The sequence below is a fragment of the Melanostigma gelatinosum genome (genome assembly GCF_949748355.1).
Source record: "Melanostigma gelatinosum genome assembly, chromosome: 24".
Taxonomy (NCBI): domain Eukaryota; kingdom Metazoa; phylum Chordata; class Actinopteri; order Perciformes; family Zoarcidae; genus Melanostigma; species Melanostigma gelatinosum.
In genome coordinates this window covers 4,302,063-4,363,010 of record NC_136657.1, presented here as the reverse complement: position 1 = coordinate 4,363,010, position 60,948 = coordinate 4,302,063, and the positions used below count along the sequence as shown (strand labels likewise).

The 60,948-nt window shown below is 47.6% G+C and overlaps 6 protein-coding genes across 13 annotated transcripts in view; 2 read left to right on the top strand and 4 right to left on the bottom strand.

The window, feature by feature from the left end:
* Window positions 1-519: 519 nt before the first annotated feature.
* LOC306797226 (voltage-dependent L-type calcium channel subunit beta-4-like) lies at window positions 520-10,948 on the bottom strand (the record flags this gene model as incomplete). 4 transcript variants are annotated; one of them, XM_079296468.1, is made up of 14 exons in its annotated part: window positions 520-849; window positions 1,047-1,232; window positions 1,336-1,431; window positions 1,579-1,730; window positions 1,925-2,034; window positions 2,219-2,277; window positions 3,020-3,100; window positions 3,898-3,917; window positions 4,289-4,365; window positions 4,924-5,051; window positions 5,180-5,302; window positions 5,431-5,613; window positions 9,509-9,592; window positions 10,886-10,948. In XM_079296468.1, the coding sequence occupies 14 exons, from the start codon at window positions 10,946-10,948 to the stop codon at window positions 589-591; spliced, it is 1,623 nt and encodes a 540-aa protein (XP_079152594.1). In that variant the 3' UTR covers window positions 520-588. The 4 variants fall into 4 exon arrangements, with proteins under 4 accessions (XP_079152594.1, XP_079152596.1, XP_079152597.1 ...); XM_079296470.1 differs by lacking the exon at window positions 4,289-4,365 and having other exon boundaries at window positions 4,934-5,051; window positions 5,431-5,481; window positions 5,548-5,613; XM_079296471.1 differs by lacking the exons at window positions 9,509-9,592; window positions 10,886-10,948 and adding an exon at window positions 8,236-8,280 and having other exon boundaries at window positions 5,431-5,481; window positions 5,548-5,613.
* A 961-nt stretch (window positions 10,949-11,909) lies between these two features.
* On the bottom strand, window positions 11,910-28,262 carry LOC306797104 (semaphorin-5B-like; the record flags this gene model as incomplete). The annotated part of the gene is made up of 21 exons (XM_079296285.1): window positions 11,910-14,035; window positions 14,156-14,367; window positions 14,904-14,939; window positions 15,238-15,387; window positions 21,136-21,306; window positions 21,390-21,611; window positions 22,274-22,499; window positions 23,120-23,267; window positions 23,395-23,538; window positions 23,665-23,849; window positions 24,098-24,215; window positions 24,794-25,001; window positions 25,141-25,348; window positions 25,860-25,995; window positions 26,069-26,354; window positions 26,457-26,670; window positions 26,909-27,007; window positions 27,112-27,174; window positions 27,382-27,427; window positions 27,536-27,635; window positions 28,118-28,262. The coding sequence occupies 21 exons, from the start codon at window positions 28,260-28,262 to the stop codon at window positions 13,874-13,876; spliced, it is 3,279 nt and encodes a 1,092-aa protein (XP_079152411.1). The 3' UTR covers window positions 11,910-13,873.
* An 8,032-nt stretch (window positions 28,263-36,294) lies between these two features.
* On the top strand, window positions 36,295-44,648 carry kpnb3 (karyopherin (importin) beta 3). Its single transcript, XM_079296538.1, has 26 exons — window positions 36,295-36,422; window positions 37,920-38,000; window positions 38,458-38,650; window positions 38,741-38,843; window positions 38,957-39,053; window positions 39,142-39,246; window positions 39,380-39,502; window positions 39,594-39,714; window positions 39,826-39,913; window positions 40,024-40,130; window positions 40,217-40,341; window positions 40,424-40,513; window positions 40,598-40,771; window positions 40,850-41,068; window positions 41,166-41,249; window positions 41,338-41,470; window positions 41,551-41,672; window positions 41,788-41,884; window positions 41,994-42,166; window positions 42,256-42,367; window positions 42,474-42,529; window positions 42,606-42,728; window positions 42,823-43,042; window positions 43,137-43,365; window positions 43,450-43,591; window positions 43,686-44,648. The coding sequence occupies exons 1-26, from the start codon at window positions 36,342-36,344 to the stop codon at window positions 43,770-43,772; spliced, it is 3,285 nt and encodes a 1,094-aa protein (XP_079152664.1). The 5' UTR covers window positions 36,295-36,341; the 3' UTR covers window positions 43,773-44,648.
* A 182-nt stretch (window positions 44,649-44,830) lies between these two features.
* On the bottom strand, window positions 44,831-51,043 carry atg13 (ATG13 autophagy related 13 homolog). 2 transcript variants are annotated; one of them, XM_079296540.1, is made up of 18 exons: window positions 50,895-51,043; window positions 50,220-50,300; window positions 49,977-50,057; window positions 49,730-49,849; window positions 48,795-48,841; window positions 48,306-48,446; window positions 48,156-48,196; window positions 47,953-48,049; window positions 47,755-47,862; window positions 47,566-47,659; window positions 47,328-47,426; window positions 47,054-47,110; window positions 46,803-46,915; window positions 46,540-46,666; window positions 46,391-46,468; window positions 46,195-46,302; window positions 45,891-46,019; window positions 44,831-45,800 (listed from the first exon to the last, which is right to left on the bottom strand). In XM_079296540.1, exons 2-18 carry the CDS (start codon window positions 50,286-50,288, stop codon window positions 45,723-45,725), a joined length of 1,587 nt encoding a protein of 528 aa, XP_079152666.1. In that variant the 5' UTR covers window positions 50,289-50,300; window positions 50,895-51,043; the 3' UTR covers window positions 44,831-45,722. The 2 variants fall into 2 exon arrangements, with proteins under 2 accessions (XP_079152666.1, XP_079152667.1); XM_079296541.1 differs by lacking the exon at window positions 47,328-47,426.
* Window positions 51,044-51,281: 238 nt separating this feature from the next.
* Window positions 51,282-53,280, top strand: harbi1 (harbinger transposase derived 1). Its single transcript, XM_079296379.1, has 7 exons — window positions 51,282-51,319; window positions 51,784-51,949; window positions 52,046-52,248; window positions 52,350-52,425; window positions 52,513-52,720; window positions 52,798-52,973; window positions 53,075-53,280. The coding sequence occupies exons 2-7, from the start codon at window positions 51,785-51,787 to the stop codon at window positions 53,273-53,275; spliced, it is 1,029 nt and encodes a 342-aa protein (XP_079152505.1). The 5' UTR covers window positions 51,282-51,319; window position 51,784; the 3' UTR covers window positions 53,276-53,280.
* Window positions 53,281-53,384: 104 nt separating this feature from the next.
* creb3l1 (cAMP responsive element binding protein 3-like 1) overlaps window positions 53,385-60,948 on the bottom strand; it is a 19,637-nt gene continuing 12,073 nt past the window's right edge. For 3 of the 4 annotated variants that reach the window (XM_079296375.1, XM_079296377.1, XM_079296378.1), the window contains 10 exons: window positions 60,852-60,948; window positions 60,677-60,758; window positions 60,107-60,315; window positions 59,644-59,790; window positions 59,385-59,443; window positions 58,433-58,501; window positions 57,061-57,163; window positions 56,806-56,968; window positions 56,218-56,383; window positions 53,385-56,130 (listed from right to left, as the gene is read on the bottom strand). The exon at window positions 60,852-60,948 is cut by the window's right edge and continues 58 nt beyond it. In XM_079296375.1, coding sequence (XP_079152501.1) covers window positions 56,085-56,130; window positions 56,218-56,383; window positions 56,806-56,968; window positions 57,061-57,163; window positions 58,433-58,501; window positions 59,385-59,443; window positions 59,644-59,790; window positions 60,107-60,315; window positions 60,677-60,758; window positions 60,852-60,948 — 1,141 coding nt within the window. In that variant the 3' untranslated portion in view covers window positions 53,385-56,084. The remainder of the gene's footprint in view (window positions 56,131-56,217; window positions 56,384-56,805; window positions 56,969-57,060; window positions 57,164-58,432; window positions 58,502-59,384; window positions 59,444-59,643; window positions 59,791-60,106; window positions 60,316-60,676; window positions 60,759-60,851) is intronic. The other variant, XM_079296376.1, reaches the window with a different exon arrangement.

The window sequence follows — 60,948 nt, the reverse complement described above, 5'->3', positions numbered from 1 at the left end:
ATCTACACCACATCATAAGAGAATCCAGAGTGCGAGGTACAAAATATCAATGAAGTGGACGCGGAGGTTGATCATCTAACAGCATGCAGTAAGCTAAATGGTGAGAGGATTTATACATGGCCCAGGGTGCGGGTCAGCAGTCTGTGTGCGGCGGACCTGCCTCCGAGCTGGTGCGACGTCCCGGGGCACTTAGCGGCCCGCGCACCATCGCCATCTGACCGCTATCCGTAATTAGCTCGCTGACACAGGCGGCGAGCAACGATCTGCTGAGCTGCGTGTTAGCACAATCCCGGAAGGTCCCAGTGAGGTGGAGTAAAGGAATTCATTCTACAGCATCGGTTCACGTCGGCGTCCTGGACCTCTTGACCACTCGCGCTGTTGATGGACCGAGGTCGCCCTGGCAGCTCGATTCAAAACAAACACCTGAACGTGATTCTGTTGGACTTTTAAAGAGAAAAATAGCCAGGTCGACAAAACAAACTAACGCAAACCGAAACAAAAAGGTACAATTTGGGACCGTCTTGGCTCTGTTGCAGCGTTTATTTTGGAATCGGGGCCGTTTGGGCCCCGGCGGTGACGGAAGTGGGCTCAGAGCCGGTGCCGGGAGTCATGGCTGTAGCTGCCCGGTGAACTGCGATTGCGATGTGGCTTGTATGCATCCTGATAGGGGTCCTGGTAGTCCTGGTAGGGGTCCTGCTGCTCTCGGCTATGCTGTGAGCCAGAAGACATGCGGTTGCGTCCCTTGTGCGCCCGCTCATTGTGGTAGTTTTCGTCTGATGTCATCAGGTTGCGCCGTTCGTTCGGGGTGGAGTGGTCTCCCGTGTGGTTGCTCTGTCGTATTCTTTGGCTCTGCTAATCACGTGAACAGACAAAGGACACCAGTGAGGCCGGAGACAACAGAACTTAACGGACTACAGATCAATGCAAAGGACTTCTAGGAACCTTTATCATCTCCTCACACAGTGCAGACAGCTCTACAGATACATAGCAAATGAAAACACCAACAACATCCCCATAAGGGGCCCTGGGTCTGGTGGATCGTGTACCTGCAGTCCAGTGATGCTGGTGGGGTAGGGGGTGAGGGTGGTGGGGCCCAGGTTGCGTCCCAGCAGGGGGTTCAGGGGCGTCGCCATCGAGGTATGGGTTGCCTTCCAGTAGGCCTCGAGGTATTCGGCGAGATGCTCGCAGGCGTCCTCCAGCTGGTTCTCGTCCAGGATGATGTCAAACATTTCCTGTGAGCAGCAGATGGTCAGAGGCAGGAAGGCAGGTATGAAGCTCCCGGTAAATTATGTTTTACAATGAAAAAATAATGCCAGCACATAAGAATCCACTTACTGGAGGACACTGGGCCAATTTGTCAGCTGCCACAAGCTGGACATTCAGGTGTTTGCTCTGGGACTTCCCTCTGGACTTGACTAGCCTCTGCAGGACCTGCATGACAGGACAGGAAGGGAAGGTACACGACGCTCCAGTTACACTGAACCAAAAAGAACCGCAGCTTCGGCTGCACTCCTTTCAGGTCGCTCAGCGCTCCCATCGTCACGTGACCGCGGCAAAGTGAACGATGGGACTCGGTACCTTTGGCGAGGAGACTTTAACGTGAACAATTATGGGGGCCAGGGAGGTCTTGAGGAGCTGGGCTGGGTGGTTGATGGTGTCAGCGTCCAGCACCACCAGCTGCAGGGAGCGGGCCAACTCAAAGATCCTCTCGATTTCACTTTGCACCTCGGCTGATGAGACAAAACACACAACACAAACGCAGACATTTGCACAGCTCGATGTAAACGATGGAAATAACTCGCCCGCTGATTCGCTCCTTCTGACAGAAATACTTTCAGCTTTCTTGGCATATCTTGGCATATCTATTCTACAAATGTGCCAATGAAGGGAAAATAAAGGGAGCACGGTGGGACAGTGTTCTTACCTAAGCTGGAGCGAGTGTTGGATCTCTCGATGATGGCCCTCTTACTGGGGTTGTTGAGAACAGACCTCTTGGCCAATGATATATCTGCCGTGACTCGCGTGATAGATATCCTGTCAAATTGTGAGACAAATAAACATTCTTTTCACCGAAAAACGGAATTTACTCGACCGCTAAGAAGATCTTACTCGAGTCCGACAGGGTATGTGAGCTTAGACGACAAATTAGACGACATAAATGTCATTTCAACTTGCTAAAATGCAGCGGTGAGATGATCAACTGTCACATTCGTCTTACCTGCCATCAAATCTGTGCTTGAGGAAGTCGAACAGAGCTTTCTGCATCATGTCTGTAACCTGCATAGAAAGAAAGTACTTATTGTTTTGAGGATTAAATCTTTTGACACGACTTTATTAGAAACGTGATTCATGATTTTATGTCGACATTTTATGTTTGTGGCTTGTTATTTCTGTCTTATTGTTCGTGTATTGTTTTGGCTGCATACCTTGGCCAGAACAATACTGAAAAAAAGAGGTTAATAGGAGTAAAAACTGCTGAACGTTCTAGTTTTACAGGCCACAAATTGACTGCTTTGATATTGAGTTGAAGGATTAATAGCTCATGTATTCCCCCTCATCATCCGTGTACACCACGGAAATGATCGCACTGGATCGTGTCGTTGATATTCTGTGCATTCCTTGTAAACAACACATTTATCAACAGACGTAGAAGCACTGAGACAGTTAAAAGCCAAAATCTGCCAATCGCACAGCATATTTCCAGCATCACCTCTGAAGTCTCCTCGTTAGTCTGGCTGCAATCTGGATGTTACGTGGGCGCTGACACACTCACAATTAACTGCGCCAACAGCGAGCTATTTTGGGGGACTCGGGGAAAGACGTACAGGAGACCGGACTCATCTCCGTTCAGTAATCTTCTCCTTTTTTCGCGCTGCTAAACATCGCATTTACTAATCTCTGCTTTGTGGGTGTCATTCAGTGGCGCTGAGTCATCGCTATATTTAGTGTTTGAACAAAGGCCCCCGAAATCAGTGACAGAAGTAAAAGGATGTTTTAGATTTTCTGATTGGCGGCTCACCTCATAACCCTTGAGCGAGGGTCCCACCAGCACCACAGGCCTCATGGAGGGAACCACGTCGTACGGGGGGATGTGCTCCGTCTGTTAACACAAACACACTTCAATCAGCAGCAGTAGATTCATCCAAAAACAAACAATGGACCAAAATAACTTGAAGTATTCAGAGCAGGCAGCTGTAATGGACTGCTGAGTCAGCTGACCTCGGATTACAATCAGAGGTGTTAAATGCACTGCAACGTCGCGGTGTGTAGCAACCGATATTGTAAATGAAATCTCAATGTTCGAAGTTTTTTTTGTTCTTCGAGCGCCATTCTCAGGACGCATCATTTGAGTGTCTTCGGATCAAAACATCTCAATATGTTCCTTGTTCTGTCACAGCACCACCTCTGTCCTCAAACTCTCAGTCTGAACCAGGCCAGATGTTTCCCCTACATTTCCAGTTGTTATGCTAAGCTAAGCTAACAAGACGCCGGCTGTAACTTGGCGTACAGCAATGAGAGTGGTATCGATCTTCCCCGCTCACTCTTGGGGAGAAAGTGAACGAGTGGATTTCCCTGAATGTCGCACTGTTCCTTTAATGATCATACATAACATTTCTGTCTGATTTCCTCTACACTTTGGCTAAAAACCACCAAAAACACCATCTTACATGATGAATGCATGAAACTAATTGGACTGCTTTTCCCCAAAACCTGATCAAAAGTACGAACATCAAAAGTATCATTTGGAAAGGAAGTTGCAGTCACTACACTTGGCTCTACAGTACTTTGGCATCGCAGGAATGGTGATGACTCGGCACTGTATACTTCAGTAGGGCTGAGGTACTGTGTGCGCTATAGTGGATGGTAAATGAGTGGGTTTTACCGTCACCAACTTACCACTTTCTGCTTCTGCTTTCCTGTAGGAGGGGAGAGAAGACCGTCGTCAGTCGCTGCTGCTAGAGGAGGCGTCGCATGATAATTCATCATCATTCTTAACAAAGGAAACCTCACAAGGATAACCGGCAGGATGAACATGTAAAGAGTATTTCTATTGTCCTAAGGTTATATTCACAAAGTCACATGAGTGCAGGGGGGGGGGGGGGTCCTCAACTGGAGGAAGAGGAGGATCATGGGAAAATGCACCAACAACTCTACGCAGTGAACTTATGCTCTACGCAGGGACATGGGGAGTGTTTCGAGTCTTGTTGTCTCTACGTTGGTGCGCTGCAGGATGCTTGGCTTCTACGCTGGCTATTAACAGCCCTCTCCCCCTGTCCGACGTCCTCACCTGCCGAGGATGTGAGGGGTCGGATAGAGGCAGAAACCTCATCCTCTACACTGGAAGAAGAGTTCCCCCCAGACTTACTGGAAAAGACAAGAGGGGACAAAGAAAGAGAGAAACACACCATGGTATTAATGTGGAAAAAGAGAAAAAGGCTGAAACAGATCATTTACTGCAGAAGAGACAGTAACAAAATATTGAAACTTATTTCTCAATAAATCACTAAAAGGTAGAACAAACACAAACAGTAAATATAAGCTGTCAACTGCAAAATGTTCACGTCTGATTCAATGCAATTACTATTTTTTGGGGCGATTACATCTTCCACTTGGCAACACATGCAGCAAATCCACTGATGTCAGCAGTCCACGGCCATAACAGTACAGTTATATTCGAGGTGATACCGACTTCAACATATGAAGGCCGTCAGTATGTAATTAAGGCGTGTCCTGCATGGTCCGTGTGTATTCATGACACCTGGGTTTTTGGCTTTTTCACAGGATGAGGAAACGTGAGCAGCGTGCGGTAAAAAGGCCAAATGTATATATGGATGTATGGGGCTTTTCCATCTGTCTCTTTTTTGAATTTCAGACTTTCCAACATCTGTGGAAGGCAGCCGGGGGTGCTGCTCTGTTACCTACCCTTGGACACGTCCTCTCTTTTGCTCCTGCTGGAGGCGGATGTTCTCGAGCTTCAGAGGGCTGGGGATGAAGCCGATCTCGCAGCCCTCTTTCACTAACCGGCCGATCCACCAGTCGTTGTTGAACTTCTGAACACCACCAAGTGAAAATGAGGAGGAACAAGAGCACAACGGGAAATCTATCATCAAATAAAACATATTCACACAGCAGTAGAACAGCGGGGTTTTGTATTTCATTCAAAAAAGTACACATTTACCTCTTTTATGTGGAGGAAATCCTTGGCGTCAAAGGAGATGGCCGTGGCCGGTACTGGAACATCCTCATCCAGAGCGCCACAGTAGCTGACGTTGGTCCTCACGGCAAACGCCACAGGTTTAGTCTGGTGGACGGAAACACACAGCGAGTGACGAAGAATACACATATGCACCTGCTTAGGATATCAGCCAGTTCTCATTCATATTTCCTGCAAAAAGATGAACTGGCGGCAGAATGGTTTGGCTAAGTGACCTTGGCTCTCTCCAGTTGAGTGGTGGCCTGCTGCTCCCTCTCCTGGCGGCTCTGTCCCGGTCCTTGGCTCTGGCTTGGGCTCTGGCTCTGGGTCTGGCTCTGGACCTGGGCCTGCACCTCCCGCTCCTCCTCCAGAGAGACATCCGAGTCTGATGGTCTGCTAGTATATGAATCCGCTGAGCCCTGCAAACAGGAACCACACAGCGGGTTACTGGAACTGTGTAGCTGAGATACAAACTCTGCTCCGAACAGGGTCGATTCAGCGAGACACTGTTCCAAAATCGAGGACTTGAGGCTGTTGTGTCCAGACCTTTTCTGACTTTAAGTGTCTGTCTGAAAAGACAAAAGCACACAAGCTCTTAGGTTATAAAAGAAGGATGTACTGCAGCTTAATGCTGGACCTGCACAGCACAATGAGGTCCACTTAAGAAAAAAGCTTCTTTATGGGACAAATGGCTGTCGTACGTTTTGGGCGTCTCTGCGCTCTGAATGCAGAACAGGTGAAATGGATGATGTGGAAGAGAACCGACTGCCAGCAGCATCTCAGACAAAGTGGAATTTCCCCCGTTCCTGTGCCGTCAGCAGTTTGTATGACCACACGCAAGCCAATCTCACACATCCAGACAATTCTGGACAGTGAGGACTTGGATCGGAGCGGATTCTGCATCTTTTAGAGTCCTGGATGTCGAATTGTTCTTTCATGCAATCGTGACGCTGACACACACACACAGTGCAGAATACTACATGAAACATATTCAGTATCTCACTTTCTCACTGTGAATAATTGTTTTTGTTCTATTTCACGCTTTTGTTTTCATGTATTCATTTTCTTTTCTTGGCAGAAATGGGTGGTTTCAACACAAGTAACAGCTTTCAATGCAAAGAAAGTTGGATTCTTAATGTTGCTGTTGCTTTAACAAAGTCCATATGTTGATATATTTGGAATAAGTTCAGCTACTTTCAAGAATAATGAATAATGACAAACTGTGGTCTAGATTGATCATGCAACTTGAAAAAAAGCAGAACATGTCAAGCATGAGCAATATTACAGCAGCAGGAATAGACCCAATCTGTAAAATGATGATACTTTTATCATTCAATTACACATCTATGGATTAACCGTACAACATTTTGGCCAGTAAGAGAGGTCAGAGAGGCCCGCAGATATGGAAAATGGTATTTTGTGTCTTGTTTAGATTTTTCTTTCGTCTCCTTTCTTTCCATTCTCTTGTGCACTGTTAGGGATTTTAGTTTCATCACTTCAGAGCATTGAGACGTGCTCGACTTGCACTATCATCCTGCCACTCAGCGAGAATTCCAGGAATGCAACTTTTTTTTGCTGGGACATGACTGGACCAAGTGCTCCCTTCTGCTGAGTTAATCAGCCACTAATGATGATTCAATTGAGGAAGACCATTCGTCTCAAGGAGATCAATCAATCTCGTCATCACAGCTCAGCACTTTTCTTTCTTTTCTTACAAGCCAGCAGCAGCGAGGTCTGACTTCAGCACACTCCTCTTCATCGTGTGCATCCAATCACAGCCTAGAAAGAGTAAAAACGCTTCTGATGTGTTTATTAAAGGGACATTCCACCAATTCCACACATCAAGATCAGTCTGCTAGTCATGAGAAGTACTGCTTGTATTCTGGAGGAGCTTTGTGAACTCCAAGAAAATAAGCCCTGATGATGTCATCGTGATGTCATCAGGGTTATCTAAACTCGAGATTAATTTTGAACAAAAGGCAGAGAAAGATGTTGGTATTTGCCAGGCGGGAAGGATCTAATGGAAAATCATACTTCGCTGCGTTGTGGGAATTGTAGGATCCAATGTTTTTTATGGTTTAACCCTGAATAAAAGTGAGGACATCTTGGCCTCTGCTGCTTCTATTGCGACAAGTCTTTTTATAATCCGCCTCTCGCAGAGCCACCAAATTCGTGGAAATGTAACACTGCTGCTGGACTACTAATTTCACAGTCACAAACATAATTCATAAACGACAGATTCCTGTTTGCGATATATAAAAATACACAAATAAAAAGTGTTCCAATTACCCTCCAATAGTTCATGTATTTTTCTCTTCTGCTTATAAACCCTTCAATTCAACACTAACACGTCATTTCGTGCCTCTGTGTGGAAGCTCTGAGGTTGCATTGTGACATCCGAGCTCCTATCCAATGGAGCAGCTTCAGCATGTGACTCATCAACATCACAATCCACTTAATGACATCACGATGCATGTTCCTCCGAGCCCCGGCAGAGCCTATGCATCACGCAGTCGCAGGGTCAGATGAAAAAATACTCCATTGCATTCTATTTTTTTCTTTTTTCCCCCCAAGTGATAAATGCCGAAACTTGACAAATAAAAATGTGTCATTTGATACGACCATGTAACGGGCCTTAGGGGAGAAGTAGGTGATTAACATCTTTCCATCTTCCTCTGTGAATCACTGCTCGGTCCATCTCTGAGAGGTACAGAGTGTGATGAGCACTAAATGGCTCCTCCTGGCTCTGGTGGTCTCCTGACGGCCGTTCGAGGCTTATATCAGCCACATATACGGCACATAAAGCACACATACAGATATGGAGACATACATACATAACTGTAGCCATCTGCCTAATGTGCACCCCCCCACCCACCCCCTTCCAGCCAAGCATAGCCCACGATCACGCTACACTGTACCGTTGGCTAACCCATCAAAGGCCTCTTATGTGTGTGTGTGTGTGTGTGCACAGCTGAGCTACTTTCATCAATAAACACACAGCAAGAGAGCGCAAAAGCAGATTCACACATCCAAGCACTCACCGCCTCCGAGTCTTCAAATCCATGCAGGTACAAATTGTCATACATGGAGGTTTGATATTCCAACGAGCGCCTCTAGAAGAATGAGGGGGAAAAAATGAGAGTGGAGGCGAAGGAGGAAGGAGGGGGCACCACAGAGAAGAAGAAAAAAAGGATGGATGGGGGGGGGGATGACGACAATCCCTTCTCTCCACAGCAGAGAAGAATAATATTTAAAAAAAAATCTCCCCTCCCGTTGGATCACGCCTGGTCCACCGGAGGCCCGTTGCTTGATGGATGCAGCTTCTCCCTGATCTCTCAGTGCTGCTGGCTGGCTCACATTATAGGATGGAGAGGCTCTCCCTGGAGGTAGCCCAATCCTGGCATTTCATTTCATCAGGCGTCCACACACACACGCGCGCACACACACACCTACACGGACACACACATATACATATACACAACGAGCAGCAGAGGCGGCGGCGGCGGCGGCAGCGGCGGCGGCAGCAGCAGAGCAGTGGATCCTTCCTCAATATCCAAGCCTGATGACATAGCTAATGTGCAAGGAGCTGATTGGCTGGCTGGCTGTCCACTCAGCTTGGATGAGCGCTCTCCTTGATTTCTTTTTTTTTTTTTTTTTAGTGCGGGGAGGTAGCGGGGATCGGGGGAGGGGGGAGTAAAAGAGGGGGTAGCAGCATCATCCATTCCTCTGTTAAAGCTCATCCTCACTCAGCTTATTGAGAGAGAGCGAGAGCGAGAGCGAGAGAGAGAGAGAGAGCGAGCGAGAGAGAGAGAGAGAGAGAGAGAGAGAGAGAAATGCATTGAACCTGATGAATACAGTGGATCCATGTATTAAAAAATGGCAGTTCATCTCCACTTTAGAATCAAATCATGAGGGACATTTCTATACTGCACCCGACCTATATGTTTTATTATTTGGATTTTTCACATTCATTTCTACAATTAACGATTCTGGTGGAGAAATACTGAACCCGTCATAGCGCTGGATATCAAACCCTCATACATGATCGACTGTAAGCTGGTCTCAAACGATCGGTGAGATTCCAACGCTTGTTTATTGATTGGTGACAGGTATCAGGAGTAATCCTGCTGTTGCCCTTGAGCAAAGCACCAGTCTCAGATAAGGACTAGGTTGTTGGGGAGCTGTCCACAGTTTCTAAACAGTGCTGCACAGTGGCCCCAAACTCCACAGGGTGCCTTTAACCGTAAACAGTTTGCACAAAAGGTTAACTTTGAGTGACTGAGTCTGTCTGAGCCCGCCTTTGCGTTTCGGTACCTGTCTGAGGATGAAACTGGTGGAGGTGGTGCTGCCATCGGACCTCTTGAGTCGGCTCCTCCTGGAATAAGTCCCTCGATTCACCTGAATGGAACAAAAAAAACAAGATCTAAACCAGCAGAAACACTTTTTCATTTGTTTAATATTATCTTTTTAATAAAGCCACATCACAGCGAATACACACTCAACAGGACAATCAGGTCTACTTTACAAGCACACGTGTAGTTTCGAAGGCCACGGAAAACACATGTAACACGACCAAATGTGGATGATACTGGACGCTTTTATATGTTTGCCTTGGCCACTTACTTTTACCTCCTGACTTTCTCTCTCTTTCTTTCTTTTCCTCTTCCAAAAGTCCAAATATAACCCGCAGAGTTAATCTCCAGGGAGCGAAATTAATTATCTGCCAGTGATTTGCCCCATTTATATTGGAGTCTCCAGAGTTAATGACAATGTCACTTGTTAAAGAGTAAACCTACTTCCCTGAATTCATAAAAAAAAACAGGCCAGGAATCTAGGCCACCATCTCTCTTTTGTGCCTCTTAATTCAAGCCAACAGCAAAAAAAAAGCCAAGAAGAGATATGAAGGATAAAGTTGGCTATGTCTATGAATACCCTGCTATTAATATCCGCCTGCAGCCTCCTATGATCAATCAAGCTGAGGACAAATGAGGTATCAGTTATCTAACATTCCCTTCTTCACACACAGAACCTTTATACAGGTCAACACATTATACACACACATCATTTAAATCCTCACAGAAACCACGTCGACTGAGCCCACTGTGGGCTTTAAAACAGCTGGATTAAGATATTAATAATTCACAGTACAACATTGTATTACGTTTAAAACATCAAGTGGAATCATATGTTGTATTTCAGCTAAAATGTTCCAACTGAAGGACAAATATAGACTAAATCAAACTTCTGTGAACATTTAGTACGCAATAATAAGACTCTCTTCGTAATATATTCAATCAACAGCACAATGCTTTCATTTATAATCATATTACAGAATTAAAAAACAATGTAGAGACGTTATGAATCTTTATCCTCTTATTATACTAGAGACAATATAGTAGTTTAGAAAGAGTTCGTGAAACTATCTCTGCCATATATTATTTACAATGCACATTTATAACATCTGTACATTAAAGAATTTCATATAAATCATCATGTATTATCTCTGAAGATAACACATGAGCCTCAGCAGTGCAATTTATGACTCAAACTTGTTGGTGTTTCATATCATATATGTTTTATTATTTACACATGTGCCTCTCTGCTTCACAATTCCAATTTTGCACCAATTGAGGAACAAAAGTTATCACTATTTATGACTGTTTTTTTAAGTGAAACGGTCCATGAACTCACGTGAAAGATGGGCGCTTGGATGCCCTCGCCGATCTTGTTCCGTATGTAGATGTGTCGGGACATTTCGGCCAGGACATCGGTCCAGAGGGCTGGCTGCTCCGGTCCGGTCCAGCGGAGGGGTTGCGGGTTCCGGGCTGCGCGCTCCAGCTTCACGCGACACAGCAGAACAACTGTCAGTCCACCTTCGACACAGGTGTTGCGGTGGTTGTTCTTGCTGTGGCTCGCGCTGGGAGGTTTGGTCACGCACACTGCTGCCGCTCGAGCCACTCAAAACCAGATGCGCCTGAGTGATGGGCGGAACTATTTTAGAAATCCGGGGGGGGCTAAAATGAGCACAAGGTAACTACTTTAGACATAGAGAGGAATTATTTTAAGATCTTCGGGATACTTTTTTATTAAATTGATTGTAACAATAACAACGTTTCCAACATTTACTACGGTATGATGGTACAGGCCAGACTACGTCCGTATTGCTGTGACCATGCCTCTGACCCCTTCAAATTAAACATTTTATTAAAAATAACACCCTGAAAGATTGCACATATTTAAGTCAAGGGTTTGTCAACCAAAAAATAAATAGTCATTTGAGTCATTTTTAGAGGCGATGATATCGAGTGATTCACAAGAAAACAGAGATAACTAATTGTATTATGTGCTTATTATTACCACCAGACAATTTGAATGATACTTATATAGTGCTGCTAGTTCAGAAGCAGGCAATTAGCTCCAGCACGTTTTGAGCCCAGGTTATCTACAAAACGTTGCATCATCTTACTCTTTAATTAGTTTCTGTGGCCGATGATTTATTTTTAGGTACGTTTTAGATCTGTGTTTTACCAAAACCAGGATATTTATCAGAATGTATTCTTCCCTCTCTACATGCACAGTTATTCCTGCGCCACTGGCAGACACACAAAGCACAATAGATCCATCCCCACGCTTAATAGTTGCCAGGAAATTATCTTTATTTATAACACAGCATGAGGGGGCACGCTGCCTCTCTCTTGGCCCAGCAGATGGCAGCATTATCAAAGTCAAAGCAACAATAAGAGCATGAGGGTGTTTGAAGGGCCCCCTTTCAATGTGCAGAGTGAGGTGTGTGGTCACTGCTGCAGGTCTAGAGGGTGCTGCTCCTTCATGGGCACATTTGCTCACATTATTAGGAAATTGCACCGTTATTGTGTACTTCTGTGGTCCAGAACATTTTCTTCCCTGCAGGAATTCGGCTGCCTTTCAACAGGAGCCATTTGTAAACCTGCCTGTGTCTCTGCACTCACCCGGCTGACAGAGCGGTGAAGACGGACGGCCTCGAAACATCTTTGTCACTCTGCTTTAAATATCCATCTCCACCTGTTGAACCTGCGTGAACGCTCCACACATAAACGCATGTAAACCACTTTATTCCGCGGCTCTGGATGAATCCCTTTGGACAACCTCATGGTCCAGTAGAGGCATGTGATATTTGGAGACCCTGGAGCTACAAATGTCATCAAAGAAATGAAAATGACCCACCTTGTTTCATGGACGTATGTCTTTGTTTTTAAGATGGTGGTTAAGCATTTAACATGGATCACCATGATATTGGCACCAAAATTGATTTCTTCATCTTTTTTTCTTTTTTCTTTACAGTGTACATCATACAAAAATATTACCAAAAATATTACCAAAAGTTCACAGTGTCCAAAAGGCAGTGTAAAGTCAAATTCACATCATATTATAACAGCACAGATGTATTTTGGGAGCGCAACAAATCAATTTTCGGGATCCGTTGACGAAGGTCTTTAAATACAAAACACAACCTTTTCCTGTCACAGCACAGGGCGACAATTTAAAAATGAACATCCACATTGTCCAGGCCAAATACAAACAAACATATTTGTACAGTTTACACACACACACACACACACATGTACTGTATCCTCATGTAAGTGAGTCAGCGCATGCGGTCACTTAACCGCACTTGTAGAAATGTTGTATTTTGTCTGTAATTTCTGAATAATTGCCAAGATGTTTGGAGCACTTCAGTCAAATGTATTGACAGTCAAGCATATTTACCATATACGGAGAACAACGATGCTAATAATAAAGAAAGAAAGTGATTTTAAATTGATTTACTTTGGATTTCCCCGTTATTTCTACCACATTACATTGTTTCTTCCAGGATACTTCTTGGAAATCATTCTGAAATGACTGACCCCGAAATAAGCATTGCAGAATTTCTCAAGCATAATGCCATGATAATCCACAGAAATGTGAAAAACACATCTACACAAGCACCAGTAATGTTACCTCGTACACAACACACACAGGCAGCCGTTCACTCACATTCACATCTACGAGCAACTAGAACCAGTTCACCTAACCTGCATGTTTTTGGACTGTGAGGGCCACATAATGTGTTCACACATTATGATTTGTATTCAGAAATGTAAGAAAAAAACATTGTTATCATCAAACATCTTAATTGAAAAAAAAAAAAAAAACGTGTTATTTTGCATTTTGGCAGCCACTTCAGTAAACTGTTAAAAAAAAAAAAACCTGCTTGAGCAAGTTAATCCATCACATCGCCAAGTTACCTTTGTGTTGCACGGCTCTGCGGCTGGGAACGTTGTGGCTGATTTATGGTGAGAGGCTCTGAAAACAGCTGTGTCATATTTTTTGGTGATTTATGAAACAATAACCTGAATGTAATAACATCCAGAAAATACGAGCGTGACTGCCAAAACAAACATGCCCCACATAATTATACACTCAGGGAAATCTGTGAACACACCGAAAATAATTCATGAAATCTGCTGTATCACAGATATCAGTCTTAACTGATGTCAACCCCGCACTTATGTGTCCAGTAAAATATTTTACAGCGTTAGAGAGTCCGCTGAACCCAGCTGCTGAGAACGAGGTAATCTATCAACATCTCGGTGCATTTGTTGAATGAGGAAACACTTTGTGGTGGTGTTTGGGTGAGTGAAGAGGACTGACCTCCTCTCAGCTGTGCATGTAGGTCCTGCAGGGGGAGTCTGGATGGAAGTCGTACTTGCCCAGGCCCGGAGGGTAGTAGGTGGTGGTGAACATGTTGCTGGAGGGCAGCGGGGAGGGGAAGTGGTTGCACGTCTCCTCGTTGACGTGGAGATTGTTCTTGTTTAGCGTCTGTAGAAAGGAGACATATCGAAAGTCAGAAAAGGGATGATCTTTCTCTGAAACTCTTTTCTTTAAAAGGTGACAGTACCTAGAGTACAGGTGTATAACGGTAGAATTGAGCCAGCCCACCTTGAACTCCATGGGGATGTACTTCTCATTCTTTGGCGTGGCGTTGCCCTGCTTGTTGTAGGCGAGGTGGTTGGGTGTGCTGGGGTGGATGACAGCTGACTCTGCTGACGGTCGGTTCAGTTGGTGGCAGTAGGTGTAGGCCAGTGCCGACAGGAGAGCTGCTACAAAGAAACCGGCTGAGCCCACGGCTACTAACTGGAACAAAGTAAAGGCTGGGAACAGAAGGGAAGAGAGCAAAGAGAGATGATGAGACAAATGCCAATCCTTCCTTTAGAGTTGTATATTTCTTGTGTAGTGGACATTGGTGTTTTTAGGAGGGGGTAGACATTGTTATTCCTCTGGGGACCACGACTATCCAGAGCAAATGGCTTGTAGCTTTCAGAGGTGTCACGTCTGAGGGAAAGTTTGACCGGATGGTCGCTCCAGACAAAAGTACCATCCAACCACAGTCCGGCCAGTAAATGATAAGATGTCTTGCCTTGGACTAAAGTCTACAGACACTCTACTGACTGTCATAGCAGCCAGTGAGGCAGGAAAAGAGGAACCTCAATCATACTGGGACTTGATGTCACTATCTGGCTGCTATCTAACCCCTCGATCCCATGTCGCACTGGGAAAAATCCATCAAACAAAAGTCAACATGCTACCAACTGTGTGGTCCACACCAGGAGAAGAAAAAAAGCCAATAACTTTGTAACTTTCAACATGTAGTTATTATTATCACAGAGAATCACTTGTTTCCACTCACTTCCACAGCTCTGGTCCTCTTGTCCGGGTAAGATAACTGCAGAGAGACAGACACACAGAAATGAAAACAGAGAGACGGATATTAAAGTAAAATAACTACAGCTCCGAAAGATGAAACAATAAAAAGACAAAGGCGTCGCTGTTCTCGAGGGAGGCAGGATGCTGACACCTCCGTTCATTCATCTTTTTTTCATTTCTACACAGAGTGAACAAGTCAGCACTTACTGTGTCTGATTCAACTTTTTGTATCTGGATTTTTCCAGCTTATATCAGCAACACTTTACTACACGCAGCCAATTAGTTCCAGCAGTTTGTTCACTGAAGCATGTGCGTACCTGGCACCTCATGAGGCTGGCAAGGCCGGGACTGGGTGATGTTACCCTGGCAGAGACTGGCCTCAGCCTCCTGGTCCTCATCGCAGCGACGGGTGCGATGCTGCAGACCCTCCTCATCACAGCCCCCCCACTCCGTCCATTCACCGCAATCTGAGGGGGCAGAAACAAAGACAGCTTGAGATTTAAAAAGAGAACAAGAACGACAGTTGGTTTTCTGTCAATTTGTGTGCATAATAAACATATACTTTTACATATAATCCATGATGTGGCTTTAAAGATTGTGGCAGCCGGAGGGGCAACCTCAGAGGAGAAGTGGTAGAGGGACGATATTGCCGGACATGGAGGCGGAGCCCCATGTCAGGGAGTGGAAAAGAGCGCCAAACCACCATCAGCCCAAACAAGCAACACCTGAGGAGGAGAGCCGAGGGAGCGACCACACCCTATCGGAGGAGGAGGAGGGGACTATAAAAGGGCCCCGGACACAGGAAACTAGGAGAGAGAGTAGGAGTGGAAAGAGACGGAGACACAGCAAACGCATTGGAGACAACTGGCTTACCCCTTGATCACCCTGGAACGTCTGACTACCCGCCCGGCTCCCGACCCCTGCCTGTACGACTACCCTGCTCCTGCCCGCGCCCTGGACCGTATGAGGAATACCCGTTGTGCACCGAACCGTGGAAGTGAACCCCGACCATCCCTCTGGAAAGCGGACAGTGTATTGTTGAGTGTCTATCCTACCTCTATCCACTCTCTATCTTCAGTAAAAACCTCACTTGCACCATTTATCTACCGACTGGTTGTGTTTATTGGTCCGTGTTGTCGTGAAACCCCCTTGCCACCCCGGGGGCTGTCACAATTTGGTGGAGAACGTGGGCACAGTCCGGTTCTGGCAACACTGACCGATAGACCGACCAACCCAGTAAGCATGGCCACCCCGGTGCCATTTCAAGAGCTGCTAGCGGGGCTAATCGCTAGCAACCAGGAAACCCAAAAACGCCACGAACAAGCCATGCAAGTACAAATGCAAATCCTCCAAGCACAGCAGCAACAACAATACCAACAGCAAGTACACATGGAGCAGTATATGGCGGTACAAACCGAACGCGCGGAGGCGATGCAAAGCGACATCAAGGGCATGTTACAGACACAACAGGAGCAACGTACCGTGGAGAAAGCCAACCCAGCGCGCTTCCTTCTCAAGCAGACGGCAGCTGACGATGTGGAAATATTTTTTCAGATATTCCAGACAACGGCACTCCGGGAAAAATGGCCAGAAGAGCACTGGGCTGAGTTGATAGCCCCCTTTTTGATCAACGAAACGCAAGTAACGTATCAGGACTTAGAGCGCGCTGGAAAAGTTGACTTCCGGGTGTTGAAAGCGGAAGCGTTACAGCGATGCGGGGTCACGCTGGTACTAAAGGCACAACGATTTCATGAATGGACATATGACACCTCCCTTTCTCCGCGAGCCCAGATGCATGAGATCAAGAGGATTACGACGGCCTGGCTGCACGCAGAGCCCACCGAGGTGTCGCCCACCGATCGTGTCGTCATGGACAAATTCCTCAGATCCCTCCCGTATGAGGCAAAAAAATTGGCCGGCCAGAGAAACCCCCGCAACCTCGAGGAACTGGTAGAGATCATGGAGGGTTACCACGCAGCACAAGCGTTAGTGCGTGGGGGAAGAAACCCGAAAGTGGAGGGGTCCACCCGCAAAGAAAAGATGAGAACGGAGGAAACTACCTATGTGTCTCCCTCCTTTCCCCCAGGCTTTCCCCGACGTCGGCCGGCGGGTGGACCGGAAGAGAGGAGGTGCTACCACTGCGGCGAGATCGGGCACATCGCCTGGGAATGTCCTCACCGCCAGGACGCACCCATGCCCACGGCCAGTGAGGGGAGTCGCCCATGCGGACTGATTACCGGATGCTGGGCCACTCACGAGGACCTCATGCCCCTCACCCCGGTCAAAGTAAACGGCCGCGACGCCTCCGCGATGGTGGATTCCGGGAGCGCGATTACCTTGGTGAGACCTACGTTTGCTCAGTACCCGCTCCTAACCGGCACCCGAGCGGTCACGTGCATCCATGGGGAGACCCGCGAATACCCCACCACCGCCCTCGAAATATACACGACGAGGGGTAGATACGTCGGCACTGCAGGAGTAGTGGAAGGACTCCCCGTAGAGGTGCTGGTCGGCCGAGACCTGCCCGTGTTCCAGGAGCTGTGGCGCAGCCTGGTGGTGAAACCAGGTACGACCCCTCACCGAAAGTCCAAGAAGAAAGCCATCTGTGGGCTGGGGGAGGAGATCTCCACCGATCCCCTATCGGAAGGAGTCGCCAGTGCCGTGGCCCGGGCGTTGGTGGAGGCCACCCAACCCAACCCCGAGGACGTATATGCCACAGCCGTCGAGAACGACGGACCCTCCAGCCCCAGTGAGCCCGAAGGAGAGGCGCCACCCATCCCCGAGGAGGCAGATACCCCCTCCCTCGAAGAAGAGGAGCTGGCCGGGCTGTTCCCCCAGGACCCGGAGGAGCCCATCTTACCCGGGCCCCTCACAGGGAGGTTTGGGACGGCCCAGTTGGAGGACCCCAACCTAGCCCACGCCCTTCGGCAGGTGGCCGCCGTAGACGGACGACCACTGGACGGGGTAAGAGACCTCCCTCCCACACATTTCTCCATTTATAACGGGCTCCTCTACCAGGTAGTAATAAAGGACGGGGCCCCCCTCAGGTTGTTACTGGTACCACGTCCTTTCATACCCTCTGTCCTCCAGTTAGCCCACTCCCATATCTTAGGTGCCCATCTAGGAGTGGAGAAAACCCTGGAAAGGGTGAGGGCCAGGTTCCACTGGCCCGGAATAAAAAAAGCCGTGGAGGATTACTGCCGGAGCTGCCCCGAATGTCAACAAGTGGCCCCACAACCCCATCACAGAAACCCGCTGGTGCCCCTGCCGATCATCACCGTCCCCTTCAGCAGGATCGGGATGGACCTAGTGGGGCCCCTACCCAAGACCAACCGGGGACACAGGTACATCCTGGTGATAGTGGATTACGCCACCCGGTATCCCGAAGCCATTCCCCTACGCTCTATGGCCACCAAGGGCATTGCAAGGGAGCTGGTGATGTTGTTTTCCAGGGTCGGAATACCGGAGGAGATTCTCACCGACCAAGGAACCCCGTTCATGTCTAGGATCATGAAGGATCTGTGTGGCATGCTGAAGGTGACCCAACTGAGGACGTCGGTGTATCACCCCCAAACGGACGGACTAGTAGAACGATTCAACCAGACACTGAAGAAAATGTTGAAAAAAACCATGGACCAGGACGGGAAGAATTGGGACCAACTGCTACCCTTCCTGATGTTCTCCATCAGAGAGGTGCCCCAGGCATCTACCGGATTCTCGCCCTTCGAGCTCCTGTACGGTCGACGACCCCGGGGGCTACTCGACCTGGCCAAAGAAGCCTGGGAACACCAACCCTCCCCCTACCGCACCATGGTGGACCACGTCGAGGAGATGAGGGTGAGGATGGCATCCCTCTGGCCCATCGTCCGAGAACACATGGCCGAGGCACAGGCGGCCCAAGCCCGCGTGTACAACCGGGGAACCCAACCCCGAGTGTTTAACCCAGGGGATCGGGTGTTGGTCCTGGTACCCACGGCGGAATGTAAGTTTCTAGCCCGATGGAGGGGGCCGTATGAAGTAATGGAGAAATTGGGGCCGGTAAACTACCGAGTCCGGCAACCAGGTCGGAGGCACCCGACGAAGGTTTATCATGTGAACCTGCTCAAGAAATGGGTGCGTAGGGATGCCATGCTCTGTTTCTCTCTCTCTACCCTCCCAGGAAAAACGGAGCCAGTCGAGGTACCCGTGGGAGAAGAGTTGACCCCCCGGCAGAAGCAGGACGTCCGGGAAATGGTGGATCGGTTCCGGGACGTGTTCTCCCCGGACCCCGGATACACCACACTGGTGCAACACCGGATAATCACCGAGCCCGGGAAGAAGGTGAAGCTAAGGCCGTACCGCATCCCCGAAGCCCGCCGGGGGGCGATAGAGAGGGAGGTACAGAGTATGCTGGAGGCCGACATCATCGAACCCTCGACGAGCGAGTGGTGCAGCCCTATAGTGTTGGTTCCGAAACCCGATGGCTCGGTCAGGTTCTGCAATGACTTTAGGCAGCTCAACGCCATCTCAAAATTCGATGCCTACCCGATGCCCCGGGTGGACGAGATGATAGAGCGCATCGGGAGGGCCAGATACATCACCACCCTCGACTTGACTAAAGGCTACTGGCAAGTGGCAGTAGCCCCCGAAGACAGGGAAAAAACGGCCTTCACTACGCCCATGGGACTGTACCACTATAAGAGGCTGCCGTTCGGTCTCCACGGAGCCCCCCCCACGTACCAGAGACTGGTGGACCAGGTACTACGTCCCCATCGAGAATACGCGGCAGCCTATCTGGACGACATCGTCGTGCACGGGGAGGAATGGGGGGCTCACCTCCAAAGACTGGAAGCCGTCCTGAAAGCTCTGCGAGGGGCGGGGCTGACAGCCAACCCCAAGAAATGTCGCCTCGGCCTCCGGGAAGCTGACTACCTGGGGTACACCATCGGCCGCGGCTGCGTCAAGCCCCAGGTAGGGAAAGTCGAGGCGATCCGGGAATGGCCCCGCCCCCGCACAAAGAAACAGGTACGAGCATTCATTGGGCTAGCTAGCTACTATCGACGGTTTGTTCCCCAGTTCTCTGCTCTTGCAGCACCCCTGACGGACCTAACAAAAAACCGGCTGCCAGATCGGATCGTATGGACGGCAGAGACCGAGGACGCCTTCGAGAAGCTGAAGGAAGTACTCTGTTCTGAACCAGTGCTGGTGACCCCGGACTTTACGCAACCATTGGTGGTACAGACAGATGCCTCCGAGACCGGGGTGGGTGCCGTCCTGTCCCAGCTGAGGGATGGAGAGGAGCACCCGATCACATACGTAAGCAGAAAATTATTACCGAGAGAAACGAGATACGCCACGGTCGAGAAGGAATGTTTGGCCATCAAATGGGCTCTGGGGGAGTTGAAATATTATCTGCTGGGACGACACTTTACCCTGGTCACGGACCACGCCCCCCTGGTATGGATGTCCCGTTCAAAAGACAATAACGCCCGGGTCACACGCTGGTTTTTATCCCTTCAACCATATGCTTTCTCTGTTGTCCACAGATCCGGGGCCGCTCATGGAAACGCGGACGCCCTGTCTAGACGGGACGCCCTAGGTTCCTGGAGCAGTCCTCCCCCCAGGTCGGATTTAAGGGGGGGGGTATGTGGCAGCCGGAGGGGCAACCTCAGAGGAGAAGTGGTAGAGGGACGATATTGCCGGACATGGAGGCGGAGCCCCATGTCAGGGAGTGGAAAAGAGCGCCAAACCACCATCAGCCCAAACAAGCAACACCTGAGGAGGAGAGCCGAGGGAGCGACCACACCCTATCGGAGGAGGAGGAGGGGACTATAAAAGGGCCCCGGACACAGGAAACTAGGAGAGAGAGTAGGAGTGGAAAGAGACGGAGACACAGCAAACGCATTGGAGACAACTGGCTTACCCCTTGATCACCCTGGAACGTCTGACTACCCGCCCGGCTCCCGACCCCTGCCTGTACGACTACCCTGCTCCTGCCCGCGCCCTGGACCGTATGAGGAATACCCGTTGTGCACCGAACCGTGGAAGTGAACCCCGACCATCCCTCTGGAAAGCGGACAGTGTATTGTTGAGTGTCTATCCTACCTCTATCCACTCTCTATCTTCAGTAAAAACCTCACTTGCACCATTTATCTACCGACTGGTTGTGTTTATTGGTCCGTGTTGTCGTGAAACCCCCTTGCCACCCCGGGGGCTGTCACAAGATGCTGACTCACCTTCACAGGCATGCGTGTTACAGAGCGCCTCTTCAGTGTGCAGGCCGATACAGATGTCTCCTCCACTGGCAGGTGGTGGGTTGCTGCACGTCCGAGTCCGCTGGTAGTGTCCGCCGCCACAGCTGGACGAGCACTGGGACCAGGAGGACCAGCAGGACCAGGCCCCGCTCACTGGAACACACCCGCATCATCAACTTTATTGAACGTTTCCTGCTGTTGTAAGTACACTGGCCAGCCAGAGAGCTCCCTGTCACCTGGGCACGGTTGAGTGTTGCAGTCCTGATACTCCACCGGGGATCCTACGCAGGTGCTGGGGTTCGTCCTGCCCTCTGCGGTCGAGCAGCTACGCTTCCGGGTTCGGAAGCCTCTGGAGCACTGCTGAGAACAGCTGGACCACGTTTCCCACAATCCCCAGCGCACACCTTGGGGCTGGGACAAAGGTCGCCCACTAGTCTTCACCAAGTCATCAACCAGAGCTGGAAATACACAGAAAGAGACATTTTAAACCTCTGATTTGATCTTTTTATTGCCTCACTCAGGAAACAGACAACCTGTTATGAAAGATGAATTAGTGAGGTGTAATCTGGGCCACGTTATAAAACAATGAGCTAGCTTTCCGTTACACCTGCCACACACACACACAGGCATTCAGAATCAGAAATGATTTACACATGAATGAGGCTGTCAGTGTGGACAGCAGAAATATGAAACATTCAAATGATATTTGCACCTTCCCAGCGACCTATTTTGGATTAAATACCTAAACTGACATGATTTTGCATCTTTTGTTTCTGTGTGAAAAAGATTCCTTGAAGGGAAAGGAAAGGGAGAAGCCACGGACACGTGTCTTCCCATGACGGCTCAATGATGTTTCATCAGTCGACTGATTGATGTCTGCATACAGTTTGGCTACATCCTGCTTTTGATGGGACCAGCTGTGTTTACTGTGGCAAACTGGGAGCTCTGCCACCAGCAGCACTCTGTAAAGCCCAACCAGACGCAGCGCTACTCAGCAGGTTTTACTGTATTTGACTGGTCTGTTGAGTTACACCGGGCTTAATTTTATTTCAGACTGGTATAATCCAAAAACAAAGACTAATCTAAACCCAAAGTGTCCGCTACATCTCCCAGTACTCACAGTCAGTCTGGCAGGCTCCAGACCCGTCATTGGGGCAGAACCGGGTCTCCATCTTCTTCTTGCCCAGCTGGAGCTGCTGGGGGTCGGGGAGCAGCGCCCGGCAGGTGTACCTGAATCTCTGCTCTTGCCTGGACCCATCTTGGCTGACGTTGACCGGCATCCAGGGGGTCCAGGGGGTGTTGCGGCGCACCTCAGGGCAGGCCTCCAGGTTACAGGCCTTATACTCCTGGAGAACAGGAAGCAGGACGATGAAACTGCTACTTCTGGCTACTCTTCTGCAGGTTTCCTTCGTCTCCCGAAGGATCCTAAAGATTCAGTAACCCATGATGAACAGCTTGCAGAGACACACTGCTGCTGAACAACACAAATATTGCCGTTCTTTCTGGAGCTCCTGGGCTCCTGTGAGGAAGGAGGTGGATTCTTGTCGGGACAGCGTAAACCTGTATGTGTGTTAACACCCTCGATGTGAAGCTCCTCACTGGCAGGTCAAAAGAAGCAGCTGTGGTACTCGACAGATGAAAGGGCCAAGGGTCACGGCACAAACAAATTCGTCATGAAATTGGAGAGAAAAAAGGAAAATTCCCATAATCCATCTGGTTACAATTCATGCTCTCAAGGGGATTTACCTTTGATTGCTTTAAAGAACAAACTGAAATATTTACTGTGGATCAACCACATGAATGCAGGTTTAGTAGAATGAGATGAAGCTCATATTTTATTTCTATAACATCCAGCAGCAGAGCGGGGGCTGGTCACTCTAAGCTTTCTTTACAGCTAAAGCCAATAGATTCATTGTGGCTTGAACACCTTCAGCCTAATTTCTTTAATAAGCAAGTACTACAGTACCATGGAACATCCAGGACAGCTGTTGCCATTCTCACAGGTTCTGGTCCTGGAGTGGACCCCCCCTCCACATTCAGCACTGCAGTGAGCCCAGGGGGCCCAGGCTGTCCACGCCACTGGCAGGGGACAGGGCTTCCTCTCATTGCACAGCCTGGAAACACAGTGACACCGGGCTCATTTCCATCCAAAGCCATGATGTTCTGACTCTGTCGTGTTTGTATCGTAGACGATTTCTACCTCCCGGTGCAGAAAACCGACGCAAACACGTTCCTTCTCACCTCTCCTCTCGACCCTGGCCGACGCAGATTCGACCACCGTGGCGAGGCGAGGGGTTGTTGCAGGACCGCTGCCTCACTTCAAATCCGATACCACAACTGCTGCTGCACTGGCCCCACGAAGACCAGGGAGTCCAGCCGCCATTCCTGAGGAGCAGAATCGGGAATCCATTTGTTTTATCATTTCATTTTATTCATCCAATTTATTAAGCCGTCAGCAGATTCGAGTAACTGGTCTGTGACGTCGTGAAGATCTGCATCAAGAGGCTGCACCTGGAACAGTTTGCCACCTGGATGAGTGGGCCTTTACACTCGACCCCGCCACACCGGGCCAGAGGGCCGTCGCACGAGCGGGACCGACACACGCAGCTGCTGATGGAGCCCTCGCCGTCATTGTGGTTACAGGGCTGCCACGGCGCCCACGAACCAAAACCGCCATCCTGGGTCAGGTTCCTCACCTCCAGAGACGATTGAAGGGGATTAATGTCCACGTCATATGCACATGAATAAGTCACATTGGCACCAAAACTACAGCTTGGTGCTACCATGATATTATCACTAAATATGCAGCTGTGTGACAAACAAATGATGATTCATTAAATGGGAAATAGATTCTCAGAACTTCTCCTGAACTCTTGGTAGAACGCTGATGATGTATTTGCAGTAAAGACCAACACAGCGGGCGAACTGCGTTTGTGTTTCTTACTGGGCACTCAGTGATGTTCTGGGTCCACTGGTTCATGTTGGAGCTCTCCTCGATGGTGGTGCAGCGCTTCTGTTTGTGATCCCAGCCACAGTAAGGGTCCCGAGCTTCCATGCACTGACTGATATGAATGCAGACAACTCGTCATTATTGCAGTTGCAGAACAGAACAGTCTTGTCGACTTTCTCTTTATTAAAGGAATTCTATTAGGAGTGATACTGAGGCTTCATACAACATTCTGTAAGGTTGTCACTAAATTCATGACATGACCACCTATGTAATGTAAAAATATGGACTGACAGTTCAGTAGTTTCTCAGCAGGGCTCTTAACATAATCATCTGTGTCAGCGTTTAATGCGAGCCTTTCAGACTTGGCCACCAGCACGCGTTTGTCTCTTTAACGGCACAAACTCCATTCATCTTTTTAAGTATGTTCAAGTTGAGTTGGTCAATTGCAGCAGCAGCAGCAGCGAACCTTTAAGCTGAGCCGGCTCCCAGATGTAATAAAACGGCAACATTTACTAAATGGTGCAGAAATTGGATTTACTCGTTTCCTTTTATTCTCATCAACTGTAAAACAAAACTAGGGTCTGTCAATCGGCTTCTGATTCTCTGAAAGCCTGAAATCCGAGTGAAAAATCTCTCTCGAAGCTGAAATCGTATGTGATGCTGCAGTTTTGAGGCTCTATTGGATCGTACCTTTCAGATGGATAGCTGGAGCAGCGCTCCAATGGGATCTTCACCAGTTTGTCATCGAGCCCAACAATCAAAGATCTGTCATTGTGAAGGATTTGCAGGCTCTTAATTGGTCCAATTTGCCCTTGAGGGAGGAGCCTGAGCTCCTCCAGGTAGCAGCCTTGAAGGTTTTTATTGGTTGTGGAGAGAGCCTTCAGGATGGTGCCATATTCTGATTGGACAAGATGAACAAGGAGGAACGTTCTTGGATCAAATGATCTATTCTTCAACTCATTTTACGACTCATTTTAAATCAGTAATACAATTGTCTTTCTCTAATTTTGCCCCAAGTTGTCTTCCGCCTCTCTCACCAGTGCCGATGTACATGACGTGGAAGAGGGCGTCTCGGCCCTGAACGACGTCCACCACCAGCTTGGAGAAGCGCAGGTTGTCCTGGGTGAGCAGCGGGTTGACGGTGATGGGCTGGACCACATCGTTCATGAGGAAGAGTCGCTGGGCGTCCTGGAGGCTGCGCTCTGTCAGGTTCCCACCGGGGCCTCCCTCCTCCAGGGTGCCACACTGAGGGACGAGAGTCACGCCTTCAGAACGTCGGCTGGCGGTTTTAAAACCTGGGAGCACAAGCTCGAAACACTGCGGCGTAACTGAGATCGTAAATGGACATATGCGAAACAGCGGAATATCAGCTGCAGAAAGCCATTACTGACAGCGTAAGTATATGTTAAATACATAAAAAACAAAACTATTGCATTTGAAATGCAGAGATTACAGAAACTGAAATGTCACTGCAATGTCCCTGCAGCCCAATTTTGGCAGCATTTCGTATACGAGATGGGAAAAATGCCAAGCACTTGTTGTTGCAGGTACAGTTGATGGAGCTGAGCGAGAATTTTCTGGGTGCTACACTGCAAGAAGCTATCACTGTGCTCGGCACACCAAGATGAAATGAAACGTCAGTCTTGGAGGGAAAGGCTGGGAAAGAATGGAAGGACAAGACTTTCACATCTACCATCATCAAGTTGTCAGAGGAGAAGAGCTGTCTGGATCCCGTTTCTCTCAATGTGTGAATTACCTGAAAATTGGGTATGGGGTTGGGTGTGGAGAGCCAGGCAGTGCGGGGGTTGTCCTGGTAGCGAAAGGGTCCGTTGAAGGCCTGGGTGATGGAGCTCAGATTGAAGGCACAGACAGCAGACGCTGATATGCTGTTCCTGAAGGAGGAAGAGGATGTGATCACAGGCGGATCTCAGTGAGAAGAAAAGCTTGTTAATGAACGCTACTCACACATTCGTGGTGAAGATGCCGTAGATCAGGTCCTGCTCTGGCAAGTAAAAGGTGCTCTGCAGCTCGTTGTAGTAAAAGGGGATTTCTCCCGAGCGTGAGCAGTTGAGTCGAGCCTTCATGAAGGTGGTCCAGGTGTCCTCCAAAAGGAATCGTCCGCCCATGTCGTTCTTACAAACCCGGGCCACGCGAGAGAACACTATCTTGCCGCAGTCGTTTTCAACCGCGGTTTCCCTCAAGAAGAAGTAGGCGAATCGTCCGATCTCATAAACAGACACGAAGTGAGGCTCTAAAAGACAGACGAGGGGAGACAAAGGAAAGACGTGGGAGACATGACACCCACGAACAGAGACGCGGGTCGATAGGAGACGAAAGCAGGACAATTCTTTACCGTTGAGCCACTTGGAGTTGTACTGGGCGGTGCGCAGTGGCGGGATGTTGCCCAGGCTCCTGTAGATGACGGGGTCCCGTCCTGAGAAGTCGATCACCGTCGCGGCGTACAGCTCGCCTCTCTCTGTTACCATGGCGGTGGAGTTGTGGCGCGGGTCGTAGGGACACCGGGCGACGCCGTTCACCGTGTCCAACACCTGACTGAAGTTACCAATCTGACAGGAAGTTAAACAGCCGTAAACACAACTGGATTCACAACCAACCAACTGCACTGTGGGTTGAAAAAGGATTATTTCGAACAAATAATCACATTAATTCACGACATTTTTTGTGGTACAAAAACAAATTTGCAGAGGCTTCAAATTTCCGTGAGATACTGTGGAAATTGAGCTGTGAGTCGTATTATTTCGACCTGATCGGCACATCTCCTGATGATAAACGGAATGTACCAACCTGCCTGGTTACACAGACCGGGGTGAAAGCGTTGGTGCCACACGTAAAGAGCGTCCTCCCACTGATCAACAGCACCCGGATGTAGTTTTGACACTCCTCCTGCAGACCAACACAGCACAACTCAGCTCCGATGGTCGTCAACAAAACCTGATTTCAGACGACATTTTGAAAAGACTTCTGTCTCATATGACACAACACACTACCTCAGTCTTCCCTTTGCTCTGACAAGAGCGCTTCGTGTCGTCATCGGCCGCCCATTCTGTCGCCTGCGGTGACAAAACAACAAATGTTTCGGTTTGTTGATCGTTAACGGCAACTCAGCACAGGCAGGAGCTCAGGGGCACTTCATGCAACATGTAATGTGGAAATATGGAAACACACATGAAACATTTGGGCAAAATGTAAAGAAACAGTTCAACGTTTTGAGAAACACGCTTATTGGCTTTGTTGCTGTCGCGTCTCTTTAACGTTACCTGTATGAGCGAGGCGTTGCTCAAACTCAGCCTGAAGAGGAAGTTTCTGTGAAAAGAATGCAAATGATCAAACCGAATCATCTCCATTGTATGTTGGCAACATATGTTGACTGGATGCTGTTTGAGGTTTGGTCTGCTTTAAGCTGTTTGTCACCTCGCTCCCACAATGAGCTGGTTTTTGCTCAGGTCCAGTGCCAGCTGGGAGAAATCCTTCACTCCTGGATGGGAGAACTCTGACAACCACGGCCTCAACGCTGGACAGAAGAAGAAGAAGAAGAAGAAGAAGAAGAAGAAGAAGAGGAGACATGAAAGAGAGGGAAAAGCAGTGCAGAGCCATACTATGAAGTGCGTGGGAACCCTTTCTCCACCAAATGCTACCTGGCTCACGGCTCCGGCTTCAGTTTAAGCCCTCAGTGTTTGCACTGATGTGTCACATGTCTCTCCAGTGACTCACCCGATCCTGCAGTCTGACAGCTCTGAAATCGCCCATGAGCCTTTGCAACCACACAGCCCAAGGCTTCGACTTCACAGACAAAGGATTTGATTTCAAAAATTGGTGCGGAACATAATCAGAGTCAGGAGGTCTGGTTGGGCGAAATGTATCACAGCCAGACACTTGAAAACATCTGACAAACAATCCCAAAATACAACAATGTATGGGTAAATAGAGACATTCATGTGAACTTCATGCAAACCTTGATGCACAAGATAAACACAACGAACTGAGAGCACCCACCTTGGTAGGAGACGACAGGATGCTCCTTTCTGCTGCAGTCTGCCGGTGTGTCGTGAGGCTGCTGGGACAGACACACAGACGAACAGAGGACCAGCACGAGGCCACAGGGGGCGAGGGCCCGCACCCCCCACCCTGACGTAAACATGGTCACAACCACATCCAGTCTTCTATCTGGTCCTCAGGAAACACCTGGCGGAAGAAGGAGGAGACGTCTGTCGATGTAAGCACGAAACAGTACTTTTCATTTCTGCACACCCATCCTCCGTCTCTGTCCGCCTGTCCATCAATCCAAATTAGTTTTGCCAGCCCCCCCCCCCACCCCCCCCTCTGCCTGTCTGCTCTGGGTGTCCAGCCCCTTGGTGTCAGCGGGACTCGGTCACGGCTAATTCACCTCAAAAGGCCAGAGCCGCCAATCTCTCTAATGCCGGCTCTCAGACCGCGAGGGTGCCATCGGCGGGGATCTCTCTGACTGAGGAGACCCATTCAAAGACGAGACTGGGCCCAGAGGCCAAACAGGGGGGGGGGGGGGGGGGGACTTTGAACTGGGAACCACATGAAGGGTCTTTGTGTCAACATCAAAACCTATTTACATAAATCTGCTCCAAGATGATGATCTGATGATGATGACCACGGGCCCAGAGTGTCAAATGGCACAAAAATGCAAAAGAATGCTGAGCTGCTGATTTTGGAGAGCATCCCAGGTAGACATCATTTTAAAACCCTCGAGGAAATGTTTTAGAGATCACTTTTCATCATAAACCTGACTAGTGCACGCCTTTGATTATCAATCAGAAGGACAAACTAGTTTAAAACAGTTGAACCTAAAATACAGTTGAGCAGGTTTCTCCGTTAACCCCTCGACTGGTGTCACTGCGGCTCTGGAGAATGGAGGCGGTGAATGTCTGCCTGTCTGCTGCTCACCACTGAATGGAGGCAGAGGTTTCCCCCCCCCGACCTGCTGGGTCTCACATTGCTGCCTAATGAAGCGACAGGAGCGGAGCCTTCACCGCTGGCCTCGCCTTTTGTCCCGCGGCCGCGCTCCCCTCGCCGGCCAGTGAGAAGCCGAGTGCTTCCGGGGACTTGTCCATTCAGCACAATGAGGGGGGGGGGGGAGCAGCAGCAGACGCCAGTGAGATCCATCAGGGGCGGTAGGCAAATGTCCGGATGCAGATTCTCACTCTGTGATCGGCCTCGGCTGAAGACGGAGACATGCTTATATTAATACGGTTGTTTGAGCGCTGTTTGAGCGCTTGGAAAAACATCATAAAGCCTTTACAACCTGTGAGGAGATTAGAAACACAGAGTCTCTGATTCATGTGACCTGTATGTGTTTTGGACTGTGGGAGGGAAACCACGGGAACACGAACCAGACATGTGACCTCCGCACAGAGAGAAACGCTGCCAAGATGTTAACCCTCTTATCGCAGCATAACTCTGTTTCTGTGTCGAAAAAAGCTAAATATGATGGTGTGTGTACTTTACATCTGAGCGTCTATTCCTCGCTCAGCGAAAACACTCTGAAGGTCTACCTACATTTACAGCTCAATGTTATTCCTGAAATAAATCCTAGGAGCAGAAATGCATTGGTAATAAACAGCGGCCTACTTAAGAAGGATTAAAGCTGTCATGGCTCACAAATAAGATTCAAAAGAGGACGTGAGCACCATGCTTCTCTGCCTCTCTGGACACTGGGCTGAGTATAGCTAATAAGACGTCTTAGTACAATTGCTTTGCAAATGTTTGCACTAAATGTCACATTGAATCGGGCCTTTTTGATTTGTGATTTATTGAAGTACTTTTTCGGGGGCCCCGTAGCCGTCCTGACACTGTGAAGGTGCTGTTTCTTATTCTGTCAGGATGAGTAAAACCTCTTCTGTCATTTCCTACAAAACCGCTATTATGGGGGATTATACGTCGTGATCTGACGACAAATGCCTGATACACAGGCTACGCAATGAGCATGCTGAGAGACCGGGTGTGTACACGTGAAGTGAGCGTCATTTAAATCCTCTTCACTGAGGTGATGTATGGCAGGGAAATTAATTACACGTAATTATTTCCTCATTCGGAAGCCTCGCAATTTGTTCCTCCGTGGCATCAAAAATAAAAGGAGTGGGTCCAGCGTTTGACCTTTGTGTCTCCGCCTCTTGTCTCAACTCTCTTGTACTTGGACTTCATCCAAATATCATTAAAAGAAACACTGAACCCCCCCCCCCTCTTACCTCCCTACACCGAAGAACCAGCTCCAAACTCCTCCTTAAATAAACGGGGGCTCACAAAACAACAGCTGCTCCTGAAAGCAAATCTCTAAAAAAACAAAACTCTCTCTGTCTGACACAGCAGCAGCTCACACGTCACAGCAGCCCTCACCTTTAAAGCTGTAATATGAAGACCAGGGAAGTCAGTTGGGTCGGCGCAAACGGACACTGAGGACATCCAAAAGTCTCTCCATCAAAATATTCAGAGAGGACCATTTCCGAGGCAGTGTTCTCAGCTCCTTCCTACCGGGGGTGAATGGCCTCTCTGTGCACCCTGCCAACTATCTGCCAATGGGCGCTCTCTTTCACAAGTGAATAGACTGAGTTTAGCCACAGTTAAAAAGACACACTAACGTGCCATGGCCGCGCCACAATGGCCGCTCGGGTAATTTGCCAAACCTAATGATGCCGGTTTGGCCCCGGCTAGAGGAGGTAGAGAGCAGGAATCCTAAAGAGGCACACAGCTGCACTGATCCATCTCTTCCTATCTCCCCTCGCTCTCATCTCCGTCTCCCTCTGTGCTCTCATCATCAACTCAATTGCTTTTTTTCTTCTGGGAAAAGACACGTCAGAACCAAATGCGTACCTTCTGCATCCAATTGGTGCTGTTGTCATGGAGAAGGACCTGATAAAATGGTTTCCTTATTACAGATTATAATGAGATATGACTCGTGTTAATGGCTCCTACCTCACTCTCCACAAAGATACCTTAAAGTAGAATAACCAATTAAAGATCTGTGAGTCCACCGTGATCCTATTAGGCATCCAATCAACTATGACGGGTGCCTGTCCTGTTGCCAGCAATTATTTTTGGGGGAAAAGGGAGAGAATAATTGCAATTTTTACATATAAATTGACCGGTGGGAGCTGCTTCTCGTCAAAAATATTCATCAGTATCCCAAGAACGTTTCCAGGGGTTGCAATCAGTGCAACATGTGGCTCCTGCTTGAGAAAAAGACCAATTGCTCATTTATTGAATGGTAAAATGAAAAGAAATACAGAACCCAGCCTGAGGCTATTGATTCAGGCTTTTCTCTCTCCGAAAACCATCCTGAAGCCAATTACAGCCCTCATGCCTCCGACAGAACAAAGGAAATATCCACACTACACAGTACCTGAACCCCCCCCCCCCCCCACCCAAAGAAAGCACATGTCTATCCATGCTAAATGTCGTCTCCGCTGGGAGAGGCAGAGCGATACACGCTGAGGATGGGAGTGAAAAGGGAGGGAGAGGTCGGGGGTCACGGTATCGATCACTTGAGGAGAAATTAGCCCGCAAAGAGGAAAAAAGACAAAGTGGCAGAAAAACAGCCACAAAAAGTGTCCGACTTTGACACAACGACAGAAAAGGACAACACAAAAGAATTAATAATTGCACCGAAACAGCCAACCCCCACATGGGAAACATATATATGTATATATATATATACATATATACACGACACTGCACACACAGATATACAAGGAAATAAACTTACTTGTTCACCATCACCAAACTGAAGCGGGAGACGAACTCAGATCCTTCACATGGTGAGAGAGAAAGAACGAGAGAGAGAGAAAGAAGTTGTTACACATCGGTACACAGTGGCACGCTGACCAGAGTGTGTGCAGGGCGGTGGAGGGGGGAGTAAAGGGGTGTGTGTGATGGGGCGATGGGGGGGGGGAGTAAAGCATTCCTGTTCGTGTAGCTTAGGTCTCTGAATAGAGAGGCATGTCTGCCCTGCGTGAGTGTGTATTGTGATAATCGTTGAGAGATCCTTTGATTTTGGTGGGAAAAAAATTTAAAAAATCAGTGACATTTTCATTCGGTTGCATTGAAGCCTTCTTTGCACAGGACAGATTGCATCCGTGTGTGCATTTAAGTTCAGACTATGACTCAAATTCACCGTTTCATTCTTTCAAAAAGTCCCACTGATGGATTTATCAAGTCATCTGGCGCCTCCAGCTTTATAAATATGAAACGCCTTTGTTTTGTAAGTCAAATAACTTCCCTTTGAGAAACGTATGAAGTGCACAGTTTCTTTTAGGAAAATCGCTTTGCTTCTCGTGTGCCCGGCGGAGCGTAAGAGGCAAATAACACTTCCCGGGCCTCATCCCCAACCTTTACAGAGCAGGACATTCATCTCTCTCAGCCTCAGAGAGGATGAATGGCTCGTTCCTGTGCAAACTCCAGGATGACCTCCTCCGGCTCTGTTTTTACAGCCCTCCTGTCACTGCTGAGGCTGAATGATTCGAGGGAGCCGAGCAAAAACAAAAAAACCATGGAACCAAGTGAAAGATGGCAAAGGCTTGAACATTACAGTGCACTTTAAAAAGAAAAAGCCAGACCCCGAGCTGTCAGCCGAACGAGTGAACATGATGGTGACTTCTGAATCACCTTGTGTGGTTCTGAAGCTGGTTCAGAGCTCATTCTGCCTCTAAGTGCCAGCGTCTTCCTAAAAGCCCCAATTATTTGTGGCCAAAAGCACGTTGAGGTAAAAGAAAATCGCTGTTGATGAGCACCGTTTGCATTGTGCAACTTTCATCACCTGTCTCATCATTTCAGCCTCAGAATTGTAAAATCCTAAAACATCCGTGTATCTGCAGATCAACACTTTTTTTTGGACTACTTTTAATCGCAGGCGTTAAAAGTCACTGCATGTCTTATGGAGAGGCTTGTGCAATATGAATATTAATACATAAAGAAATTACAAATTAGGTGTCTCACTTCTGCAACTCCTAAAAATGGAAAATCTTAAACCATCATTAACTGATTTTTGTTGCCACTTGGGGGCAGCAATAAATTGTTATTATTCATGAGGAAATATTGATTCATGCTGCTTTAACTACTCTAACATTTGGGCTAAAGGCAAAAACAATCAGGAGGCCACTGTTACTTCTTTTTAGAGCGTTTTTAATTTGGGTTCACACCGATGAGAGGAACAAAAGATGCTAAAACGCTGAATTTAAAAAGCGCATTATCTCCAAAGATTTCCATTAATCCATGACCAGCTGCAATCGAGACCTGCGGGGGGTTACAACTCTGAACCCCCAAAACCAGCACCCCCACCCACCACCCCACGTCACAGCCCTCAATGGGTGCCTTGTCCAGCACATAGCGCTCCACTGTGAAACAGGCCCGTGTGCCGCGAAGTAATATTGACTTTTAATGCTTCAAACATTCAGCTCGCTCCGTTGTAAACAAACCTGGCTGTGTTGATTTTTTAAAAACCCCAGCAGACCTTTCTACGGGAGCAGTACAACTGTGCTAATAGGAGTCACACACACACAAGATGTGCAGTTTAGAAGCTGGACAAGCCAGTTGAAAAACATCTAGGTTGAACTGAGAGTTTGACATTCTGGGAAATATGCAAAACCTTATGAGAAATATGCTAAATATGAGATGAGAGGTCCAGACTTGTCTTATTTACACTTCCTAGCTTGTTTATTTACTAAATGTGAGCTATTTCTTGACCAAGGGTAATGGTTAGCATCTCACATAGCGTCTCAAAACCCCTTAATAAAACACAGTCAGTCACTTCTGATTGAAAGGTTGTTGGTTTAAATCCCTTATTGGGTGCTCTCCTTCACCCCAACAGCTATGATGGTCCCAAACGCAAGATGCTAAACGGCAAAATCTCATCCAGCGATGTTGGATAACTGTTGCTTTCTACCACGTTTTCCAAGAAAAACACATAACTTTCCCTGAATAAATAAAGGTGAAACACACACACACACAGTCTCAGAGTCTGAATTCTGGGCTGTGTGAGTGGAGGAAACCTGAACACCCAGCCGCCTGTGCATCAGCCTCGGCCCTCTTTCCCTCCTCATCCATCTTTCTCTCCTTTTCCACTTCAGCATGACCTCGTGTGAAACTGTGGATGTCTGTGGGTAACACGCTCAGGCGTCCAGATTAATGATTTAATGCCACTTCCATTTCGGGGGTTATATATTAGCAGCAGTATAAGTCCTTATATGTACTGAGGACTTAGCAGCTCGGTTTCCACACAGGCTGTATTTAATGTTAAAAACATCGGATGGGGTCCTATCAGTACACATATGTGATTGACAGGTACATGAGCATCCACACATTGTACTGTAGTGGAGCAAATATTTGTATTCGCTCAGGATCAGCTCTTCTCACATCATCATGCACATGATAAATAGATCATGTCATGAAAAATAATAATTGCACCTCCACAAACTCAAACTAGAAGAGATATGCCAATCTGTAAAAAGTACTTTTTTATGTTTATGAATCATGATGAACGAGCCTCTTCATTTTCAGATACAAAACAACATAATTACTTTGAACTCTTCCTCCATAATGCACCGTGGTGGTGGTCGTCAGCAGCAAATCAGGTCAGAAAGTAGAGATTTTAAACACAGTTTGGTTGATTGCGGATTTCTATGTGACACAAACTACGTGTTAAATGTTTTTAGTCCAAATGCGTTTTCCGGAAAGTTCGGCACCGAAAACAACCAGAAAAAAAGAAGTAATTGAGTCACAACTCAATGAAGCTTACCTTTCACTTCGGATTCCTCCGCGTGCGATTCCTGCTGTTTTGTGAGGTTTGCAGAGGCGGAGATGGTGCAGGTTCATCGATCCGGACCTGGACTCTGCTGCAGGCTCTGTCAACGTCATCAAGTCACAGCTTAAATCCAGACCAGTAGGGGTGCTGTCAATGTGGACCAAATGTGTGCGAAATTGCAGTTTTGTGTGTGAGAACGGGCGCGAGGCTCGTGTGTCTGAAAAGTAAGCACAAATCCTTCACAAATCCAGTGTAGCCATCAATGTTATCATAATAAAAGGTACCCTTTGACATGCAGCTGGTTTTATTGGCAGAGGTTTGCTGGGATCATTGGGAGGAGAAAGAATACATGGCAAAAATCACTGAAGTTAAGCTTGGCTGCCACCTGCTGGGACATTGCCCCGTCCCTTGTTATAATAACGTGATGTATTATTTATACACCAAATATGTCAAGGTAAGCACAACGTGGATTCAATTAGGTGCTGGAACAACATTCTGATGTAGCATTTCAAAATTAAAGCCCTTCAAAATCTTATTCATGGGTTAACTTCAAAGCACATTCATGAGACAATTTGTCTAATTTCAGATTATATTTTTGAGGAAATGGTGCATAGCTCCAAAATCTTTTCACAACAGGTTAATAGCAGACCACCTCAAGGTGTCACCCAGAGACTATCAGGACATTCTGATGTACCATTTCAAAATGAAAGCCCTTCAAAATCTCATTCATGAGCTAACTGTCATTTTGAAGTCATACTGGTCTGTGTAAATGTATTCTTTATTAATATATTTGAATAATTATTTACACAATTGGAATTACATTTTTCCTTGAAATACAGTTTACATGCAGTAATTATTATTGTGTGTTTAAAGTCATCATTTATAAAATGTATACTTTTCCAGTCATTCATTTCGTTTCATATGTATCTATTTTATGATGTTTTTAATGTATTAATAAATGTATATGATTTACAGACTTATTGAATGAATGTGACATGTTAACCGAAACTCACCAGAACTGCTCTTATCTTGAAGTCAGATATTATACGCTGCTACCGTAATGCCTAGCACATACGTACATATGCGAACCGCAACATTGTACGTAAGTACAGTACTTGAGTAAATATACGTAGTTACTTTCCATACTGATAATAGACACATAAAACAACAATGAGCTGTTTCTACTTTGTTACGATGATGTAGTCATTTCCCGCGCTTTGGTAATTCATTATTAACTAACAGGATCAGAGCGCTCACCTCTCTGTGTCACGTCCGTCCAATAGAAGCTGTGAGCCAATGGTGTGCGTTTGACACGGTGCTCTCGTCCAATGAAAGACGAGCAGAGTTGATACAGACAGCCATTGGGCGGAGAGTAGCATTGTGTGACCGACGCTTGGTGTGCCGGGCTCATTTCGCCGCTTCTCCACCCGGCTGGTCTTTTTGGATCTCACTGCAATGGCGGACCAGCAGCAGCAGTTCTACCTCCTGCTGGGCAACTTGATGAGCCCTGACAACACCGTCAGGAAGCAATCGGAGGTGAGAGAACCACACGTGGCGGATTTGACGAGTGACAAGCACTGCGATTGTATAAAACTGTGGTTATCGGGGTTAGCTAAAAGCTAGCCGCCTATAGCTAACCCAGTCCGGCCGCGCGCGCAGTGAGCTCTCGCGTCAGGCTCGATAGCCCACGTGCAACGTGAAGCTAGGGGGGGGGATCTAGCTATAAGAGTACCGGATGTAGCATGAAGCTACGAGAGTTGCTCCAGTGTTGCTAGTTTCATTAGCTAGCAAGCTAGCGCTGAACAGTGTGGCTGCTAAAATAGCCAGAAATTAAATGGCGACACACGTGTCACGTTATAGGTGGAATAATCAACAACAACCCCGTTGTGGTTATGTTACAGGTGGAGTCAGGCAGCTAGCTATGCTAGCTGTGATTTTTACCATGGCCTTCAGTCATTTTGCTCTGTAAGTCAAGTTAAACACAAACGCGTTGTTGTCCTCAGAGTTTAGTATAAAGTGAGTGATCTCCGTTTCAGTCACGTCACCAGTTGAGGCTCGTCTCGGCTCATCCCCTCTCACTGGATTAGGTGCTCTAGTGGATTTGTTTGGGCTGAGTCGAGCTGGCCTATTCACTTTCCCCACAACCACCACCATGATGAGCCTCTTGTCGCGGCAAAAGCATTGTCGCCACAGTTTCACCTCTTTTGGATGAGGTGGCTGAATCTTATCACGCTCATCCCTCGCTGTGCAGTCAGCGCTTTTCTTTATTGAACCACAGACAGTCTGCCGCGATACTAAGCCCATTGGAATCCATCCTTTTATGAAAACTCCCCCCTTTCTACTCTTACACACACAATAGGAATTGATCCATCTGTTATGAACCGCTAAAGACTACAGCTGCTAAACATTTAGAGGTGCCCACAACACAAATGAAGGGATGATGTGAGGGATGGCGAGCCATGCAGTGTCACCATTGTTTTATGCTTTTGCAATAGCTAGTTTTAAAGTCATCTTGGCTGTTTGGGAGTATGCTATGGACTAAGAGTGACTAAAAGCTACACACGTTGGTGGATGTGAGGCAGATGATGATGATGCTGGTGAAGAAATCATTGGGAGAAGTCATGTTTGGGAAGGAGCAGCCTGTGTGTACGGTTTATATTTCAACGTGTTGACTCAGTAATCTGGTTTCTCTCCAGTCAGACTGTTGCGACAGTGATCATCATCTTAACATTCGCCTCGGAGCACACCCAGCCCTTCACGTGTGTGTTTGCGTTTCTTTTATGGCTTCTGTGAGGCAGCTTGAGAGCGTTCGAGACCAGACCAAACCAAATCCACAGAACAACCGGTCTTATTTATTTAAAATGTCCCCCTCGGTGAGAGTCGCGTCCCATGACGTCGAAGGTCTGAAGTGTCCAAACTGCAATAAGAACTTAGTGGCTGCTTCTATGCTTGCCTTGTTATTTTTTAACACCAGTGTATTTGTGATGAGTCGTGTTTCACTTGCGCCACTGACCCGTTCCTTTTTCTTCGCAGGAGACCTATGACACCATCCTGGGCCAGAACAAGATCACATTCTTGCTGCAGGCCATCCGAGATGCAGCCGCTGCAGAGGAGGTTTATACACTTTCACGCCGACAAAGTCACAGGTCACGTGACGCAGCGTCACTGTCGTAGCTCTGCTTCTGAGACAGTCGCCACGTTCGCGGCATCTCGCGAATGCAGCGCGGCCACCACGCGTTTGCTCGTTATGAGTCACGGTTTTGGCATCCAGGCGGTTATGTTTACTCAGAGTTCACCAGCTGCTTGTTCCCTCATGCGCCCTCTCCTTTTCTTCACCCCAAGGCTGATATTATTAGAGCCTTGAAATGGGAGCAGGCACTAGGTGCTTGCCCCCTGGAGAGTGATGCTGCCTTTCTGAGATGCTGTCAGTGCGTTGTTGTTTTTTTTGACCGACTCAAATATTTGATTCCACCAAATGTTCCCGTGCATGTCTGGTAGCTGTAAACACAAACTGGCAAAATGAATCCAAATAAAAGCTGTCAAATAAAACTAGCTTCTAATCGCCGCTCAGGTCAAACAGATGGCGGCGGTGCTGCTGCGGCGGCTGCTGTCGGCGTCCTTCGAGGAGGTCTACCCGGGCCTGACGCTGGAGATGCAGACGGCCATCAAGACGGAGCTGCTGACCAGCATCCACCAGGAGACCTCGCCCAACATCCGCAAGAAGGTCTGCGACATCGCAGCCGAGCTCACCCGCAACCTCATCGGTAACGGATTCATTTTACTGTGACAAATATAGGGTTTTGGTTTTATTTTACTCCGAAAATGAGTTGTTGATTGTGATGTCTTTCATCCAGATGACGACGGGAATAACCAGTGGCCCGAGGTGCTCAAGTTCCTCTTCGACTCTGTCAACTCTGACAGCGTGAACCTGCGAGAATCTGCCCTGCACATATTCTGGTGAGCCCTCTGCTCGCTTCACCCCACGTCTTTTACTTGGGACATGTATATTGACGCGATTCGTCTGCCTGTAAGCACTGCCGGCTGACAGTTGTGTGTCTCGTCCTCTTTAGGAACTTCCCGGGGATCTTCGGCAACCAGCAGCAGCACTATATGGAGGTTATCAAGCGCATGCTTGTTCAGTGCATGCAGGACCAGGCAAACCCACAGGTAAGAGCTCCCCCGAGCGGGATTTAGGGCCGTTAATATCCCGATTTAATACGACTGTACACTGTATTTATTTCAAACTATCCTTCAGATTCGCACCCTGGCGGCTCGCGCTGCAGCGTCCTTTGTTCTGTCGAACGAGAGCAACTCGGCTCTGCTGAAGCACTTCGCTGACCTCCTCCCAGGCCTCCTGCAGGTGAGATGCCTTACAGATGAGAGATCTACTGCAACAGTGTCTCAGTGAGCGCTGCCAGTCTGTGACTCATGATGGCAGTCACGGCCGAATGAACGCATTTGCAGCGCTGACCGCAGATTCTGTTTTCAATCAGGCTGTGAACGACTCGTGCTACCAGGCGGACGACTCTGTGCTCAAGTCCTTAGTGGAGATCGCGGACACGGCACCCAAATACCTGAGGCCCAACCTGGAGCCCACCCTGCAGCTCTGTCTGAAGGTGAGTCAGAGAGCACCCGAATGCAAAATATTCCTTGGCATCAGATTTGCATTACACCGACGTGACCCAACGTGTCGCCGTGTCTCTTCAGCTGTGTGCCGACACCAACCTGACTAACATGCAGAGGCAGTTGGCGCTGGAGGTCATCGTCACTTTATCGGAGACGGCGGCGGCCATGCTGAGGAAACACACGGCCATCGTGGCTCAGAGCGGTGAGGAGGAGAGCGTTAAACGGTCCCTCCCCTATGAGTTTCGTCCGCCCCGGAGGATCCGGGGGAAATAGTTTTCGGACAGTCGTAATTATGCGTGTGCTGTGTCTTCAGTGCCCCAGATGCTGGCGATGATGGTGGACCTCGAGGACGATGACCAGTGGGCCATGGCTGATGAGCTGGAGGACGATGACTTTGACAGGTAATGCCTGGTGCACAGCCACCAAGACACAGATGTAAGGGACCCTCAAAGACAAAGCACTCAAAAGGTTTGAAAGTGTGTTGAGTGATTTATTTCTTGTCCCCCTCCAGTAACGCTGTGGCCGGGGAGAGCGCTCTCGACAGAATCGCCTGTGGCCTGGGAGGAAAGATCATCCTGCCCATGATCAAGCAGCACATCATGCAGATGCTGCAGAACCGTAAGTAAAACCTGCCGCTGTTCAAACTGTCAGAATTCAAAATCAGTTCGGCACGAACGAGATCAACCCTGTGCGTCTGTCGCCAGCTGACTGGAAGTACCGCCACGCCGGGCTGATGGCGCTGTCGGCCATCGGCGAGGGCTGCCACCAGCAGATGGAGGCCATCCTCCAAGAGATCGTCAGCTTCGTCCTCATCTTCTGCGCCGATCCTGTAAGAAATTAGTTACGGTTTTACGACTTTACGCAGCATCTCATATGGTGGTAATGAGTTTGGCTTCCTTCTCCCCCCTCAGCACCCACGGGTGCGCTACGCTGCCTGCAATGCCATTGGACAAATGGCCACAGACTTCGCCCCGACCTTCCAAAAGAAATTCCACGACAAGGTAACGAATGATCCGTGCGGGACGGGTTCACGCGGTAACGGTTTACTACTGTGGACTCTGACGCCGCATCCGCCTCCCCCTTAGGTGATCTCGGCCCTGCTTCAGACCATGGAGGACCAGAGTAACCCCCGGGTGCAGGCGCACGCCGCCGCCGCCCTCATCAACTTCACAGAGGACTGTCCCAAATCCCTGCTGATCCCGTATCTGGACAGCTTGGTGCAGCACCTTCACGTCATCATGGTAGCCAAGCTGCAAGAGGTACAAATAGATACTTGTGTTTTTAATATATCCAGCCAGGCTGTCGGGAGTCCTAACCGTGTCCCCTTCCCTCCCCAGTTGATCCAGAAGGGCACCAAACTGGTCCTGGAGCAGGTGGTGACGTCCATCGCCTCGGTGGCGGACACGGCCGAGGAGAAGTTCGTGCCGTACTACGACCTGTTCATGCCGTCGCTCAAGCACATCGTCGAGAACGCCGTGCAGAAGGAGCTCCGGCTGCTTCGAGGCAAGACCATCGAGTGCATCAGCCTCATCGGCCTGGCGGTCGGCAAGGAGAAGGTACGTCTGCTCGGGAAAATATCCCCCCCGAGGTTCTGTGAAATGAAAGATGGCTGCCGTCTTCACGTGCGTCCCTCTTTTCCTGTTCTGTTCCCAGTTCATGCCAGACGCCTCCGCCGTCATGCAGCTGCTCCTCAAAACCCAGACTGACTTCAATGACCTGGAGGACGACGATCCGCAGGTGGGGGAGGCTTGAACGGAACTTTGAACAGTCTGTGTTTTCCTCGATCGCTGTTGCAATATAGTCTCCCTGTTCTGCTGCGGTTTAGATCTCCTACATGATATCGGCGTGGGCCCGGATGTGCAAGATCCTGGGAAAGGAGTTTCAGCAGTACCTGCCTGTGGTGATGGGCCCCCTGATGAAGACCGCCTCCATCAAGCCTGAGGTGGCCCTGCTCGACAGTAAGCACTACATGTTCCCCGTATTTACGACGCAAAAGCAGCAGCGGCGGTATTTGAACGAGTCTGTCTCCGCCTCGTAGCCCAGGACATGGAGAACATATCTGAGGACGACGGCTGGGAGTTCGTCAACCTGGGAGACCAGCAGAGTTTCGGCATCAAGACGGCGGGCCTGGAGGAGAAGGCCACTGCCTGCCAGATGCTGGTGAGTAGTCTGGTCCGCTACGGAGAAACCAGATGGTAGCGTTAATGTAAATCCCTTGTTTATCTCGTATCTATGACCGAGATAGTCCTGTCAGTGAGATGCTCTGTTTTTCCAGGTGTGTTACGCCAAAGAGCTGAAGGAGGGCTTCGTGGAGTACACGGAGCAGGTGGTGAAGCTGATGGTTCCTCTGCTCAAGTTCTACTTCCATGACGATATCCTTTTTTAGACGGGGACTTCTCACCTTTTTCGAGCTGTAACTGGGGGCATTACGTGTACGTGAAGGATTTGAGGATTCGATGGTGTTCCCCTTAACTGTCTCACGTGTGCGGGTGGCGGCGGCCGAGTCCATGCCCCTGCTGCTGGAGTGCGCGCGGGTCCGAGGGCCGGAGTACCTCACCCAGATGTGGCACTTCATGTGCGACGCCCTCATCAAGGCCATCGGCACCGAGCCGGACTCCGACGTCCTGTCGGAGATCATGCACTCCTTTGCCAAGGTAACTTCATGCAGCGTTTTTTAACATTTTGATCCGTTTTTAGGAGCTGGGCCCGGTTTGTGACCTGCGTTTTTGTTTTCGGTCTAAAGTGCATCGAGCTGATGGGAGACGGCTGTCTGCACAACGAGCATTTCGAGGAGCTGGGCGGCATCTTGAAAGCAAAGCTGGAGGAGCACTTTAAGAACCAGGAGCTCAGACAGAGTGAGACTTCATTCCAGCCATAGAATCTGTTTTGAATGTTGAAAAACACACAAAAGATGTGTGTTTTATGCACAATCCTCACCGACCACTTCTTTGCTCCTCACAGCCAAGAGACAGGATGAAGACTACGACGAGCAGGTGGAGGAATCGTTACAAGACGAGGTGAACATTTTGACCTCGAATAGTCAGAAATGGTGAAGAACATAGTGCGAGTCCTCATTATCTTTTCCTACTGCAGGATGAGAACGACGTGTACATCCTGACCAAAGTGTCTGACATCCTGCACTCGGTGTTCAGCAGTTACAAAGAGAAGGTGCTGCCTTGGTTCGAACAGCTGCTGCAGCTCATCGTCCAGCTAATAGTGAGTACTTCCTGTTTTCTGTGCGTCTGCAGCCATGTTGTGCATATTTATCGTCACTTAAAGGCCAACAGAAACTAACCAACCTCGTCTTCAGTGTCCCAGCAGGCCGTGGGCGGACAGACAGTGGGGTCTGTGCATCTTCGACGACGTGGTGGAGCACTGCAGCCCGGCCTCCTTCAAATACGCCGAGTACTTCCTGCCGCCGATGCTGCAGTCGCTGTGCGACACGAGCCCCGAGGTCCGGCAGGCGGCCGCGTACGGCGCCGGCGTCATGGCCCATCACGGAGGAGAGAGCTACCGCCCGTTCTGCACAGGTACCGGCCTCCGGCTCCGCCCATCACTTGTGTTGCCGCCGGCTGAGCGTTCCGTTTTCGGTTAACCGGGTGCGTTTGTTTTCCTTTGATCCAGAGGCCATCCCCCTAATGGTGAGGGTCATCCAGGCGGCGGACTCGCGCGCCAAAGAGAACGTCAACGCCACGGAGAACTGCATCTCCGCCGTCGGAAAGGTCATGAGGTTTCGGCCAGAGTGCGTGAACGTCAACGAGATCCTCCCCCATTGGCTCAGCTGGCTGCCGCTCAACGAGGACAAAGAGGAGGCCGTCCACACGTTTGACTTCCTGTGCGACCTCATCGAAAGGTCGGGGCGACTCAAATTTCTTTAAATGTATTTTTTGTTACACTTATGTTGTACAAATCTTAATCGTCTGTCTTCCCTCCACAGCAACAACCCGATTGCCCTCGGGCCAGACAACGCCAACCTGCCTAAAATTTTCCTCATCATCGCGGACGGAGTCTCAAACGAATCGGTGAAGAGTGAAGACGCGTGCAGCAAACGGCTGGCGAACGTCATCCGTCAAGTGCAGGTGAGCCGCTACCGCACGCCGCATCAAAAAGTGTTCGCGCTAAGAAACCCGAGCGGACATGAAGTGAACGAATCTGTTGTGTCGTGTCCTCCAGGTGTCGGCGGGTCTATGGACGCAGTGTGTGTCGACGCTGAACGAGACGCAGCAGAAAGCCATACAGGACCTACTGAACACCGCCTGAGCCCGGACCCCCGGTCACCTCCCCGCCCTTTATAAAAAAAATAAATAAAAAAAGTAAGCCCATGAAGAAAAGTCGAGCTCCTGGATCTCCTCCCTCCTGCTCTGATCTGTAGTGTGTGTGTGGACGCCGGCTTCAACACCCACCACCCCGACCCCACTATTATATAACTCCACTGGGGAGGAGGGGGCAGGTTGGATATTTATGACAATGGAGGACATTGGCCATCCACCTCAAAGACTTTCACCCCGTGTCCAAGGAAGTGGCAACCAGAGTTAAGTGTCAGTCGTCGTCCTCCCCAACGTTTGACTCGAGGGACTCAGTCTCCACGTCGGCCCAACACACTCATTTGACAGTCTGGCTCAGAGGGGGCCACCGTGGGGGGACAGGACATTCTAGTGGACTGAGCAGTCTAATGAGGTGGAAAATGCACACTGCCCGTTTCCTGTGAAAACTTTTTTTTTTTTTTTTGTATTTTTTCTTGTTCAGTTTCGTCCACAGCTCAGAGGGCGTGTTTGGAAAAGTAACGGCATGTTCGGTGGCTAACTCTTAGAAAACATAAATAGTTAGGGGGGGGGGTTTACATCATCGTTGCCTGGGAGAGTTTCCTCCATAGACCCTGAAGATAGCTGTTCACGGGTCTGAAGTTTAAAATGTTCGCTGAACGGTTCTCGGCCCCTTTTTTTCGGTAGCAGTTTAAGAGAAGAGGGGCCCTCGGAAACAAAGAGCGTATTTAGCTGGTGACGGTGTGTGAAACATGAATTGTAGAGTATTTGTAAAATGCGTGTTCCCATACACAACTTTATGGTTTTGACCCTTTGCAGCCCTGCAGGTATGTGATGGAAAACTACCAACAATAAAATCCCATTTGAGAAGTTCTTTCATTTGATTTATTAAGTCGTAAATTAGATCTCTGCCCATTGGGATTTTGTTTTTTTAGATCATATTAAACCTCATCTCTCGTGTGGTAATCATGTGCACACTTGTTTTGTGGCCCCAAGCATTTGACAGACAGTTGTTTCAACAGAGCAGCCATGCTTTATTAGGACACTTAGACCAACAGCAGAGAGAAGTTTAAATTAAAGCTTTCAACCAGTCGTGGATGGTTACCCCCTTCAGTAGACGGCCCAAAATATACATACCGGTATTATACAGCCTGTATGTAATGCACTCAGTTGCCAGTCTATTAGGTAGCTGGGACTAATGCAGTGTGATAATAAATTGGCAACCGAATGTAGTTCAACAAGTTGCTTCAGCGTGGAGAAATGTTTTTCTGTGCGCATATGGGAAGCATTTGATTAACTTTAAATTCCATTGGGGCCATTTGCGAACGTTGAAGTTGCCCGTATAAATCCCCAGACCAGCTAGGGAAACTAAAGACGCGCAGCAAGTCTCTGAATTACAACACGTTTGGCGAGACCGGCTTTTCAAGATTTCAGTTTCGAAGACTATGCCTGTGACACAAAGGGAACCGGTTTGATTTCTAAAGTCGCACCGTGTGATCAGAAGAGGCCGTGATGTCGTGGAAACCTTCAGAGGAGAGTAGTGTTCATTGGAGGGCAGCTCGATTATAGCGATGCTAGTTTCACAAAAACTACCACGAGAGCAGGTCGGCCGTCCTCTGAATTACACGCCTGATTAAACACTGATGGCGTGAGCAGAGCTGTGCCACATAGAAAATAAAGTTTAGCTTCAGATGAACACTACCAGGCCAGAGAGGCGTGTCCTCCAGTGTGCGGCGGAGATAATACAGTATTTACAGGGATCTGTGCGAGCGTGCCTGACGGGAAGGTGGGAGAAGAAAGTGTCAGAAAATTAAGCAATTCACATTAAAATAAGGTGATTTTAGTGAGCGATTCTCACTCTGCTTCTCCCTTTTTGTTCTTTTTTTTCTCCGCTTCATTTGCCACCATCCATTTAGTCTTTCCTCACACGTCGTCCTTCGCGTCTCTTCTACTGGAGCATGTCCACGAAAGCGTCAAACTCGTCGATGTTCTTCTCATAAACGGCCAGTTTCTCTGGCAGCGAGTCCTGCAGACAAGGCAATAGGACATTATCACAAGCAGGCATTCGGTTTCGCTTCGGACTTTCTAATCGTGACTTAAAAAGCGAGTGTGTTACCAGGTCATCGGCCATCGACTGGGAGCTGATGTGTAGCGAGAGGCTGGCCAGCTGAGGGGGGTTCTGAAACTCTCTGTAGAAAGTGCCCAGATCCATCGGCAACAGGTCATCTTTAGAGAAGGCTGGACGCTGCAGATGGTGAAAGAGACCTTTAGATTTCATAAACTTCTCCAGAATTTATTTATTTGACTGTATAAAAAAAAAAGCTGGATTTTAAGAGCAAATGTATGAACTTCCTCCAAACACCTCACCTTCACACTAAGGGATTTCAAATTTTTGTCAAAAAAATAATTACGGTACGTACAAAGTCGACCATGACGAAGTCGTCCTGCTGCCCCGATCCCTCTGAGCCATAAGACTGGAGGCTGGCCTGCAGGGGTGAGGGGCAGGAAGGAGAGTCTGGAGGCTGCACCTGAACACACACAGAGAATATACCAACTGTACAAAACTTGACTAAAGTATCAGGATGTACGAGGGGAAAAAATGATCGTAATATCTACCATGGGATCGTTCTCCTCTGGGTCCAGGCCTCGAGGAGCAAATGCAGCAAATGGCAGGTCCAGACTGGCTGCTGTTATCTACACACACACGGGGTTAAATTCAGTGCTCTCTTCACTCACGACAAAACAACTGTAGGCCAGTTACCTACCGGTGCGTTGGCTTTATTGACGAAGGCTCCGATCTTCCTCGTGAACGCGTTGAGAGACTCCACAGGGTCCGAGGGGGAAGCGGTGGTCCTCCTCTCTCCGCTGTGCGTCAGGCCGTCATCGTCGCCACTGGGAAGAGAGACGAGCGAGTCATCGGTCGGATGTCGATTAACAATCCAACATGTCTTCACGGGGCCGGATGAAGAAAGGTGACTTTGACATTTAGAGAGAGCTACATGTTTCAGTGATGTCAGGGGAGAATTACCTGCTGCCGGGTGTGTGGGCAGCGTTCTCCACCGTCAGATGAGCGTCGGCTCCGCGATGAGGCTGGGCAGGAACCAACGCAGCCCCTCCATGCTCCTTCCCAGCATGCAACACCTGAGGAGGAGGAACAGGGCAGAGATATAGTACACCGAGTAGAAATCTGTGATTTTTACTCATATTGCCCTAACTTATCAAGCGACGTATCACAGATAAATGTATATGGATCTGGAGGTGGATTGATTGGTGTATCACCTGGTGTGCAGCTCCCGTTAGAGCTGGAGGATGGTACGATAACCTGGAAGCGTACAGCTAGAGACGGACAGAAGGAAGAGGGAAAATTAACCTCAAAACACGACATTTGAGACACACCTGTGTTATCGCAACGTCACAGATGTGCTCTTGAGATGAACGTGGGTTTACTATGTGGTACAGATGATGAGTCATCATAATGAAACAGGTCTACAGTGCATAACACGCTGAGGTAAGCGATGGAGCATCACACACACAGTGGCCAGTATAAACTCACAGTGTGAGTGACAAGTCCCGGAGCCAGTGGAAACGGCAGACTGTCCAGAGGGAGGGGCTTAGACAGTTTAGAGGGCGAAGGACTCAGTGTGCACACACACTGAGCGAGTGCGCACACACACACACACAGATAAACATACAATAAAAAGAAAACAGACAGAGAGAAAAGGGAAAGTGAAATAAAGAACAGGTATGAAAATGGAGAGGATAAAGAGGAGCGAGTGACCGTGTCCTCTTACCTGTGATGGAGGGGAGGTGGAGAAGGAGGTGGTACAGACCTCCTGTGAATCTTGAACCCCTGCATATGGTCCTCCATCGTCCTCATCTGGAGCTCTGAACACACACACATTGTAAAGTAGAAGATTGAAACTTTTGAGTGGGAGTTGTGGGCATATAATGTCAGGGTTTCCATTGTTTTCTGTAGCTACCTGTAGTTGCAGGGATGTCCCATGTTGGCAGGCCGTTGGCCGCAGCCGGGAGGATCCACGAAGTGATCCACGATGATCCCCATGATGGGAGCCGCGCGCTCAAACTCTCTGCAGGAGACGACGTGTCAGCGGCGGACCGGTTATTCACTCATCCTGACTTCAACAAGCAAATGATATCGCGTGTAGCGTGTCGGTTACCTGCTGGACATGAATGCCAGGTTGGTGCGGTAAGCGCAGGACAGCGTAACCGTGCCAACGGGGGTGCCGACAACGCCGACGCGCACCGTCTGAAAACCTTAAACACAAACGACGAGCTTCAGTGAGCACACATGTCCGCTCATGGAATGCACGTATACATGTTTAAATGAATTAGTACACAAGTTAGGCACGTTTTCAGTTACCTTCTCCTAATCCACTGAGCTGGACTTCCCCGAAGTAAATCCTAAATAGAGGCAGAAACAAATTGGGACATGTCATACATCCATTGTGTGTAACAGGAGACAGATCAGAGCAGGTGTTGCTTAAGCCGTTAATCCAACTGTTTCACTCACCTGTATAGTATGACATAGTCGTGACCCTGCTTTCTGGACAGCTTATAGGCGGGTGTTACTCTAGTGATGGCCAGCAGAGACTTCAGTAGCACAGACAGACGGTTGTAGACTGTGTACGACACCTTGATGTCTTTATCACACCTACAGCAGAGGCAGGCGACACATTGACTCATTACAACTCAGCAGCGCGGCGGTGTTTCCCAGAAATGTCAACTCAAAATGACTCGCCAGCTCAATATATAAAGCCAGAATAACTTTCCTTTAATGGTTTTTATAAAGTGTTTCTCGTGGATCAACAGCAGCACTTCACAGACGTGATACAAACTACAAAATGTCACTGAAATAGAGACAAAGTAAGACATTTATAACTGAAAGCATCTGACATTTATTTTTGTGCTGCTCCATTGTTCGCTTGCTCACAAGCCAGCTCTGATAAACTTCTTAATTTCCTAAATATTCCTTAATCTACAACAATAAAAACACACTCACTTTTCATTCATTTCCAGGCACCAGGTCTCCAACTCCATTGAGTCACCCTGAGTGAGACAGAGAGACACAGACAATTGAAATAAATATATATATGTAAAAATAATTGTATATTTTTTACATACTGTTATGGGAAAATATGTCATCGTCTTATGCTTTAGGATTGAAGAATGTAAGTCTTTAAAAGTGCAGGCACAAAACCTATTTGAGTAGATGATTCTATCAGTTCTGCATCCAGGTGTCTTGTTATTTGTTATCTTGTTATCTGTTTTCCTGTGCATTGTTTCTGTCTTCAAAGACGGCGACACACAGAGGTCTAGATTACGGTACTTCCTGATGAGCATCAGCTGAAGAGCATGACCCTCTGTATGTATATGTGATGTGTGATGGTAAAACAGGCTTATTCAGACTCTGTATTTCTTGTGACTTAACTCTTTGATTAGGTCACAGTGACCTAATCAAAGGAAGCACCTGGCTGAGTATAAATGTCCATGTATCTGACTATGTTGTCAGAGCACCTCCTGCAGATGACGTGATGTGTCTGTGAGACAGTGTTCTCTTTGCTTGCAAGCAAATAAATTGACTATTACAACTTTGATCGTTCATCCAGACTCTGTTTCATTTGACATTGATTTGATAACACTTTGACACTCTTCTCCCGACTATTCATAGAAATATTCCACAACAATACAGAAGTAAATGAGTGTTCCGTTTAATATTCAAAATGCATAAAGCTGGTGAGTCTTTTATGGTCGACACAGCAGTATAGGTACACAACATGTTGTCGTCTCTGTTAGTTTATAAACCTGATACCTGAAGTTATTATTTGTTATGTTTGAATATTTAAAGTCCCTGCACTGTTTGAGGTCCTGTGAGTGAGAAGTAACATTAATAAAAGAAGAAAAGGGACAGCAGCAGATGATCAAAGGAGGTTTTACCTCTGACGTCTTGAGGGAGATCTCGACACACATGGAGCGCCCGATGCCTGGGAGTTGGCCAGCCAGTGCCTTCTTGGCTTCATGAGTCACTTCTGGGATGTCTTTGATGGCCAAATTAAACTAGAAGAAATGACAACAAGAAACAAAACGATATAATTTACATCTTTGAAGAAAAAGACCAATAGTCAAATACAGGGAACTGTAAATGTGATCAACAACAAAAAGGTAAAACAAAGACTTATTTTACCCAGTCAGAGCCGGTAGGCGATGAGGACGAGCGAGTGCAGATCTTCTCTCCAAGACGAGCTTGGACGATCACCTGGACAGTCTACACAGAGGACATAAGAAACCTTCACTAGTCAGCAGCAGAGTATCCAGAGTCACCGCAACATATCAGTGACAAGTATCTCAAAACCAAAACGCCTGCATCAGTAGATACCAATGACAGAACAAAGCCACTAGAAACAGGAGCACCATTCTGGCTTTTTACCTTCAAGGCAAAGAACTTAATGAACTTGTCCAAGTCCTTCTTATCCTGGGGACTCAGGCCACTGTCCATGTTGTCAAGACCCTGCAATCAAACAAGACAAGCCATTAGAGGTTAACATATCTCAATACAGTGGCTGTAATCCACTTTTAGCTAACGAAACATTTAATAGTTAACGTAACGTTATATTTGAGTAATTATGGTTCCTGGCCAGGTTAGCAGTGTAAGATTAGTGAGCACACACTATTGTTGCCACTGCATTCCAAATTATAATGAATTTAAATTGTCAGAAACAAATAATTTCAGAGAAAAGTTGAATAAATAAACTATTATTGAATATTACCACCATACATTCAGTCCATGGGTTCAAAACTCAATAACAAAGGCAATGTTTTGACACACATAGGCCTATTTTACTAGCTAGCTATCTATTTAACATTACCAACTGGCAGCAATGTAACCCTTATATCTGTATAACATCTGTTAAGTTAGCAAGTGAGGCCTCCAGCTCACGTTCAGATGAAATTGTCCGAATAATATTTGGAGGTTGAACGATATAATACGGACAATACCTTATTTTCATCGATAATTAGCCACCTAGCGTTAGCATGTAGCTAATGTTAGCTAGCAGGCTAAACTGCACGCACTTTAACGTCATCAGAAAACACCATAACTCACATTAGCTTCTCCCTTCGGAATGCAGCTTCAATAAAATACGAATTAATTTAATAAAGATGTAACGCGACGCTGTGTCCCACAGACATGCATGCGCTTAATTCAGATGTAAGCAACGTCAACACCGACTGTGCTACTTTTCTGTTTATCTTCTCCATGTCGACGTGTTTGGGTAGTAGCACTTTCACAACGGCACTTTCGTTGATATTTCTAGTGTCTCTAAAATGTATCGTCAATAAAACACTAGACACATCATACACATTATGAGCAAATGAACAAGATAAATTCAATTTTATTTAATTTAAAACGACAATCTGCAAAAAATAAAACACTTGCAACTTCCTGTCGAATCTGCGAATGTGTATCTCAAGATTGGTGTTTCTGAGGTTTGTTTTGGTTGAACAAGCTGCATGACTTTTGTAATAAAGGTAAGGGCCCTTTCCATAACAATGCAAACAAAATCAATTATGCTTTAATTTTCATTTAACGTTACGGCTGTTCATCTGAGTGAGTGAGTAAAGTGGCCTCCACAGGTACGCATAGCTGAAATTAGGAAAGCTCAGATGATAGCTAGCTAGCTAGCTAGCTAGTTAGCGCCTTTGCTTCGTTTGATTCTGTACTAACTAAGGCTAACGTTAGCTTCAAAACATGTTAACAGGTTTTCCGTGATGTTAAGTTATAATCGTCCACAATTTTCCAGACAGCAAGGGCTTCATTGGCAATGTAATAAAATGAAACAAAATAAAACTGCTATCATCTCTATTATACTGTAGCTATGCATCACATTCATCAGGATTTGAAATGCATACGAACTTTACTCATATTGAGTAAAAACAAGATGCTTTCCATCATTGCAAATTATGTAATGATATAAATGTGTTTTTGCCCACAGCATGGCGATCCCTATAGCCATATTGGACTGTGATCTGCTCTTACATGGTCGAGGCCACAAGACCCTGGACCGCTTTGACCTGGGCTCTGTCCCAGACACTGTCCTCCTCTCGCAATTTGGCTTCCCCAGAGAGTTCATTCTGTATCTGGTGGAATTACTCCGAGAGGTTAGTATGTGCTCATCCTCAGTTTTTTAACAATCTCATCCAGTTATCTGCCCATTTAAATGTGTTTATGCATGTGGTTGTGTTTCTGTGCGTCAGGCCCTCTGCAGACGGACACAGCGGTCCAGAGCCATCAGTCCTGAGGTCCAGGTGTTGGCTGCTTTGGGCTTCTACACATCTGGCTCGTTCCAGACATCTATGGGAGACACTATAGGGATCAGCCAGGCGTCAATGTCAAGATGCGTGTCCAACGTGACCAGAGCCCTGGTGGAGAAAGCGCCCCAGTTCATCACGTTCAACAGGTGCGATACTATGCTGGATTATAGAGGCAGACAAAATATTAAAAACATTAAGAATAGGGAGACAAATTACAATAACAGCCATATTTGTGTTTCACATACAGAGATCCCTCCAGCACAGAGCAGTTTCAGCGGGTGGCAGGACTCCCAGGAGTACTGGGGGTGCTGGACTATGTTCAGGTTTACTATATTATACTTTATTAAAACTTTGGAACACTTTGTACACAAGTGACAGCCTGACCGATATTGTTTCCCCCTCATCTCCAGGTCACCATCAAAGCTCCCAACAGCGAAGACTCGTCATACGTGAACAAGAAGGGGTTTCACTCCGTGGGCTGTCAGCTGGTTTGTGATGCCAGAGGGTTGCTGCTCAGCGCAGAGACACACTGGCCTGGAGGTCTCAGAGACACGGATGTTCTCGAAAGATCTGCTCTCCGCAAACAGCTGCAGGACACAGAGGAGGGCTGGCTGCTGGGTGAGATGTGGATTTCAACATCACTTTTTAGTCTGAAAAGGTCCAGCGAAGGATTAAAGTCCTATTCTCTTTCCTAGGTGACCGTCGTTACCCTCTAAGGAAGTGGTTGATGACCCCGGTCGACTGCCCAGAGTCTCCTGCAGAGTTTCAATATAACCTGGCCCACACGGCTACACATGAGATAGTGGACAGAACCTTCAGAGCCATCCAGACCAGATTCAGATGTCTGGACGGCACCAAAGGATACCTACAGGTACTTTTCTATGCTAAACTAACCTCTCCCTGTGTACACAGAGCAGCATCGTACTGAGAGCAGTGTCATCCAGCTATCCTGTCTCCTCTCTTGTCCTGCAGTATTCTCCAGAGAGGAGTTCGTCCATCCTGCTGGCCTGCTGCGTGCTCCACAACGCCTCCCTGCAGTCTGGATTAGACGCCTGGACTCTGGAGAGAACCGACCCCCTGGAGCAGCCCGAGAGCCTCGAACAGAGACCCGAGGACCGCGACAGCCAGGCAGAGGACCTCCGAAAACAGCTAATACTCAAACACTTCAGCTGAACTGCTGGTCGAAAAGGAAACAAGACTAAATCAAGACTGGGGCCTTTTTTTTTTTGAAACAAATGACATAAAAGTCGCATTTGAAGCAAGAAAGTCCACAGACACAGTGTTGCTGATGCAGGTTTTTTATATTTTGCTCGTTTCTACTCTACTGACTACACTAAGATAACATAGTTGTATATGGAGGAACATGCAAGACGCTATACAACAAACCAAGACAACATTAAACCCAAACACATTTGAAATAACTGGAATCGCTGGAGAGCGCTTGATTACTTCTCCTCAAACATTTTCACGAAGCGGTACGAATAATCAAGCACTCCCTGGTGCTTTACAACTATTTGAACTGTGTGCAGCTGCTGTGTTGTCAAAGTTTCTTTACAAGTGGAAAAAGTCACCCTCCCTCTATTTGTACCCCCCGCCCCCCCATTTACATATCCTTTCCCCGAAAAAACAATTTTCTTTCCCAAGTGCTTCCACAGGTTAAAATCTTGGACTATGTCACAATACAAAACCAAGGCCCTTATTTACAACAACTGCACATTAGGTCGTCACTATTTATGTACACCGGTGCTTTAAGACTGTTGTCTGTGCAACGGGCTGCAGTCACATGATGTTTCTTGTGTACAAACACAGTATGAGGGACACAAAATGAAATGGGTACAGAGATGAAGAACAAAAACTGTTGTTAATTGCAATGATAAAAAAAAAAAAAGGATTTCTGAGTATTTCATAATTGTGATTATGTCCTCAATGAGTTGGACGGGGACGGTGGAATGCCTGTTTTCATAGCTTTACATTTGAAGGAATACCATGACATTTAATAGTCACATTTCTTTCACATTTTCAGAATAGTGGTGAAGAAAGACTTTCTGTAAATGTCCCGATGTTCCTTCAGATTGTGGCGATAACAAAGCTAGTGGTGTTTTAGTTCCTGGAATGTATCAGTCACCTGATTGGCTTCATCAATATATACACACTTTCTACAAACAGGAATAAATACAACATACACCGCTGTCGCATGAGCATCTGCGTTTGAGACGTTTCCTCCGCTGCTTCGTTTTGAGTATGAATTTATGACAGGGAAATATCTACATGAGGGGCAAATGTCAAATGTTTTCATTTCAAATTCTGCCGTTTATATGCGATGAATTTCGGTGGCTAAAAATGAGTTTAATTGTACACGCTAACGGCGTTTTTTTTAATTCACGAGGGAACAAAAAAAGTAGCTTTTCACGCGACAGCAGTGAAACAAACACTGTATTACAGTTAAAAGACACAAACAGATCATGTCAAAGTTTTACACTCCATGAAACAGCATGTCAACTACACACCATCATGTAAAACTTCATCCTAAAGGCCAAAACACAACATACAATTCCTTTTTTTTTCTTGCATAAAATAAATATGCTCTTTTTTTTGATGCTCTGAATATATTATAAGTTGTATTTTTTTTTTTTTTTGTAAACATTATTTAGAAAAACATAACAAGACAACACACTTTAAAAACACGTTCAGTATTTCTTTTTTTTTTGTTGCATAAATTAAATATGCTCTTTTTTTGATGCTGCAAATATATTACATATACAATTTTTAATCCCATAAAAATACTTTTATGTCATGTTTCCTAACCTCTGTCAGGACCCCTTTAACAGTCCCTTGGTGTGAAGATATTTCCCAAATGATGCTGGATTTGGACTTCAGAGATGAATTTAAAAAGTGGACAAATATAACGTACTATATGGTTTGCCAGCCATGTGAAATAAAGTATTTCCCCCCACATAAATCCTGCACATTGATCCAGTTTATGATTATTTAAAAGTAAACGGGATGTAATCTAGTTCGAGTTACGTTTCCAGGTTTGTAGCTGCGTGTGTGGGCTTTAGCTTTCAGGCCAAGTTGGTCATATTTCTAAAGTGGAAGGCACTTTTAAAATGGCACAGCCTCCTTCTAAAAGGACGTGTTCATTTCCATGATTTAGCTTTGCAACATGTTAGTAGCAACACATGTTGCGTTCATTATGTGCTGTTACTGACGATTCTTCCATTAGTTGATTGACAGAAAAGGAATCAAGAAAAAACTCTAGTTCCAGCTTCTCTAATGTGAGGATAAACTGATTGATCACAAAAATAACCAAACGAATCGTTAGTTGCAGCCCTTTGTGGTGTGTGACTGGTTAAAAAAAAAAAAAAAAGAGCGCCTTGGAAGTCAAATACATCACATAAACTCCCACAGTGGTCTGTCAAGTATCCATTTATATGTATTTATGTTCATGAGTTCTCAACAGGTGCATCATTCTGTGTATCGCACAACATTAAGACCACATTTCACATAAAGCAAAAAGGATGTTTCTTCAGGTCTGTCATGACAAGATGAGATAAAACTCTTTTCACATGATCACAGCTTCAGTGGCTCATATCGGCCGTCTTTTTGGCGAACGGTCGCACTAGTTTGTGGTGATATTTTCTATATTATCATATTTAAGCCCCTCTGTTTAATGTATCTAAAATATTCTTCACGACTTTTTTGAATTAAGTATGAACAGATACCATATTTGAATGCATAAAAGTTGGAATTTCAAGAAGATGGTCTCTTTAAAATCAAGTCTATTCAGGTGTAGCAGAGTCCGTTTACGTGAAGCGCCGCGTGTGGTGCAGGCAGAATACCGACTGTGGAGGACTGAAGGAGGTCCCGTGTCGCACTCGAAGGGGTGATGGTGGACTGAGATTCTGGTCCAGTTTGGCAGAGGAATCTGGAGGTTTCGGGCTTTTTAAAGGGGGTTCGAGGTTAGAAGTCATGGGAGGAGTCGTCAGGCTGTGTCGTAAACCTCGGAGACTCCTTCTGGTTTTGTTTCTCTGAGGAGAGAAGAGAGGCACTCTGTTAATATTGAGAGGACAACAGTTCTTTGACACAAAGAGATCAAACACATATATATGTTCTACCTCCGGTCTGACTCGGGCCCAGCTGTCTGGTTGCTGCTGTCAGCGTCAGCTGCGTATCGGCTTGTCTGGATGTGGCCGTCGGACTCTAGCCGCCCCTCTTCTGATGTCACTAAACTCTCCTCCAATGGAGCCTCTTCGTTGTAGAAGAGCAGGCTGCGGGAACGGACTGTGACACAAACATATTCATCATTCTCATGTCATTTTTAGATCGCAATAAACTCGGAGGCCTCTACGGGCCACTAGCAGGGAAGTACCCGTGTCCTTGTTAAGACGAAACCTGTGGGATCTTTATCCACCTTCCTGCTTCATGTGCTTTTATTTTGGAGTCATATTATTTGCCGTAGAACAAATATACAAAAACACAACGTTGGACTTTAAGATCAAGTTTCTTTTATAAAACACGGCCTTTGTTATTAATCCTATCCTCTATCTACAAGTACTAAAGTTCATTCTCATTGTCTTGGGGTTGCTGAAAGGCATTATGGGAAATGTATGACACTGCAAACTAAAGGAAAGGTTATGGGTGCATTCAAAACATTTGAATTCATTCCTATAATGGTGTTGAATGATCGGTATTTGTAGACCCACCCTGACTGGTGGTGTAGAGGTCCGCCGTCGGAAGTGGAGGGGAGGAGGAAGGATGGGAGGAAGAGGAGGAGGAGGACAAAGAGGAGGTGTGAGTGAGGAAGGAGAGAGGGGAGACGCAAGGAGAGAAGGAGCCCAGCACCAGGACGAAACACACGGCCACCATCTGCACACAGAGAGGAGCAAAACACTTCGTGAGCAATCACCAACATCAGAACAAACACAGATTCAGAGGTTAACGGAGTCAACAACATTTACCATGAGGCATGTCCCTGTTTGAGTGGAGGCCATTTTACAAGAGCGGGGGATCATCTTTCCTGAAACCAACGACTGCAGCTTCTGGAGCTGCTGAAGGAGAGACCTAGAGAGACAGAGAGATGCGTTGACGAGTGAGGAAGGCAGGCAGAGGAAAGTTCTTTCCCCTGAATTGAGCCTCGCCTCGAGGAAGCCACCTGATATTTCCCGAAGCCCCTGCAGCTCATTTCTCTCTTTGTGTGCTTTAAAGTCAACTTCATCCACTTGATTTGCTGTTGCGGCGCCAATGAGCCAGCGTGAGTAAAGAGAACAGCGGAGCTGGACGGACTGCACCAGTGAAACCAGTCGAATGACGTCTACCAGTGGGATCTGGAGAGCAGGGTTCTGATGGTATGAGCTGCGAGGACCCTCTCTCACCACTAAGCGGAGACAGAGGCCCAGACTGTGAAGCGGCCGGTCAGCAAAGTCAGTCAGTCGTTTAATACGTTCGACTCGAAACCAGACAACAAACTCACTCAGGACCTCTGAGGTGAAGCCACAGAGATTAACCGCTGAAGTTACAACGCTTCCAAAGCTCATGCAGGTTGACTCGGTGATGTCATCACAGTCAATCCATGAATGTGTTTTTTATTTTTTTTAAAGGAGCTAGGCCAGCAGTTTCCCCCTGCTTCCAGTGTTTGTGCTAAGCTAGGCACATTTCAAGTTCCTATCAATGTGACTCTGGGAGATAAAGTCCACAATGCAAGGCTTTTTAATACATATGTAACACCACATGGAGGTGGGCTTTATTTTTGTGCAACAAATGATACACTTCTGCATGGAGAACAAACCGACCACTAATAACGGCATTTGAGGAGCTTAAATAAAAAAAAACTCATTTTAGTTTCAGCCCTGCACATATTCTGGACTTTATGTGAGAGTGAGCGAGCTGACTCATGTTCCCCAGTTTGCACCAACTCATTGTTCCTCTGTGTGTGTGTGTGTGTGTGTGTGTGTGGTGGGGCGGGGCGGGGGGGGGGGTTGCCTTCCATGATGAAAGCTACTGTTAACTTTGAGCTGTAATGACAGGCTCAGGCTGCCACAGACAGACAGACATAGAGACAGACCCCCCCCCCCCCAACCCCTCCCCCACAGCCCTCTTCGCCACCACACCCACACCCACCCACCCGCTCCTGGATAATAGCAGATTGGTTTCATGTTGTCGTAATAACAGAGGAGCAGGGTGAGTCTACACTTTGCTTATGGAGCAGACAAATTTATGTTTAGACTCTCCGAGCAACACGCTGCATAAGAACTGTAGAAGTACACCGACAGGACAGCACTAATGTCAGCCGGTGCGTGTGTGTGTGTGTGTGTGTGTGTGTGTGAGCCTCACCTGTTGGCGGTCTCCAGGTTTTCTACTTTTATCCACAGGTCGCTGTTTTCTGACGTGTAGCTGTCCACCCTGACACACACACACACACACACACACACAAAAGGACAGATTTTTGTCAGATTTAACATTTTAACGCACACATTTACTGAATTCATTGTGGCAGTTCAATTCCCCTATCGATCCTATTTTGCACGCAGGTGAATCTGCAGGACGTCCTCTCCCTCCTGCTCGTCCGATATCTAATATCGGCGAAACGTCTCCTTAATCGTAAACTCCGTCCCTCGTAATCCTCCTGACCTCCACCTTTACGTTTGGTCTGAACACGGCTCATTCATACACATTCCTTTCAGCGAGTCGTCCTGCTGGTTTCCGCTCTGCAGAGATCCTCCAATAATCCTGTCCTCGTGTCCAAAAAGAAAACATGAAGACAAAGAAAGAGGACGATTCCTCCCCCTACTCTGATGGGATTAGTCGGACATTGTGTCACCACCTGTATGAACCTCTGTGGGTGCTTTCTGCTCAGAAATAAGCAAGCCCACATTTTCACCTCCCCTTCCCGCTCCCCTGTCAGCGAATCTGCCCCATGTGTTCAGCAGGTTACTGGAGTCCTGCCACAGCACATATATATATATATATATATATATATATAAAGGCCTGTGGTTAGATTCAGCTCAGGGTGGTGAAGCCTCACTGGCCAACACTTCTGCTTCCTGGACCAAATGCAACACGCTTAAACACATTGTATTTAACATTGTTCTGAGTCGATGACAAAAAATCCTGCTTCACTGAAAAACTCTGAAGATAAACGATGCGTACACAACAGCTGATAGACTGTCGTAGAGTTTCTATTTGACTTTAATGAGGGGTTCGGAAATCGCAAAAAGTCCGCCAGATATAAAGGTAAACCAAAAAGGAGTGGAAACACGGGGACAAAGGTTTTCCAAAGGCTTACTTTTTCTCCAGACATTCCACGTACTCTTTCTTCTTCCTCCGACTCTCCTGAGCGGAGATCTGGGTAGAGAAACGGAAAAAATATCAGCGAGGCTGCTCAGTCTGTGAGACGATTTCTATTCTGCAAACCTTCCCTCATTGCTACACACCCACGTGTGCTCAGATGGATTTGCCGCCTCAATAAATGCTTTTGTTTGTTCATCAATTATGTTTCTCTTGTCCAGAAAAGACTCAAAGCGTCACAAAGGTGCGGCGTTTACCTTGTTCTTAATCTTCCGTCGGACCCTCTTCAGCGCCTTCTCTTCGCTCTTAGTGAGAGGAAGTTTGTTCGGTACCGGGTAGCCCTCAGCGACCAGGGTCCTCTTCTCTTCTTCGGTCAGCAAGAGGGGTCCTGAACCCTGCAGCTTCTGCACCATCAAACAAAGCACTTCATCGATATAGTTACAACCGTTATCAACATTGACGATTTGGTCGCGCACAGTGGCATTCAAACAAATGTGAGAAAATCTGCTGAATCAGACAAATGGGCCCCATCGTGTGAGCAGACTATCAGACTGATTTAACCTCATGATGACAGCTGGTTGACACACCAAAACACAGCCACTACATTGCATTTGCACTTAGTTCATTCAACAATTAGTTGTGAATCTGTGAGGTACAAATAATGAATAAAAAGAGCTAAAAGTTGAGCTTAAAGATGAGCAGTTGTGCTCTTTCACTCACATGTGGCGCAGTGAGGAGAGGTGAGGAAGAGATGGCTGTGGAAGAGGAGGAGGAGGAGGAGGAAGAGGAGGAGGCTCGACCTCCTGGCCTCTGTTGTGGCTGAGGGGAAGACGGCGGCAGAGCGAGGTGCGGCGAGGACGGAGGGAGGGAGCCGTCGCTGTCGCCGTGGTTACTGCTGGGCGGGGTGGGCGGGAGCTGGAGAGCGTCGTCTGAAAGGAGACGAGGGAGGTCAACGGGTGCTTCTACGATGAACTCCCTTTGCTTTGACCACTGAATCACTGTGCTGATGCAGGGAATAGGTCCACTAACAGCTCCAAATGTATTGGTTCATTCTGAAATCTCAAACATTGTACAGATGAAGAGAGTTTCTGTCCTCATGCATGAGAAGACAAGTTCAGGGGTATAAAAACCCACAGATTACTTTTTAGTTTCCTTTATAACATGTTGCTTTGTGGGGATTGGATACTTTTGTGTCACTTCCTGGCTTGACCTGTGGTACCACTGTACCATATGTGTGTGTGTGTGTGTGTGTGTGTGTGTGTGTGTGTGTGTGTGTGTGTGTGTGTGTACCGGTGGGCAGGCTGAGGTACTGTCCAATCTCTCCGGGTTCGTTTTTGATGGCGACCGGCTTCCCGCTGTCTTGACTGGGCTCCTGCAGAAACACAAAAGCTGCCGATGAAACGTCGCTTTTGAAAAAAAATCGACAACGGCATCATTCGGATCGTTTCGCCGGGTGGATGCTCACCGTGCGTTTCCATGGCGACCCTCTGTGTGGGGGGGCAGCGCTTAATATGAGAGGCGGGCCTTCGAGAGGCTGAGGATCTAACCTTTGACCCACATCC

Coding starts and splice junctions, on each gene's coding strand:
- atg13 (XM_079296540.1), bottom strand. CDS start 50,288: ATGGACAGTGGCCTGAGTCCCCAGGATAAGAAGGACTTGGACAAGTTC. Junction 47,660..47,754: donor GGACATCCCTGCAACTACAG/GTAGCTACAGAA, acceptor GTGTGTGTTCAG/AGCTCCAGATGAGGACGATG. Junction 47,111..47,327: donor CGGGACTTGTCACTCACACT/GTGAGTTTATAC, acceptor GTCCGTCTCTAG/CTGTACGCTTCCAGGTTATC.
- harbi1 (XM_079296379.1), top strand. CDS start 51,785: ATGGCGATCCCTATAGCCATATTGGACTGTGATCTGCTCTTACATGGT. Junction 52,426..52,512: donor GGGTGCTGGACTATGTTCAG/GTTTACTATATT, acceptor CCTCATCTCCAG/GTCACCATCAAAGCTCCCAA. Junction 52,721..52,797: donor AGAGGAGGGCTGGCTGCTGG/GTGAGATGTGGA, acceptor TCTCTTTCCTAG/GTGACCGTCGTTACCCTCTA.
- kpnb3 (XM_079296538.1), top strand. CDS start 36,342: ATGGCGGACCAGCAGCAGCAGTTCTACCTCCTGCTGGGCAACTTGATG. Junction 39,914..40,023: donor GAGGACGATGACTTTGACAG/GTAATGCCTGGT, acceptor GTCCCCCTCCAG/TAACGCTGTGGCCGGGGAGA. Junction 41,250..41,337: donor TGGAGGACGACGATCCGCAG/GTGGGGGAGGCT, acceptor GCTGCGGTTTAG/ATCTCCTACATGATATCGGC.